The sequence below is a fragment of the Ixodes scapularis genome, unplaced genomic scaffold, assembly GCF_016920785.2.
Source record: "Ixodes scapularis isolate PalLabHiFi unplaced genomic scaffold, ASM1692078v2 PGA_scaffold10__122_contigs__length_95168666, whole genome shotgun sequence".
Taxonomy (NCBI): domain Eukaryota; kingdom Metazoa; phylum Arthropoda; class Arachnida; order Ixodida; family Ixodidae; genus Ixodes; species Ixodes scapularis.
In genome coordinates this window covers 85,090,445-85,151,392 of record NW_024609836.1, presented here as the reverse complement: position 1 = coordinate 85,151,392, position 60,948 = coordinate 85,090,445, and the positions used below count along the sequence as shown (strand labels likewise).

At 49.2% G+C, this 60,948-nt stretch overlaps 2 pseudogenes; one reads left to right on the top strand and one right to left on the bottom strand.

Moving 5' to 3' along the window:
• Window positions 1-21,233: 21,233 nt before the first annotated feature.
• Window positions 21,234-22,449, bottom strand: LOC121834808 (annotated as a pseudogene).
• Window positions 22,450-46,658: 24,209 nt separating this feature from the next.
• On the top strand, window positions 46,659-47,488 carry LOC121834807 (annotated as a pseudogene).
• Window positions 47,489-60,948: the final 13,460 nt, after the last annotated feature.

Genomic DNA, 60,948 nt, shown 5'->3' with positions numbered 1-60,948 from the left:
GACGGCGACCAGAACCGAACGGGGTAACGGAACGTCTTAGCGGATCGTTACCGTATTACGGTTACACTTAGGGTGATGCGGAAACCGCGAACCTGGAACGTATACCGCAAAGCGAACCGCGGTACCATTAGCGAGTTTTATTTGAGATCGTTTTTGCACTCCGACAAGGATACCCGGTATTGCGCGGAAAAGAAAATATCCGGTATCTCTATCGCAATGCTAGACCGATCCGCTGAAACTCCCTGCTCACTATCAGCGTCGCTATTTGTTCTTTTCCTTTTTTCTTTCATTATAGCGGCACCCGTGGCTGTACTACCTGGACGTCACGTTGAAGGGACCGTGAAACGGAAGCTCTGGATGGGAAACAGGATGACTCTCCCATTTCGAAAGCTATTAGATAGCTTTATTACATTTTTTTTTGTATTCTTTTTTTTTTTGTACCGACAGCAAAACGCCGGCGCCCTTGCGTCTACATCACATCGTTGTCGGGCGTCACTATCAAATGGCACGACGATCTATCAAGCTTCCCGATAGAAACCCAACCAAAACGTTAACATACATTGCGTACGAGTGCGACTTTAGGGATTTCGCGTTGCGGGTCTCGTGGGCATTGCGACCCTTGCAGTCTCTCGCGAGAAGCTCTCGGGCGATCTCTGGTTCAGCGAGAGCACTGACTTCAAGAGGGCAGGTGTATCACAGCGGGACAGCGTGGGTGAGCTGGTCTTCGCACCGGCTTCACAATCACCCGTGATTAGGCTTCCCTGCGTGAAGACCACCTCACGACGGTCTTTCCGGAAACTCCCGCGGAAGAAAACTGCTCGCTGCCCTCGCGGTGTGCGCCGTATGTAAACCAACACGCGGATCTAACAGCCCGCCGCTGTGCTAACGCTGCTGTCGGCACCACGCATGCGCAGATCTCGGGCGACTTTCTGCGCAGGCGCAGTGCCCACGCCTGACCTACGCGGGCTTGTATACGTGTAAACAGCAGACGACCGAACGTCCTTCTTAGGCATCGCATTGCATTGAACATCACAGCAGGTCGAGGACTTTATTACCGAAATAGCATCGGTGAAAGGTAGCAATAATCTCGCAGGATGCCTGACACGTGCTTGCCCGATCGAATTTCGCCACGCACTTAAATATAGACTCCTTTCAAACGACTGCCCTCTGTTGGCAGCCCTGCACAATGGCGGACTAAAACCTCAACGTCGCTGCACAGCATTTGGATCCATTAGAAGGCAAAAACACACCCAGAGAAAAAGGTGATGACAGCAGTGACGTTGCATTTTCGACACTGTTTGATTGGTTCGTCAGCTCCTAGAGCTGGCCGCGCTCGGATGTTCGCCATCTTATGGAATGACTTGCACGTTCCGCGATGTCAGTTGTTCCGCCATTGTGTAGTGGTTCCGACCTTCCGATAATCGACACGTAACTCTCGAATGGAGTCTATATTTGCGAGTATAATTGCAGATTACACGCACCAGAGGAAAGCGCAGTAAGTAGCTGCGGCTCGGCTTAATTAACTCGGACTTAATTGATTGGGAGCATTCCCATTTTATTTTGTACGCTTTATGAGCTACCTGGTTGACTCGACAGCGAAGGAAGTACGCGGAAATAAAGCCGAAAACGCACGCTAGATACGCTAGAGATTTGTTTTGGCAGCGTTTGCGGAAGGGACAATTCAGATCGGGCCGAACAGGTTGCTTTTAGTGTATACTCTATACTCTCGCGTATTGCGCAATCTTACTAATACACTCAGTTGGGAAACTCACTCTTGAAACCTGGACCGCTGGCGTCCACCGAGACCGAGCTAAATACGACAACAGCGCCACTTTTTGGCGACAAGTTGAAGCATGAAAGTTGCTTTATGTGGCTACTGCTATAGAGTCACTGAATGTTCCCAGGATACCGAAACTCCCAAGCTCGAGGTGTCAAGATGACTGCTCAATCTTTTTTTTTTTTTCGTTACTGTGGTCACCATGAGCTTTTATAAAGCATGTTTTTGCGTAAAAACAAACGGGAAAGGCTCTTTTTGTAGGAACGTTTATAGGAGATCAGTACAGAATGACAGGCGCGTGATGTATTTTTTTTTAATCTTTAGTTTGCAGTGTTTTGTAGCACAATTAATATTGTTTTTGTACAACCATGTCTCACCGCTGATTTCAGGTAGAGCGTCCCGACCTGGGCGCGTCATAAGTTCGGTAGTAATTCGCGGCGTGTCCGCTTGGGAGACGGGGATGGAATCCCTGAAATCCCTTCTACCGTATATATGTTTTCGGCGCCAAAATGGCCGATTAAGGCCAAAATAGGGGAGTAACAGTGGACGCTATCGAATTCAATAATCCCGAACCATTATAAGCAGCGGTGCAGTTCCCCTAGTGACCACTGCGGGAGAAATGGCGGCGTTGCGATCGCCATTAGCTCGGTTCTCGAGTACGAATCGGTGCCACTTTTTCAGAGCAGGCTCTATGGCAGTTTCCCAACCGAGTTGTTCACTAGCGATGGTATTGCGATACGAAAGAGTCAGCTAGCCTATATATACTAAAGCTGAGTCGCTGACAACGTAAGAAAGGCAGGGGGTGAGGATCCCCGAGGACCTTCTTATCAGCCAACGAGAATGCGGCGTTAGTTGCGGCGTTAGTTGCAACGTTAGCCGAACGCCGAAAGAAACCAATCGCGAAGCAAGAGGCCACACACTTTAAGCAGTGACTCTAAAACTGTCCATTATTATCTGGACGACGCTGAGTTTCCTACTCAGGGGCCAGCCACGGCTCGAGTGGCCACGCTGCAGTGACAAAAGGAAGTTTTCGTAGATCGTTTTCGCCGTCCCCCAAGGCCCTCCGCAACCCGCTACGATAGCGGAAGGCCGCGGTCTGGGCTCCGCGCACGCGCAGTGTGGAACACGCATTGCTAACGCAAACGCACAGGGCTTGCGTTCGCTCGTTGACGCAATACTAAAACTCACTAATGTGTTTTCGTCTACTGCGTTCACTCTTCACTCTAAAGGGCAGACCATGCACTCGCTCTGTCGGGGACGCCAACTTTCCAATGCTACCATGTTTGTCCGCGAAGCTAAACAGGCGAGTGACCAAGTTGCCACAGGGAATACTCGAGAGCGATGTTTACGGGCCACAGAAAAAGTAACCCGTGGTAAAATTTATGGCAGAAACCGACACCGACTTCGCGCACGTACGTTTCTCAGCGGGCTACATCGTAAAAACGATTTCGAAGCTACAGCAATACTGATGGTTTCCAAAGATACATACGTAACTATACTTGGAAGGCCCATACACATTCTCCTGCATACAAAGCAGCGCACACGCACGGTCGTCGGTTTGCAGCTCAGGATCGCGCAGCTTGAGTTCACACGCTATTAAATTCTCTCGCGATGCTCCGCAGGAGGTTCGCCAACAGCACTACCATCACCGAGGGTACGCAGGCAGCTTCGCGCCTAAGAAAGGGTACCAGAGGAAGCACTAACCATAATAATCCCTGGAGAAGGGGGACAAAGGACAAACACAATTTCAAACGCAGCTAGGTGACTGGTGCGCGACTGAAAAAATCCGCCTGGTCCTGGTATCGAACCAGGGACCTCTCCATGTGTTGGTCCTTTGTCCCCCTTGTTCCCCATATCTCCAAGGATTGTTATCGCTATTCTTGTCCAGCTCGCTTGCACCTTTGTATTCATTGCATTATCGCCAGAAGCAGCATTACATAAAGCACACACGAAGCGCGCACTGCTTGATGCATACATGAATCTAGGGTGTCGAACCGAAGTTTGTATCGGTTCGGTTTGGGTTCGAGTTCACAATTTTTGGTTCGGTTCCGGTTCAGCTCCGGGTTAGATCCGGTTTCTACCGCTAAATTGATCATAGATTTTCCGCATTGTTTTAGCAAAACGCACTATTTACGTCTTAAAATGAGTAACTATACTGTATACTTTTTTTTTATCGTTCGTACGATCCACTTTTATATTCAAGTACCAGGAATAAAAAAAAATTGTTATTTAATTCCGACAAAACAGTAAAAAAAGAAAGACTCTAGATTACATACAGAACGTCGTGTTTATACGACTCAACATCCATTTGTTTACCTTAGTCACATATATTCTACCTGAGTCCAAATGTTGCCACGAAGTGTGGTCTATCGCCTAAGATTCCCTGGATTGGTACAACTTTGCGTCTCAGTGTTACAAATTGAATCGTAACTGAGCTCTTAAACTAAGGAACTAATTAGCGCATGAAATCATGGAATGGGCACGTCGTAGTCATATGTATAGTGAAATATAGTTATCGAAATACTTTTCACAATATATATATGATGACGGCGCAACTGAGCTAGAACCAATCATATTTTCAAAATGTCACGAAAGTTGTAGTACAAGCCCTTTCAGTCTACCTTCTATAGAAACATGGAGCTGCAATCAAAACGCTTGTTTTTCTAACCAGCACAGTTTACACTCAGCACCGTGGGGCAGGCGAAGAATCACTGTTCAGTGAGGAGTGATCAAAATTGTTCACTCTAATCTATTGGCACCTTCGTACTCAGATTGAATCTGTCCTAAAATAGCGCGTACCCAAGTGAACATGTTCTTATACAGGATACACTGGCATGGCCTGGCTGTTAAGGTTTGTACTCGACAAAGATGGCGGTCAACTCGATTGGCAAATAAGCACCACCCTCGCTAATGGATATTTTTTTGTTAAATAGAACAAAGTATCGCATGCTTTACTCGACATGGTAGCTATACCACTTTCTGATGGTCTGCTTGCGTAATCATCATAGTTCCGCCACGTACCCCTGTGTATACTTTGTTTTTTGTTCAGCCCACAAACACATAAAATTGCTGGTGATATCGGCCCTTTATTTATGTTGTCAAATCTTCCGTCATTAATTAAATTAAACGTTATTACCATCAATAAATTTGACAACATGACGTTCACATAACCGCTTGAGACCGACACGGCAACGAAAATACTCGAAAATACGCCTGCTGTTGAGCCGAATTACGGAAACGCGCTTTTTTGTTCGCTCTTTGGCAGTATGAAACACCGGGTTGTGGGGTATATGCCAAACCTGACTTCCTGCTCACACGATAGATCTGTTCTTCAGATAAATCCGATACGCAATGCCTTGCTACAAAAAGAAACAGAGACATGTAATGCCTAATTTCCTCTAAATAGCGTGAAGGGCAAACAAAGTTTGTAATAATCTTTGTCTGTCTGTAAATCACATTTGGGCATCGGCTTGCATGAACCCGAAACTTCGCGAAATACTGCATGCCTCGGGTGGCTAATGTTATCGGTTTTATATGCACTTGTTTTTGGACCCTCACTTAACAACATTGTGCTTCATCAGCCATGCGCTCTAACATTTTATTCGGCTGCCGTATATTATCGCGAGTCTGCTAAATATACTGCACAACTTTACAATTCGCACATCTACTTTTGCTAGTGTTGCGAACACCGCATTTCACCAGAAAACTTAACTGTTTAACTTGGTTGGCGCGCGAAGTCATCCCAATATATGCTGGTGGTCCTTGCGATTTTTTCTTGCTGAGAAAATCAAATCTGATGGTGCAAAATGCCTTCTGTAGGAAGTTTGCGCTCAGTACAAGCCACATTTTTAGAGGCGCAAATTATTCTTGATTGGTGAAGCGTCGTGAGGACCGGCGCGAACGCCTGAAAACGCGCGTTTTTGACAGACAATGTCCTCACGGTGTCACGGGGTGTGACATTACTTGACAGCATGTCTTGACGTCACGTGACCACGTGACATACGATTAATCATAGTGCCAGTGCAAAAACGCCACAATAACCCACAATTTCTAATGCATTGCGATTCTGCATATGTAGACGATTTGATCAATATATAGAAATACATGATGAAAATAATCCCTGGAAAAGGGGAACAAGAGGGACAAAGGGCAAACACAAATCTCCAAACACAGCTAGGTGACTGGTGCGCGACCGAAAAACTCCGCCTGGTCCGGGTATCGAACCCGCCGGGACCTCTCCATTACAGGTGGAGCGCTCTACCAACTGAGCTAACCAGGGGTTGGACGTCAGTAGAGCAAACGGGTCTTATCAGCTGCCACCAGTCAAACACCTACAAGGGTGAAGCTTGCAATTTAAGGTTATGATTATAATGCAATGAAATGCAAAGGTGCAAGCGAGCTGGACAAGAATGACGAAAATAATCCCCATGGAGAAGGGGAACAAGAGGGACAAAGGACACACACAAATCATTAGTTAGACTGGTGGCAGCTGATAAAACCCGTTTGCTCTACTGACGTCCAACCCCTGGTAAGCTTAGTTGGTAGAGCGCTCCACCTGTAATGGAGAGGTCCCGGGTTCGATACCCGGACCAGGCGGATTTTTTCGGTCGCGCACCTGTCGCCTAGCTGTGTTTGGAGATGTGTGCTTGTCCTTTGTCCTTCTTGTTCCCCTTCTCTAGGGATTTTTTTTTATCATTATTGTCCAGCTGGCTTGCACCTTTGCATTTAATTGCATTATGATCATAGTAATACAGCTGCCAATTTTTTGTTCTCAAATAACCATTATTCAATATTAAAAAAATGGTCATGAATTGTTTTGAACCGGTTAACATTATACCTCTTTCCGATTCAGTCCCGGTTCAGTTCCATATGGCAGCGAAGATTTCGGTTCGGTTCAGTTCCGGTTCGTCTAAAAATAACGGTTCGGTGGCGGTTTTCGGTTCGGCTGGTTCCGGTTCGACAGTTTGCATGAAACAGATACATCCATATAAGAACGAACGACAACATCAAAAGAAAAGCGCCAAATAAAAAAAAGAAAAATGAAGGCGATGATGGAAAAGGTACAGGGTTGCTACAAGGTCGGACCGATCCCTGCCATGAATTCTAGCTCCTATATACATATATGCGCGTGTGTTGTACAACTACCTAGACCTAACGCGTGCGCGAACGGCACGCGCGCTTTCTGCTTCTCAGCCCCGCGAATCGCTCTGCGCAAGAAAAAAACAAATAATAAGAACCGCTCGTCTCGTCTATCTTTCATGTATCTCCGCTAATTGCAACCGCACGCTCACACACACACACACACAAAAAAAAAAAGACACTGCAACAAGGATGCCAAGAAAATAAACGGTCTAAATTTGTCGGAGTGCACAGCATACTGAAAACACACGTCTCGTCTTTCGAGATATCTTTCCCCACCCCCGTGGCGACGGACAAATTAAGCGAGTGGATGGATGCAATCATACATTCGGGATTCGTGGGGCTCAGTTGGCCGCAGAACGCTTTCTTCTCTCCAAAATGTGTTTACGTTTTCGGACCGCTGCAGTGACGTTTATGTCGATGCGCAGCGTTTATGTGGGAAGCGATCTCATGCAGGTATTCCTCGATGCTTATCGCAGTCGCGCGGAACGCGTAAAAAACCTAACGCAAACGTTTACACAGCAATAATGCACGAACCGCCAAGGTAATAAACGCACAGGGACACCCCATAGACACACGTGTAAATCCGTTTATTATCGAATTGACGAGGTAGCTGATCTTGATGGCGCGCTCCAGCTTTTTTCAGATCAACAGGCCGTGCGCAGAGCAAGTCGTCTTCTGCTCCTGGTGCAGGAGTTGCGGCGACGCCAGACTGATGCCTATCTCTGATTGGCTTTGATTGAAAGGATAGTGGGTAGTACACCACCATGCTAGACTCCCTGAGGTCTACTCACTATTATTTTTTCAATCAGCCAATAAGAGTTCGGCGTTTTGACATCATCGAAATCCCTGTGCAAGAGCAGACGAATTTGGGCCCCGTACTGGCGACGTGGGCGACTAATAGCACCGCTGTGATCGGCCTTCCACGATTGGCCAAACACTGATTATGATGTCTTGGGCAGGAATATTTCTGCACTCGAGGACGGAAATAAGAGCCGACTATCAACTCTGACGCGAGTTGATTTAGGGCTGTGAGGACTATAGCCTTCCACCACGCTCTTTGCGCACCATCGAACTTGTCGCTCGCTGCTAATAATCTTGGTATTGACATCAGGGATAGGAAGCAGAAAAGGCCACCACCGAAACTTCTCGTTTTTTTTTATTCGCGCAGCGAATAAAAAAAAAGTAACAGAAAATTAAAAAAAGGGCAAAACGATCGCGTTATTAGTAGTTTCGAACTCGGATTCAACGCTTTTTTTAACATTGAGTGTTTTTGTAAACAGAAACTGGAGAGAATTTCGAGAGTTTACTGTTGGCAGTTCATATCAGTCAATATAATATGTTTCCAGTCTAACCTCGTCCCTCTTGTTTATCATTATTTTCATACCAATACCACGGTTAACAAGCTGTTCAGTGTAATTATGTTATTGGTGCAGGTACAATTAATTACATTTTCAATACGCGCCTCGCAACTTAAAAAAAAAAGTCCTTTTTTTTAAATTACCTGAGTGTAGCTACACGCGCTGCACGTTCTGGCGTCTGCAGCGATAATTTCGCGAAATCTATAATCCAAAATAAATGGCAGTTGGCTAAGGCGTCCATCAACCCCTTATTTTGATTATTTGCTCGATTTTGTTAATACAAATATGGCGAGCGTTTGCAGCGGGTGTGCCTCAACACGTTACAAGCGTGGCTAATTTAGCGAGGAATCCTGGGTTCGACCCCGATCCCAGGCGCCGCTTCGATCTGGATGAGCGTCGTGAAGGCGTGCTGTCACTACTGAGTGATGCCCGATGGCGACCTCAAGCTAGCGGTGGTAATGCACTGGCTAGATGTCTCATCTACAGTGGAGAAACCGGGTGCCCAATACGGGGCTGACTAAATGTAACTGGATCCCGGGAAAGTAGCGCCAGACTCCCCGTAGGGCCGCCATATTGGTTCATGGAAGGAGCAGTTTTTCTCGACCTTTCCACTCTCGGTGAGCAGATCTAGATTCGCTGGTGACGGGTAGCTTAATAGAAACGTTTCTTGTATACGGGGTTCTTATATCCACGCACCGCCTTTGTATATACTGCCTCCACACGCGGCGTCGGTGCTTGGAGGTATCGAAAAATAATTTTTTCGGTCGTCAAATACGCAAGAATAACGATACCATTGTAAGAGATCTGTCGAGATAAACACGATTGATGTGTTGATTGCATACACGGTGCCAAATACGCTTATATTGGCGAGAAACGCTTCCAGTACGACGATGCTCCATAGCGATCTTGGCGCGACTGGTTCAGAGCGACTCTTTCGAAGGAAGATTTGAATGGACCGAAATGGAGATTGTCGTGGCAACTGCAGCCGATCGGCCAATAACCTTGCGAGGTTTCGTCGTCTGTATGTTAGTATCTGTTTGTGCTCGGCAAGCAGACAATGAAGGCAGTGGAGCTACTTTGACTTTAGGGTTGACTAACTTCCGGCCGTATAAACATGCAGAAAACGCAATTTTAAAGTCTATCTGTCCTTGTTCCAGAAAAGTCCGTGGATTTCTTTCGATCAAGTTAAACGTTGGATGTTTGGACCGCGTGACTCGTCAGTATAGCCCGCCCGAGTGTGGCAACATCGTTACACATTATACACGAACCAAACTCTGTTACGTCACGGCGCGGTGGTGGCGCGTCGAGCGCACTTCCGGTCTGGGGCTGTAGGCGGAAGTCACCGTACGAGACGCCCATTCCTGCGTTTTTTTTTAAAGAAACCAGACAAAAGCGTGCGTTCTCGTCAAAACGCCGCGACTGGGGCTGTACCAAGATAGTCGAGAAAGGTTTGAAGGTCAATTTTAATGTACTCGGTCCGTCAGAGAACGTGGATATGTGCCGCGAAAAGGGAAAACCAGACGCCGTCGGACCACGATTGCTTGGGCGGGAAGCGCTTTAGGTTGAATACACGGATTCTTAATTGTGGCCACCAGATTTTTTTTTTTTTTTGTTCTAACATGAACGCGGGAAACCCGTCAAGTTGTACCTGCGGACTACGTTCAGTGTGTCTTCAGGTTCAAACGGCCACCCGATCGTTCGAACTGTCGTCTGCTTTGTCAGACGACACCGGCCCGTAGTGCAAATGTTGGCCAGGTAATTGCGATAAGACGTACGTTTAGTCCTCAAAGGACTTTTAAGTTTGAAGGTTGGTTGGGGTAAGCAGGCTTGATATAAACAGCATAAAGAAGGAGATGTTGATCATTGTTATCAGTGGCCATCATCGACTTGTTATGCCTGATTCACTCAGTCCGATTCTCCTTGCGATTTTCAGAATCGACATCGACCATCTCAGCTACGGTTCACGCTTCTTCAGCCCGAGCGACGTCGCGGCTGAAAATTGTGAGTGGAATATCACCATGGCGAAGCAGGCTTCAGCGTCCATTCTTCGGCGTCGACGCGGAATGAATCGCCGCATGTCACATTTTTCACGCGAAGTTTTGCGGTGTAACGAACCTCGGTAATTTCGCTGAGGCCGCTCAAGTAGTCAGACATTGCACATGTAGACGTAGAATCAACAATTCGAACGCGAAAAAGGGCAAGAGGACTCGAGGACTCACACCGATGCCGACAACATCGGACTTTAATGGTTTGTTTATGGGCGATAGCGAGCGTCTTACCGACTCACCATCGCGCATGCGCGGCGCCGGTGGCGTCCGCTGGGGGCGCTCCGGTTTGTTTGTAATGGCTAACAACAGGATAGATTTGCAGAAATTAATGAGCATCTGTGGTAGGGAAGGAGAGAAATTAGGTTTAGAATTCAGTAGTGAAAAATCAGCAGTCATGATTTTTAACAATGATGAAGTTAAGAGGTTGAAGATACAGAATATTACAGTTGAGAGAGTTAGTAAATACAAGTATCTAGGAGTATGGATATGTGATGGTGCAGAATATCTCAGTGAGCATGAGAAGTATATATTAGGTAAGGGCAACAGAAATGCAGCTGTAATGAAAATAGAGCACTTTGGAATTACAACAGGTATGAGGTAGTGAGAGACATTTAAAAAGGGGTCATGGTGCCTGGCTTGACTTTTGGAAACGCAGTGCTATGCATGAAATCCGAAGTGCATGCAAGACTAGAAATACAACAGCGCGGAGTAGGTAGGCTGGCCTTGGGGGCACATTGCAAAACGCCAAACCAGGGAGTACAAGGAGACATGGGATGGGCGTCATTTGAGGGCAGGGAAGCGGTGAGCAAGATAGAATTTGAGGATCGGTTGAGGCAAATGGATGGGGAGCAATGGGCACGAAAGTTTTTCAGCTATTTATACATGAGGAGTATAGACACAAAGTGGAGACAGCGCACTAGGAAATTAAGAGGAAAGTTTTTGGGCTATAGTGGAGTTACGGAAGAGCAGGTCTCAGTTAAGAAGAATGTTAAGGCCACAGAAAGAGATGGGTGGCCACAAGGAATGCGGACAAAGACGGCTCTGGAAAGCTATAGATTAAACAAAACAGTTATTGCCAAAGAAACCATTTCTGACAATTCTAGGAGAAGCTCGTTGCTGTTTGAGTGAAGGACAGGTGTTTTGCGAACCAGTACATACAGAGCGAAGTACCAGGAAATTGATACAATGTGCACTGCTTGTGGAGAGGAGGACGAGACGGCTGAGCACTTCATACTCTACTGAGGGCTTCACCCTATGCCTACCGAAGACAACATAGATTTAATAAAGTCATTGGGTTTTAGAGACAGCGAAGGAAGAGTGAATTTCAAGACAGTAGAGATTGCCGAGCAAAGATTAACTGAATGGTGGCAGAAAGCGAGAGAAAACTAGGTATTTTCTTATTAACTCATGGGGATTTCATAGCCTCACTTTCTTTTCAGTGCGGAGTGATTACAGTTTTCTCTTTTAAGTATTCTAAGCTTAAATGGTAAAACAAAATGGCGAGGTGGGGTAATCTACCGCCCGATCCAAAGGGCTCAGCCGGATTCATCCATCCATCCAAACATGAGAAATTTAGCCAGTGCAATGGGACTATAATTAGGGTTCGGAGTTTTCGGTTTAAACCGATAAAAGCCGATAAAAGTACGCCGAATTCAATTTCGGAAATTCGGTTTTAACCGAAAAAGGTCAGTTTTTAGGTTGGGCATTTTCGATTTAAATCGATAAAAACCGATTAAAGTACGTCGAATCCATTTTCTGAAAATCAGTTTTAACCGGAAATGGTCACTTTAACCTTCCAGTCGTACCGCAGAGCCGTGGCGAAAAAGTGGAACGACAGTGTCTATCGAAACGTTTCCGAATGTATGGGATACAGGGATGCCATCACGACGTTTTGGTTTATTGTGGGCATCATCGATTGGAACGCAAAGTCCGAAATGCCCCATGACTTCGCCATGTACGGGCGTGTTTTCAAACTCGTTGTAAGGAAGACTGACTTGATGCAAGCTCTGCATGTTGTGTTGTGCTTCAAAACGTCGCACCGTGTCTCTTTTGGTGCTCACAATTGGTTGATTGGCCGATTTTGACTCAGGCAGCGCTTCATCTCCTCAGCCTGCCAGTGTCCAGTGTTAGCGTTGAGAGGGCATTTTCGAAGCTCAGTGTCATATTAACAGGAAAGAAATAGTGCGGATCAACGAAGAGAACCTGGGAAAGTACATCCGTGTGTACTGTAATAAGATCACGTAATCCTGATAAACAGAAGGTGAAGTTCCATGTTTTTTGGGCATAGGCTTCATATCTGATTTGTTTTTACTTCTTTTTTTTTTATTGATTCTTTACAGTTGCACACATTTGAGAAATAAAGGGTCCATTTCTTTTTCAATATATCTCTGCCGTTATTAATTGAGTGATAAAAAATATCAGAGCCAAGGATCATATGATCCGGTGTCCGTTGGTGTTTATTTTATATACACCGAAAAAAGCCGATAAATTTTGGTGACCATAAATATACGCCGAAAAAAAACCGAAAATTGAATTTTAAAATAAACACCGAAAAAAGTACGCCGAATTTTGAAAAAATAGAAACCGAAAACGCGGAACCCTAACTATAATCCATAGAGTGACGAAAAGACAACGACGCAGTATTTTGTTATTTCTCTCGGTATGTATTTTTTTAAAAGAAGCTTCTGAAAAAAAAGACAGTCGCATTAAAGATTAAAAAAAAAGAAAAAAAAAGCTTTTGAAACTTTTGCAGTAAAAATATCTTTTCAGGTTTTTTTTTTCAACGCTAATTAATAATGCAACAGAGGCGGCCGCGTCAGAAATTATAGCCAGGTCAACGGAGCCAACATCAGAAGAGACGATATTGTAACACCCGAAGCAACCAAGGAAGCCTCGAAGCGAACAAATTTGAGCGCAGGTAAAGAGAGGCGGTAAGGGGGGGGGGGATGCTGGGCAGGTTGCCGGCATACCAGTTCAGCGACGACACGAAAATGCTCCGAGAAAAAAACCCGTCTCGCGCCAAAGACGGGAGGGAGGCTTTGGAATTGTATATTGGGAGCGGAAGGAAACCCAAGATCCGCAAACTTGAATTCGCTCTCGATGGCTTCGAGAAAGAAGCCGAGCAAGGAGCTGGCATGGGGCCACACCGGTAGTGCACCTAGATTACAGAGTGTTTCCAACTGCTCGGTCAAGGGTCACCCGGTTTATGGGCAGCGTTTGCAATCCGAGCTGCAAGCAGGTGACCAATGCGTCGATCGTCTGAAAGCGTCTTCGCCTTCCTGTCCGCTTTTCTCAGCCCCACGTGACAACGCAACCGCCATTCAATTGCGAACGGTCTCTATGGTTTCAGTTGCCTCCCTCTCTTAAACCTAGGCTCCCTACACATCGGCCGTCTCGCGCACCGGCGAGACCGAGAGCACTTTGGCACTTTGGCATGTGTGCCAGTCCGGCGTTTGCCTGTTCACCGTTGCTGTCGTCGATTTCCACTTTAAATTCGCTACTTTCCGTTTTCATTTGTTTTTCTTCGTGTGGCGCTTTTAGTTTCGTTTTTTTTTTCGCTTCCCATTTGCTGTAACAATACAATGAAGAAGCGGTCGGCGTTGAATCGACCACCGGCCAGTTTGGCCACGACATCGCTGCCGCAGAGCACCGAGGGAGCTTCAGTCTTTCTGTACGTGCGACTAGGGTGCCTCAATGTCCTTCAAGGCGCACACGAAGGCACCCTACGTGCGACAACCTCGCTGGAGCTCGGTGGGTACGGAGCAGAAGGCGGCAGAAGCCGTTTCGTCCACTGTCGCCTGCTTCCCAACGTTATGAGATTGACTCAGTTACGGAATACGGAACTGCCCATAGACGCGCGCTACTTCCACGAGCAGTAATCCCCCTCTCACTTCGCGGTCCGCCTCCAGTCGTTCGATGAGCCATTGTGTTACGGACGGCTGCTATGCTAACTGCTGTGTATTCTATGCAATGCGTAGCTTTTGAAGCACAGCGACTAGATGGCGTTTCACCGTATTCTGTGGACATGGCCTGCGAGTGTTTTTCGCGCGCTGGCTGGGCTCCTCGAGCCATTGCATTCGCCGGTAGAGACTGTTACTCTGGGGCGCTAGGTGGCGCTCGCAACCAAATAAAACCGAAGGCTTTAAATTAAACGATACAAAGATATGTAGTCAATTAAAACTTGTTGTTGGTCTAGCTGGCTCATGATGTAGTCTAGAAGCTTTTGCGCAGCACAAGGGACAAACATAAGGGAGTTGACACGGACAAGCGCAACCTTTCAACTAGTTTATTCGTGCCCAATCAACCACGAACATCTGGAAAAAGCATGTGCAGCAGGCTACACAGAGGGAAAAAAAGTAAACAGAAAAAAAAAGATAGCAAAAAGACACATTCCCCGATATTCATTTTCAGACTAGCAACCCAGATAAAAACTAGACTTCACTCTCAAACAAAGTCCGTGTCTACTCCCTTGTGATTTTTCCTTGTGTCGCGGAAAAAACTGTTAGACTACAAAGAAATAACCGCGAATTATCAACATCAACATTATCATTGGTGTACTTAGGGTCAGCACGAAATATGCTTCCTGTCTTTCGCTGCAACCCGTACGAAAATGTCAGAAATGGCCCTGATATATTCTTATATATGGTCATATATGATAATATAAGGAGTCAAATATGGCCATATACTGCTATACATGGCAGTATTTGCCTACTCATATAAGTAGGCAAATACTGCCATATATGGCCACAGAAGTGCGTAAATACGGCCATATATTGCCATATAAGTAGACAAATACTGCCATATATGGCCAAAGAAGTGTGAAAATACGGTCATATATCACCATATAAGAAGGCTAATACTGCCATATATGGCCATAGAAGTGCGTAAATATGGCCATATATCGCCATATAAGAAGGCTAATACTGCCATATATGGCCATAGAAGTGCGTAAATATGGCCATATATCGCCATATAAGAAGGCTAATACTGCCATATATGGCCATAGAAGTGCGTAAATATGGCCATATATCGCCATATAAGAAGGCTAATACTGCCATATATGGCCATAGAAGTGCGTAAATATGGCCATATATCGCCATATAAGAAGGCTAATACTGCCATATATGGCCATAGAAGTGCGTAAATATGGCCATATATCGCCATATAAGAAGGCTAATACTGCCATATATGGCCATAGAAGTGCGTAAATATGGCCATATATCGCCATATAAGAAGGCTAATACTGCCATATATGGCCATAGAAGTGCGTAAATATGGCCATATATCGCCATATAAGAAGGCTAATACTGCCATATATGGCCAAAGAAGTGTGAAAATACGGTCATATATCGCCATATAAGAAGGCTAATACTGCCATATATGGCCATAGAAGTGCGTAAATATGGCCATATATCGCCATATAAGAAGGCTAATACTGCCATATATGGCCATAGAAGTGCGTAAATATGGCCATATATCGCCATATAAGAAGGCTAATACTGCCATATATGGCCATAGAAGTGCGTAAATATGGCCATATATCGCCATATAAGAAGGCTAATACTGCCATATATGGCCATAGAAGTGCCTAAATATGGCCATATATCGCCATATAAGAAGGCTAATACTGCCATATATGGCCATAGAAGTGCGTAAATATGGCCATATATCGCCATATAAGAAGGCTAATACTGCCATATATGGCCACAGAAGTGCGTAAATATGGCCATATATCGCCATATAAGAAGGCTAATACTGCCATATATGGCCATAGAAGTGCGTAAATATGGCCATATATCGCCATATAAGAAGGCTAATACTGCCATATATGGCCACAGAAGTGTGAAAATACGGTCCTATATTGCCATATAATAAGGCTAATACTGCCATATATGGCCATAGAAGTGCGTAAATATGGCCATATATCGCCATATAAGAAGGCTAATACTGCCATATATGGCCACTGTGGGAAATCGCGTACCGCCGCTGATTCGCCGTTTCCCACGTGGTCCGTCAACAACCCGAGTCCAGCCTGGTGCTTTCACGGGAGCGGGATTCCGCTCCCAGTTTATTGGTACAATAAAACACAACACTACAAAACACTCAATCTAAACTACAAATACAAGCTACATTACGCAATTATCTACAAATGCACGTTAAGGCTAAAGCTAAACACAAAGGAGGCCCTTAGGCCTCGCGTCCCGCGATATCCTAGATCCGGTCGCCACCCACTTGCCTGCCTGCGTCTCGGTCTCGTCCGGAGTTCTTAGAGGCCTCTCGCCCCCTGCCCCACCGAGTATATCTATCGATGGGCGAGGAGGTTTCTCCTCGCCTGCCACGGGGGCGCCTGCAGCGCCCTCCAGTGGCTTGGAGAGAAAGCGGCGCGTCGGGAGCCGAATTCGAGATCCCGATCGACCCCGCGGCAACACGACCATGTGATCGTGTCGCGGCCAAGATTGGCCGACTGGTTTGATGGGCGCCCTCGTGAATTCACGGTGCGCCATACTCCCCTCTCCTAAAAATCGAAGTACGCCGGAATTCAGACGTACGGCTAGGCTGCTGAAAACACCGTCGCTTGGTTTGGCCTGGAGACCCCCCACACGCACACACACACGGCTGGCCCCATGGGTCGTCCTCACTGAGGTCCATCAGTTCGCCCGAGACCTGGGGTGCGCGGCCACCGCACACCTCACAGTAGACTTTGTCGACTTCGGCTTGGCGGCAACCTCCGGGGCAACGGGGTCCTTGAGCAGTGTGCCTGGCCACCATGAGACTGGCTCCCCCAGGAAGTGGTGCACTGGAGAGGGACTGTGGTTGTGACCCAGCTGCGACAGCCCTCCCGGAGCGATGTGGGGCTGGAAGTCCAATGTCACTGAGAACTGCACCCCAGCGTCCTGTGTGGCGTCGCGGACGTCCAACGAGGCTCCCCGAGCTGTGGTTCCGGCCGGGGAGTACGCTGCCCGAAGACGAGGAGTTCAGCCCAGGCTGGTGTTTGTCCAAACGGCGACTCCTCCTTTCATCCTCTCCCAGAGAGGACCATTCGGTGCACACCAAGTTGCGTCTCGAAGCAGCAGCCGCAGGGGCGATGACGCACAAGATGGGAAAAGTCCAAGGCGTGCGCCCAGCGAGGGAGCAGTACCCCAACACCCACAGCAACGCCGCACACAAAAAACAAAACAAAAAAAAACAGAAAAAAAACAAACATTCAAAGCAAAAACAAGAAAAACAAACACTGAGGGTTCCGAGGCACCCTCCCCCCACCCACAAAGAAAAAACAATAAAAAAAAAAAAATTCCGGGAACGCCGATTTCGGATCGCTTCCCCCTCTTCTTCCCTTTCCCGGGCCACGCACTCTACAAGGTTCCGATCCCATCGGGTTGCCTCCGGCTACGCGTGTTGTAGCTGTGCCGCGGTGGTCCCAGGAACTCCTGAGATCGGTGGCGCCCGCGAATGCCCCTTTGCGGCCGCTTGACCGGCTCATCCCCTTCCCTGGGGAAAAAGGGTTTCAGTTCGCCGATGTGAACTGTCCCGCGGACGAGATCAGAATTCTGGTCCCTCAGCGTGTATGTCAGTCGAGACTTCTTGGAATCGATGACAAAGGGGCCAACCCACTTGGGGGCCAACGCCGCCGAGAAGAACTTACTTGCATCGCTCTGCACGTGACTTCGCCGCAGAACGGTGTCGCCCACCTCGAACTGCGCATCGCGGTGCGCTTTGTCATAAGTGTTCTTCTGCTCCGCCCGCGCGCGAGCCCTGTTTCCGCGGGCGGCGTCCAGCGCCCGCGACATTCGCTCTCTTGTGCGCGTCGCGAAGTCCTCGTGCGAGGGCACCGCTCTGGACGCGCTCTGTCGCGGGCGAAGAACCGCATCGGTCGGCGTAGAGAGTTCTCTGCCGAAGTTCAAAAGCGCAGGCGTGAACCCAGTGCTGCGGTTGAGGTTGGACCGCAATGCAAACGAAATCGAATCCAAATGCAGATCCCAGTCCCGCTGCTTTCGAGCATACGCCCCGAGCAGCGGCTTGATGTCGCGGTTCCGCCGCTCGGTCACATTTGCTTGGGGATGGTAACACGAAGTCTTACAATGCTTAATCCCGAGGGCCTGGCAGGTTGCCGCGAAAACTTTCGAGCAAAATATCGAGGCGTTGTCACTCACCAGTCTCTCGGGGAACCCGTAGCGACACCAGACCTCGGACAGCCTGCTCAGGACTCCCTTGGCTGCCACCTTCCGCATTGGAAACATCTCGACGAATCCGGTGAAGTGGCAAGTGACTACCAACACATGTTGATAGCCTCCGCTTGACCGCGGCAGGGGTCCCATCAAGTCGCAGGCCGCGATCTCCCATGGCCGCGTACTCACGATGGGCTCGAGCAGGCCGGGTGGTCTGCCACCCCTGGGCTTGCGCTCTTGGCACACTGCGCAGCTACGGACATAACGGCACAGCTGCCCCTTCATGCCCGGCCAGGTAGCGAAACGGCGCAGCTTATGCCACGACTTCGGTGCACTGCCGTGACCGTCCGCATCGTGGTAGTGACGCAGCGCTGCCACTCTGAGATCACGGGGAATCACGGTCTTGAACGACTCACTTGAATCGCTCTCTTCCGGGAAGTAGCGCAGTAGGACGCCGTCCCCATCGATCAGGTAAGATTCCAGCTCACCTGCTTCGATGTCTGACTCCTGGGCGATGGCACTTGGCCCTCTCGGTGTTCCGGAGTGCCGGAGCGTCTTTTCGGCTGTCTGGTCAGGATCCATCTCTTGCCTGAGCCGGTCGAAGATAGCGCGACAAAACGAATCGCTCTGCTGTGCTTCGTACAGTTCCGTTCGGTTGAACGCCGGTCCCAGTGAGGTAATCGCCTCAGCCAGCTGCGCGACGCCGCCACAGTGGGGAGCGGAGCGCGAGGCGGGATTTCCCGTCTCCCGGGGGATGGCCCCGCCTCCGTAGTCTGCTGCCTCGCGCGGTGGGGGATCCACGGGTGCGCGGGAGAGCGCGTCGGCCACCACATTTGTGGTGCCCTTCCGGTACCGAATTCGGTACTCGTACTTCTGCAGTGTCAAGGCCCAGCGCGCCAGTCTTCCGGCGGGTTCCTTGATTCGGGAGAGCCACGCGAGGGCCATATGGTCCGTCTCGATCGTGAATTCCGTCCCCTCGACATAATGATCGAACTTCTTAAGAGCAAAAATGATGGCGAGGCATTCGCGCTCACTCACCGTGTAGTTCTTCTCCGCCGGGTTCAGCGCCCGGCTGGCAAATGCCACCGGGCGGATCTCTCCCTCTGTCTCCTGCAAGAGCACCGCGCCGAGTCCCTGGTCGCTGGCGTCCGTCTGGATCGTGAAGGGCCTATTCAGGTCTGGCAGTTTGAGGGATGTTGTACGCGCCAAGGCCTCGGTCAGCTGGAGGAACGCCTCCTCCTGCGACGCTTCCCAGCTCCAGGGAGCAGCTTTCCTCAGCAACTGCGTGAGGGGTGCCTGCATGGCGGCGCAGTTCGGGATGTAGGCTCGGTAGTACCCTATCATGCCGAGAAAACGGCGCACTCCCCCGACATCGGTAGGGACTGGGAACTCCAAGATCGCCCGCAACTTGTCCGCGTCGGGGGAAACTTTTCCTCTCTCGATCCGGAATCCCAACAAGCTGATCTCAGAAGCTCCAATTTGGGCTTTAGTCGGGTTTAGCGTGAGGCCGGCGATTCGTAGTTTGCGCAACACGTCCTCGAGGTGACGAAGGTGGTCCTCGAAAGTTTCCGAGTACACAATGATGTCGTCCAGGTACGCGAGCGCGTGCTGCCACTTGGCATCTCCGAGCACCCCGTCGATCAACCGCTGAAATGTCATCGGTGCACCTGTTAATCCGAACGGCATCCGAGTGAACTCGAACAGGCCTCGGTGACACACGAATGCAGTTTTGCTTTCGTCGCCCGGGCTCATCTCCACTTGGAGGTAGCCTTTGCTTGCGTCGAGGGTAGTGAAATACTTCGCCTTCCCCAGATTCGAGATGATTTCTTCGATGCTCGGAAATGGATACGCATCTTTTACGGTCACCGCGTTCAAGCGCCGATAATCGACGCAGAGTCTCGATGTTCCGTTCTTCTTGGGCACCAAAACCACCGGGAATCCCCAGGGTCCTGATGACCGGCGAATGATTCCCGACTTCAGGAGCTCATCGACTGCGGCATCTATCGCTTTTCGCTTCGCCAGGCTCACAGGACGCGGATTGGACTTCCAAGGGCGTGCGTCCCCAGTTTCAATGCGATGTTGCACCTGCTTAGTGCAGCCCGGCTGTTCGGTGAACATTTCGTCAAAGTTGTGCAGCAAAGCCGCCAACCTCTCTCGCTCTGGTCGGGACAGTCCATCGGCATTGGCCAACGGGTGGCCCATTTCGTCGCAGTGCTCGGCGGAGCTCGGAGTTGGGTGACTCATGGGCGTGGCGTCGTCGCGGTCGGTTCTTTCCTGTTCTGTCGCTTTTCCCAGCGCTGCCGCCATGGGCCCCATGGAGCGCTCTCGGAAACTTGAAAGGGGTGCATGTGCCCCCTCTCGGTACCCGCCACTTGCCACGTCAATGATGATGCCCGTGTGGGCCAGGAAATCCCGTCCCAGAATGATGGGCACTGTCAGCCCGGCCAAATGGACGAACCGCTGTCTCTGCGCGCGTTGATTCCAACGTACCACGAGACGCACTGCTCCCCTCGAAGTCGTCGACCCACAAGCCAACTGGAAAGTGGTCTCCCCATGCCTCACCCGAACGGACTTCTGTTGGAGATGCCTGAGGACCTCGTCCCCAATTAGCGACGCACTAGCCCCGCTATCCAGAAGAGCTGCGAACTCCTTTCCCGCCACCGTCAGGGAAATAAATGGGGCCGCGGTGCTTGTCGCTGCTCCGACTCGATACGCCGTCGGCACGCACACGGTCGAAGGGGTGTCGGGGACCCGCTCGTTGGTCTGTTTCGCCGCCGATAACTTTATCGGCGGCCTCCTCCGTTTCCCGGAATCTCCCTTGTGCAGTCGCGCCTATAGTGCCCGATTTCGTGACACCGAAAGCAGCGGCCTCGCCAACCTGGGATAGGATTCTCCCCAGTGGGACGTCCGATGCGCTCACCCCTTTGTGGCAGCGGGTCGGCGGCAGCCTGCTCCTGGGCTGCGGCGATCCGTGGTGCGCCGGTCAGACGGAATTCCGTCGCGTGGACGGCCGCACTCCCTCCTCGACGCGATCCTGGCTCCAAGGCGTCATCCGTGAGCTCCCAGGGATTCCGGCTCGGCTCCCCGCTGGCCTCCGCCATTGCGGCCTCCCCCCGTCGATACCCACGTGGCACCGGCCCCTGCCACGCGCATCGGGGTTCGAGGGTGTCGATTGGTGCTGGGGGAAGGTGGTACCTGCGCTCCGCCAGTATGTCGGCCTGAACCCTGCGCGCCTCCTGTGCGAGCTCACTCAGACTTCCGAATGGGCGCCCACGGAGATACCGCGAGAAGGTGGGATGCGCCTGCCTCACCACCCGCTCGACCTGCTCCTGGTTCGTAGCATTCGGATCGGCGATCTGCAGGAGTTCCTGCATTGCCCGCAGGTACTCAGCAAAGGGCTCAGCAGGAGCCTGCGTTCTTTCCTCCAGTTCCCTGCGCATTCTTGGCAGGTAGTCTGCCGGCAAGAACTCTTGTCGGAAGAGGGCCGTGAACTCGTCGAGTGTTCCGGCTGACTCACCCACAAGGCGATGCCACCTGGCTGCTGGGCCTACAAGAGCCACCGGCAGAACTCTGCCTAGCGTCTCCTTCTCTGTCACGCCGGTAGCCTTCCGATATCGCTGGATTTCCAGCAAGAAGTCGGTCGCGCTCAGAGCTCGATCGCTGTGTCCGCTGTACTCCGGCACCGGAATGCGGATGAGGGTTTTTGGCGGCGGCGTTTCCCTCTGCATGCTCTGTAAGGCCTGAGCGAACGCCGCAACCAACGCCGCGGACTCACGGGACATCTCCGTGCTTTGCGGCATAGACACCGCTGGCGATACCGTCGGCGTTTCCGGCACTACGGTCATCTCCGCGGCGTTCCCCTCCGTCAACCCCGAGAGCCGTCGCTCTTTTTCCGCTTGTGTCGTCGCGACGTCCGCCAGAAACATTAAATCTGTTAGCGCGAAATTACCCGCGGCCATCCCGAACACTTGTTTGGGCGTGCCCTTTCCACCTTCACAGTGCCGCGGTATAGACCCGCCAACCAGTGGGACCGCTCCGCGTGAACTTTCACGTGGTGTCGTCGACGGACGTTGCGACCGTAATTACGGCTCGCCTGCCCCAACGTTGATGCGCCATTTGTGGGAAATCGCGTACCGCCGCTGATTCGCCGTTTCCCACGTGGTCCGTCAACAACCCGAGTCCAGCCTGGTGCTTTCACGGGAGCGGGATTCCGCTCCCAGTTTATTGGTACAATAAAACACAACACTACAAAACACTCAATCTAAACTACAAATACAAGCTACATTACGCAATTATCTACAAATGCACGTTAAGGCTAAAGCTAAACACAAAGGAGGCCCTTAGGCCTCGCGTCCCGCGATATCCTAGATCCGGTCGCCACCCACTTGCCTGCCTGCGTCTCGGTCTCGTCCGGAGTTCTTAGAGGCCTCTCGCCCCCTGCCCCACCGAGTATATCTATCGATGGGCGAGGAGGTTTCTCCTCGCCTGCCACGGGGGCGCCTGCAGCGCCCTCCAGTGGCTTGGAGAGAAAGCGGCGCGTCGGGAGCCGAATTCGAGATCCCGATCGACCCCGCGGCAACACGACCATGTGATCGTGTCGCGGCCAAGATTGGCCGACTGGTTTGATGGGCGCCCTCGTGAATTCACGGTGCGCCATACCACAGAAGTGCGTAAATATGGCCATATATCGCCATATAAGAAGGCTAATACTGCCATATATGGCCATAGAAGTGCGTAAATATGGCCATATATCGCCATATAAGAAGGCTAATACTGCCATATATGGCCACATAAGTGCGTAAATATGGCCATATATCGCCATATAAGAAGGCTAATACTGCCATATATGGCCATAGAAGTGCGTAAATACGGTCATATATCGCCATATAAGAAGGCAAATACTGCCATATATGGCCACAGAAGTGCGTAAATATGGCCATATATCGCCATATAAGAAGGCTAATACTGCCATATATGGCCATAGAAGTGCGTAAATATGGTCATATATCGCCATATAAGAAGGCTAATACTGCCATATATGGCCACAGAAGTGCGTAAATACGGCCATATGTTGCCATATAAGTAGACAAATACTGCCATATATGGCCAAAGAAGTGTGAAAATACAGTCATATATCGCCATATACGCATGCAAATACAGCCATATATCTCTGTATAAAAGTTCAAATACTGCCATATACGACATATATGGGTAACAATATATCCCCTGCTAATGATATATGGGCCCGTTTCGGTCGGGCAAGCAAGATGTCATATGTACTCGCCCAAGACACTAGTTGATTGATCTATATTGCATGAGTCTCACGTAGTTGGTTAACTATTGTTAACATCCTTAAAGTGAAGCTATTCCAGGTATTTGGACCAATTAATCAATTGTGCATCTTGAAGATTGAAAGACAAATAAAATTTGATTGTATGTTTAACGTGTGATAATATGATGAAGTGCATAAGATCGTAAAGCGAGTTAATCAAATAATGGATTTTAGATCGCAGCTCTTAGGCGCTCGTTTCCGCATTAAGCGGTGTCGGCGCCGCCGTCGGCATCGGTGTAACCGCCCCGTTAAATTTAGCGGGAAATTGAATTGGTGCTTATGTCACGTGACGTCAATTTTTCCGCTAAATCTAGCAGTGAAACTAATTTTGTGCATGTCTTTCCGCTAAACTCAGCGGGGAAACACGAAACGTTAGCTTACTCAAGATGCAAGACGCTACTTCGTCGTCCCGAATCCTTTTCCCTTCGAACGGCTGCGAAGCCGTTGCGCCAAGAGTACAATACGCAGCATCTTTCAAAAACCATTCGCGCAGCATCGGAACCTTCCCTTTGCGACCGTCGGCGATTCATCGTGTGTTGAAAGTCCGAAGATGTGCTGTCCGTGGTGTCTTTTATGTGTAACTCTTTCGTACAAAAATTTGAAGTTTAAAAACGCGAACCTAAGAGTGTACGCAATATTTTTTTTAATTTATTGGTAAAATATATAACTGTTTATTTATTTATTTATTTATCTGTGGACATCGTGCGCAAAAAATAGTCACGCTTATTTTTAGAGCGCAGCTCTTAGGTGCCCGTTTCCGGCTTGAGCGGCGTCGGCGTCGCCGTCCCCATCGGCGTCGGCATAACCACGACCACCCCTCGCCCTCCCCCCGAGGACCTTCGGGAGGACCTCGGGTACCTTCGGTGACCTCGGGGAGGGGGGGGTCACGCTACCCCCCCCCCCGAGGTCACGTGAGTGACTCCCCCCAGGTCACGTGACCCCACCCCCCCGAGGTCACATGACTTCCCCACCCAGTACCCTTCCCCACTCCCCCTCAAGAGCTGGGCTCTGATTTTTCATTTAAAATTATAATGTGGGTTATAGGGCGTAAAACATAGCATCTTCAAGCTTGCATCGTTTTGGGTCACTTTCGGGCTGGACAGCTTCTTTGATAGTTCAAAAGCTGGACTTCGTGGAGCTGTCCTGTTCACTCGGTATTGACAGCGGGGTAGACACTATGCATGCTTTAGGCCAATCGTCTCTCCGGTTAGGGTCACGTGACTACAGTGTAGAAGCTGGTGATAAGACAGAACGCGGCACCTTCCTCAAATCCAAGGCAAGACATAGCATTCACTGCACTATCAACCTTGGGTACAAGTGACAAATCCGCTCGTTGTGGTCATTGATGCCCCAGACGATAAGCCTTTTGTGTGTGTACTTCCGTTTTGGCCTTTCCTTCTCTCCTTTTCTCTCTCTCCCTAAGCTGAAAGCGTCTTAGAAGGTGATTACTTGCCGAACCAATCATCCGTAGACTTTTAGGGGCGAAGCTCCTTAGGGTCTAGCCTTGTCCGGCGTCCGTGCTCACATCGATTGCCATCCCATCTGTCTTCTTAAAAAAGAAAAAAAAATGTTTGCGCAGTCGACAGGATTCAAACCTGTGCGGGGAGACCCCAATGGATTTCTAGTCCATCGCCTTAACCACTCGGCCACGACTGCGGGACGAGTAGGGGGCTCTGAGATGTGGTAGTAACTCAAGAGCTGGGGATCATGGATAAAACGTTGCATGTAGCCGCTCAACGTCTATACAGGGGAGGGCGCTGCGGTCAAACGCGTATATAATCGCGTTAAGCTTTGCATGCATTGGCTCAACGCTTATCGACGAAACAAAAAATCAGCACCATGAGCACTACCTATGAACAATAAAATCAGTATCATCAGCACCACCAGAGCTTCGCCCCAATCAACATCGTTCACCACGTGGAGATGCGGTCATTTCTTTATGCCTGTCGTTCGCCGAATTCCTTCCCCAGTAATGAAGTTGAAAGCTGAGCTAGTTGGTAGGCGTTGTATGTATGATGAGCGAAAACAGTGTAATAGACCCCTTTCGAAATACTGCCCTCTAGTGGCAGCTGTGGAATCCCTCCACAATGGCGGACTTAAACCTCAATGTAACGGAACACTAAAAAAAACGCAGAAAAAAGGGATGAGCGCAGTGACGTTGCACTTTCGACGTTGTTTGAGTGGCTCGTCGGCTCGCAGTGTTGGGCCCGCTCCGACGTTCGCTATCTTATATGAAATTACTTCGCACGTTCCTCGATGCAGTTGTTCCGCCATTGTGCAGTGCTCCTGACCTCCTAATAATCGGCACGTGAATTTCAAAAGGGTCTATAAACATGGACACAAAAAGGAACAAACACGGCAGGACAAGCGCTTGTCCTGTCCTGTGTGATCCTCCTTTGTCCTTGCCTTTTGCGCTGTTTTTTTTTTTTTTTTTCTCGCCATGTGCTTTTTTCATAGATTGGCGCGATTGGCTATCCTGAGTGTTTTGCAGGAAAGTGGGTACATACTGTTTTTTTTTTACATTTTTTGTTCATTTATTTAAAGACGTTCCTTCCTAGTATTGAGCCCGTGGAGGACAACAAACGGATGTAGCAAATCGAAAAAAAAAACTGTCTTAGATATTGGTTTTAGTAATTTGCATAGAAAATAGGGCCTCGATGACGTGAGAATTCAATAAATACCCACACGACAACTCACTGTTGACGTGAGCATTCAGTAAATATCCAGATGATAACTCACTGTTGTTCTTTTCTTTCTTTTCTGTGCCAGGTTGTCAAGGCTATACGTGGCTTGTAGATGGCGGTATCCAAAGAGCGCTCCGATAGCCACCAGAGAAGAGGGGAAGAAGGAGCTCTCCTCTTTCCAGGATCCTCCTTTGTCTCCTAGATTTGCCCAGACCCGTTGCTACTCTCCTCCCAGAAGAATATAGAAGATTAAACAGTCACTCAAAATTTTTACAAGAACAGCTTCCCTCTCTCTCTCTTTCATGGTGGCCAAAAGTACGCGATGTGATGTCAGTGCAAGATATATGTATACGGATAGAAAGTGAGGGAGACGAGGACTCTGCTCTGGTTGGAAAGATTAGTGGGTATAGGTGCAAAGCTTTCTCTACTCACTCTTCCAAAACGCGTTCCACCGCCAAACGCCGGCTTCCGGCATTCGGCGTTCCCTTTCGAACGCGTGCCAAGGGTGACTATAGAGCAGGCTATGATTAGAAACTGAAGAGCCAAACAAAAGCTACGGTCTTGACTCTTGTGTGTCTTTCCAGACCTCATATCCATGTTCCGAGGGATTTTCCCTCCGAACATGGACCTGGCTCATTTTCAATACAGCGCCTTTACGCTTCAATACAGCGCCTTTACGTGTTTCAACTTAAGAGACTGAATCCAACCTCGAATTCGCAAAGGGAAATGGCTGATCAGTATACGCCCACTCATTCAAAGGCGCCATGTTGCTGACGTCACAGAAGGAAGGGGAGGAGCATCTGTCAGCGCCATATATCAGCATGATCGCCCACACAAAACACAGCTCCGCCTGATTCCCAATTTTTAAAAGGACGTGTACGAGACGCGGAGCATCGCCTCATGCCGACCTCCTGTTTAGATCTAAAACAACTTCTCGGCTTCATCACTCGCCGAGCCGTAGTTCGGGAGGATTTTCCTTCTGAACGCTCTGTGGCAAAAGTAGACGCGCGGACATTTTTCTCACATGCAGTGTAGTGTACCTTAGCCATGCACTCTAAAATGTGCCCTCGCATATTGTTCCCCGCATATCACAATGACTTGGCGTAAAATTGGTCGGACTCAAAATGTCAATTTGCGTATGCTATATGTTCGGCTAGGCTAGGCCATGCAAGGTCAAATTGGGTTATCAGTCAATCAATCGAGTTTATTGCATCATACAAATTATTGAGAACCATTTGGGTCCATAACCTTTGGCTAGTTTGGGCCCATTTTAATAATAACATATTAGGAAGGCAGCACTCTCAAGAAATATTTTACTGGAAATTAGGTTAGGTTAGGTTAAGGCGTGAGTGACTAAAGTGCGTGAAACGCAACCACATCAAGCCACATGCTCGAGTCGGTACTTTTTGGCAGCGTGTTGTAACTTTAAGTACGTAAGTGGTAGACACAGCGTAACTAAGAAGCCATCCAGTCCGGAATAGCGAGCGTCCGGTCCTTCGATGTCACCGCACTCGAGCTCGGTCGGCAATTTCAAATTGCCTGCTATTAAGACAGTCCATCGACGAGGAGGCTGCTTCGGCCTGTGCAGTCCGAGAGGAGCTGGATTTTGGCTTAGGCTCGTTCGGGGGAGTCTTGAAGGGCTTAACAGAGTCGGTCGAGTATAGCTATATACTATACTGAAATGCTTGTACCAGCAATACAAGCGCTCTTCGTCCTTGCTTCGTTATATCCGTAATTTCGCTATATGTGACGTTATAATAGGTTCTACCGTATTTCCACTTAGTGAAGTGTACACATCTGCTTGGTGCGTATGTAGGTGTGCTTGAGGTGTGGTCGGTCCGGAAAAACACAAACCTATAGTTTTTTGTTTGTTTTTTTGTTTTGCTCTTCGGTTTCTAAATATAACCAGATTATTTACTCGCTGAAGCCGTGGTCCCGATGCTATAGTCCATCATACAAAAGACAGTCTGAAGACAGTGCCTGAGGCCTGTTTCTTTATCGTTCGACGGTCACGTAGGTCATACAAAAACTGCCTGCAGACATGTTCGAAGCTTGCATATGTGTGAAGCAAACGTAATATAGCATGTTTGCTTCTAAACGGATTTTTTGCAGCCTGGTCAATCACTGCACTGCACACGTGCAGCCAGTACAATGGTAGCCTCCTCTTCCGTGCTTTCAGTGAGCAAGCATCTGTAAGAATAGTGGGCCAGATGATGTGCGAGGCGCAGTTATTACAACTTGATATAAAACCAATCAAACTGCCCCGCGTGCCTCCAGTAAGGCAGTAAGGCAGTCCAAGAAAGACACTTACTGGACCATGTTTATTAAGTTAATCAGTGGGCCATGCAGTAGCGTGCGCGAGGCCAATGCTTGTTCAGTCAAGGCTCGTAGGAAGAGAACACCATTGCACGACCTCACTTTCTACTGGGTATTATATGCATGAAGACAGCTTCATTGTATCGCCTGCTTCGTCAAGTGAGTTTTCTCCAGTCGCTTGTCGCTCAGCATTGCTCACAGGTTGCACGCCTTCCCTTCTTTTTAACCACAGGTGACTCGAGACCGAGGCACTGATTGTGGTGCGTTTTCAACACCCACTGATTGGGGGTGTGTCTTCAAAACCCATTGACGGGGGTGTACCAGTAACACCCATTAACAGGGGTGTATCTGTAACACCCATTAACAGAGGTGCATTTTGAACACCCTAGCTGTTTTGGCCCGTACACCCTTTCTTTAGGTCACCATCTCTGCAGCGAACACCTTGTATGATGTACGAGCAGTGGGAATGATGGTTTGGTTAGACACCGGCGACCGATTACGAACCTTGGATCGCATCCCGCCGCTTGGCAAGAGTCGCCACCGGTCTTCCGGACGATGCAGGCGCAAAGCTATACCGCCGCGGCTCGCCCGACTTCAGCCGTGATTATAGCTATCTTTATTACGTAACAGAGGCCACGCAAACGTCGCTCTATAAAAAAATGCGTAAAACAGAAGACGCCCAGAGACCGGTTCCTTCGTCTTGCTGCTGGCGGGCTCACGTCTTTCTATGTTCACAGAGAGAGCGCGAAAGATTATAGCTGCATCAGTTGGACGCTAAAACTTTTTGTCTTTGTTTGCTCGCACGCTCATAAAATTCGCTCGAACGATATTGGATATTGTATAGCTGTGTCAGGTGGAACAGCGTATAACGCAACGGCTACGTTTAAGAGAACAAAAACACATTCAGCGCGTTTTGTTACTTTGCCGCACGGCACCTATAGACGCTTTACACACGCGCCAAATTACAGCCGCCATTGCTGACCTTCTCTTGTCTTACCGAGAGGCCGAGCAACTGAAACAGTAGTTGACGATCCTCTACAAAGGCCGATGCTTTAGAAAAGGACACAGTTGAATGTAATATGGCAATAACCTGGCCTGCTATGGCAATGATGAAGTGAAATAAACGAATAAGAGAAAACAGAAACTGAAGGTCAGTTATGGCGGCGTCCATGCACAGCTGCTGCAAAGCGTCTATAAATGAGTCAATCACTGCGGGTTATGAAGGGGGAGCGTATACGCTCGTAGATCGACAGGCTGTTTACAAACAAGTCCGCGTTTGCACGCACCAACTGTGGTACTACTGCTCGTGTGCATGTTGGAACCAGAATCGCGGGGGCGTCTGCGCACGCGCTGTTGTAGTACCCAGATTTCAGAGTGTTTCCAACTGCTCGATTAGGATCACGTCATTTGTAGACCGCGTCCTTTTTTTTTTCTTTTTTTTTTCTGTAGAAGCTGCGAGGCTAAGTTTAACGCGTCGATTGTCTGCAAGCGTCTCTGCATTTCTCTCGCCCGTTTGCAAGTCTCGCAGTGCACCGCGACGACAGGAACGCCATTGCAGCGGTGTGACTTCAATACAGCGCTTTTACGTGTTCCAACTTAAGAAACTGAATCCAACCTCGAATTCGCAAAGGGAATTGGCTGATCACTACGCCCACTCATTCGAAGGCGCCATGTTGCTGACGTCACAGAAGGAAGGGGAGGAGTAGAGTGCCTTCATACACACGCGCGCTTTTGCTTGAGTGGTGACATCTCAGCCATTTTACCGCTCAATCGTTTTTTTATGCATTTTGAAGTGCGCGCAACCCGGTGTCACTCAGCTCGAGCGCGTAGCTTTGGCTAATGCATAGACGCCATTTTACCGCTCAAGTCACGCACCGAGTGCGCGAGAGCGTCACGCGCTGGGCATTCAGGGCAACAATGGATGTCTTCACCCTCAGACAAACAGACATGCAGGCACCCTAGGGAGGAGCAACTGTCAGCGCCACCTGTATCAGCATGATCGCCCACACAAAACACAGCTCCGCCTGATTCCCAATGAACCTCCACGCATTAGATTCCGCACCATTTTAATTGGGCCTAATAAGCCCTTCTGCTCCGCTAAACCTAATGTCCGCTCTTGTGTTTTTCTTACGATGCAATTTTCCGGCAGCAAGTTTCGAGAGCCAGTTAATGCAATCTAGAGGAAAGATAGCCTGGCAAATGCTTCGATCGGTAAGACAATGTTATAAAAAAGATGCGAAAAAGAAAAAAAGCGGCTGCGATGTAAGATTTGGGCAAGACGTTTCAGACGTCACCGTCACGTCCATCGCGCTTGTTATATATTCTGTTTATTTGGGCCCCGTCATATGCCGAGCTCTCTCCGTAGATGGCAGGCTCTCCGCGAATGCTACGAGAAAAAGTACACTCACGGCGTTGGTGTTTTGGAGTGCAGCACTACTACACTCCGTTTCACCCAACGTTACTGAAACACTCAGTTGGCAAACTCCAATAGAGACAGCTTTGAAAAAGTGGCCCCAATCTGTCTCCGAGCACCGAGCTAATGACGAACACAACGCCACCAGTTCTCCCGCAGCGGCCACTGGAGGAACTGCACGTGACACCTATTTTGGCTCTAAGAACAGATACAGCGGAAGAGGTTACAGGGGTGCCACCCCCGGCGGACGCGCCGCGAACATCTACCGAAGTTAAAATGCACCTAGGTCGGGACGTGCTACCTGAAAGGACCGCTGGGGCGTGGTTGTATAAAAACAATACTAATTGTTCCGCAAGACCTTGCAAACCAAAGATTTTAAAAACATAACGCGCCCCTCTTTTTGTACTAAACTCCAATAAATTTCATACAAAAAGGGTCTTTTCCGTTTGTTTTTACGCAAAAACGGGCTTTCAAAAAGCTCAAGGTGACCACAGTACAGACAAGTGACAAAGAGTGGCGCTGTTGTCGCATTTAGCTCTGTCTCGGTGGACGCCAGCGGCCCAGGTTTCGACGGCGAGTTTCCCAACTGAGTGTTTTAGTAACGTTGGTTTCACCTTATGTTGTACCGCAGCGAAGGTTAGGAGCGCGAGCTCATAGCGTTGGCAGCTGCCCTTGGTGCACGAGAGCTTGTGCCGCCGAGATGTGCCCTATAGAGCAAGGAACTCGCGCTTGTAGCCTTTTCTGCGGTACGACACTAGGTGAAACAGAGTATAAGGAGTATTCACTGGGCGCCATATTTGTGGGTGCTGTCTAGAGCGCATGCTCAGAACGAGCCTACATTAATAGGCTGCTAAGACCGGCAATCTTGAAGGTGCGGAATGCACGTTACAAAAGAACTGTGGAAGCTCGCCATCAGCACGCGCTCAGCAGTCGCGCACACAGCTATGGTCGCCAGTGAATACTCCCTATACAGTGTACTAGAACACTTGGGTAGTGGTGGGACCGGAGCGGCTCGCCTGAGGCGCGTGGTATTGATCGGGACAAGTGTCGAGACCGGCGTGTTACTCAGAAGGTGTGCGCGTGCGCGGCTGCAGGCGGGAAAATATGAATTTGATGGTGCCGCTTTGGGTACACTCTAAGAATTGCCTGCACGCCTACTTACCCGCAAAACACTCAAGGAGCCAATCATTGCGATATAGGAAATCAGTTCAGCGAATGATGAGGCGGAACATTCGTTTAGACCTAAAAATTAAGTCTGCCCTGTGGCATTAATACAAAGCGTCATGCTTGCATTGCGTAATGCCACAGCGCAAATTTAATTTTAAGATCTAAACAGATTTTCCGCCTCATCATTCGCCCGAGTTGGTTTTGTAGATTGCAATGATTGGCTCTTTGAGTGTTTTGCGGGTAAGTAGACGTGCAAGCATTTTTTAGAGTGTAGACTGCACATAAGGATTTCTGATACAGCTCTGACCTGCCAGCGGTCGTACCGCGGAATCAATGACGCTGCGGCACGACCGTTAGCAACATGATGCTTCAAGGTATTGGACGGTACAACCTACATTACTCTGCCTTCACATAAAAAAAAAAAATTGCGACTTTAAAGAAGCGGATTGCAAGTAGTTTCAGCGTAGAATTAGCTGCGACTTATGGTTCGTCGGATGGTGAGCATTTTAAATGAAATGCCCATTTTCTTGCTTCCAAAAGGCCAAACATTAGATATTTGGCAAGGATATCTAAAACTCAAAAGCAGTTTCTTTTTTTTATATTTTATTTTATGGTGGAACGAAACGGCACATACTAAAGCCCGAGATCGTTTTAGTATGTTTTTGAGTACTCCAGGTTAACTTCTCTGTCTTCTTTTCTGCCCGTCTTCTTCGTCTTTTGGACCGTAATCAGCTCGATTCGCTTGTCACTCATCCTTGTGTTCATTTTTGCGACAAACCACTCAAGCGACGGCCGCAAAGAGATGATTATCTTATATTTCTTTATTGCTGCCACGACCATCCGAGGACCACTCGACGTTCACGATTAAGAAATGGCTTATAACTTAAGCCGTGACAATTTTTCTCACGTGTTTTAACATTGAAATTAAGTCCAAAAACTAAGACACCATGGGCTGAAAAAGTGAAGCTTTATACGATTGGATAAAGAAAAGAAGTTACTTTTTCACATCATTTAGACCAGGAAACGATAGCACAAGTAAATAAGGCAAGGTAAAAGTTATAATAGTTTACAGCACGGCATTCAAATACATGGTTACAATGTGCAGCGCATGCATTGCCCTGAAAGTATACTTGGCATACTATATCAGGGCCCGTTTTCTCGAACGCGAACCTTGGTTTAAAGTTAACTATTGTCCCTAGAAGGGGGAATTCCAGGTCACGTGACTAGGAGAGCAGGGGCGCCGAGGGAGAAGCAGTACCTAGAAGCAAAATGGCCGCGGCGTCGCGTAATAAGGGCTAATAGTTCTGCTTGGTTCTGCTGAACATTCATTTCGATCCGGCTGTTATATTAATGACTCACCATCAACCTATTAGCACGTCAAGCAAAGCGATAGTTCAGAGGGACTACTAAACTAACCGACGCCAGCATTCCGCGAACGCATCACTCTTCAGCAGTTCGGGATCCAAGACATATGACGGTACATAAGCCTTGCAAGTGTTTTTATGGTGAGTAAAAAAATGTTTTGCGAACGAGTGTTGGTACATATTTATACTAAGATGTTTAATTTGTTACACTATGCACGCCAACTCGTGAGCAGCGATTACTTTGCGGAGAAAGGGGGTTATCCTCAATAAAGTCTTCGTTCCGGGTGAACAGCTGAGACATTGTACCGTTTTTTTGTTCACAGTGCGCCGACAGTATGCCGACAGCATTGAGGTTTCTACATATCCTCGGTGGCCAGCACTTCAACGGTGACGAGAAGCTTAGCTTCTCGTCACCGGTGAATTGGTTGGGCAAACGGAAGAGAGGGCAAACAGTTAATTTAGATCAGCAGGAATCGCAGAAACGTGCGTCGCAAGGAACGAAAACGAGACTACAGCACCGGCGTTGCCAGATTGGAAGAAACACGGGAAAGTTATGCGTTGTTTATGGTGAAACATATTGAAGGAAATGTTTCTTACATTTCCGAATATTTGTCGACAAACTCTAGCATAGTAGCTAAAATTTCTTCGTACCATCGGAAGCAAATAAATTGGTCTTCAAGTACAACAATACTATATTTTGACTTAAAATACCATACTAGATCGATGACAACCAGCGGAAAAAGAGTATAAACAAAATGACTGGCTTGTTTCACCGATAGATGGCGCATCTTATTGCCCAATCAAAAATAATTGTTGTTCTATATCCAGCCGTTTATTACAGTACCGCTAGGTACTTTTCCCTTCCTAGGCACCGTGGTTTACCAAAATGGGTTTACCATCGCTTCGAGAAAACCGGCCCAGGCAAGTTGTCGAAACCAATAAACACCGCCCTTTCGATGCTGATCTTGTTAAGGCCGGTTCAGACACTTGCGTTTGAGTGTGTTTGACTGCGTTGCGTCGAGAACCGAAAGCGAGTCCCCCACACATCTGTGCTTCGTATGAAGCGTAGAATTCGATTCAAGGAATCATCTTGGCACGCGATATAACCAGCAGGGATGTTTTGGTTCCTCGCAGCCGCAACGCAGTCAAACGCAACTGTCTGAACCAGGCTTTAGACTTCGGATCAAGAGCAGCCTCCAAATAAACAACTCCGTCGAAGTTGCAGAGCTTGTGAACAGCCCAGTAAGGAGTTGGCCTATAGGGAGTATTCACTGGACGCCATATATGTGGGGGCTGTTTAGAGCGCATGCTCAGAACAAGCTCACATCAATAGGCTGCTAAGACCGACACTCTTGATTGTGCGGAATGCACGTTCCAAAAGAACTGTCGAAGCTCGCCGTCAGCACGCGCTCAGCATTCGCGCACACAGGTATGGCCGCCAGTGAATACTCCCTATTCAGGGCGCCTAGATGCGTCGCGATCGATGCCTTGTGGGATCACGACAGGAGCTTCGCTGTTCACTACTGGTGACAACGGGTCAGTTTCCCGAGCGAGCCCCGACAACTTTTCGGCGATGGGCTCTGGTGGACCTGCCTTTCGATTCCTTTCCTCTCGTCCTGCGGGAAGAGGTCGGCATTTTAGGTCGCCCTCACTCACCCTCACCCTCACAGCCACACTCACCTAAGCCCCTCACTCACCCTCACCCTCACAGCTACACTCACCTTCAGCCCCTCACTCACCCTCACCCTCACAGTCACACTCACCTTCAGCCCTTCACTCACACTCACTGAACCTCACGACCCTCACGCACTCACCGCCCTCACGGCCCTCACGCCCCTCACGGCCCTCACTGCCCTCACCGCCCTCACGGCCCTCACGCCCCTCACTCACTCATGGCCCTCACGCCACTCACCTCCCTCACGCCACTCACCGCCCTCACGCCACTCACCACCCTCACCCCCCTCACGGCCCTCACGGCCCTCACCGCCCTCACCGCCCTCACGGCCCTCACACACTCATAGCCCTCACGCCACTCGCCGCCCTCATGGCCCTCACGGCCCTCACGCCACTCACCGCCTTCACGCCACTCACCGCCCTCACGCCACTCACCGCCTTCACGCCACTCACCGCCCTCACGCCACTCACCGCCCTCACGCCACTCACCGCCCTCACGGCCCTCACCACCCTCACCCCCCTCACGGCCCTCACGGCCCTCACCGCCCTCACGGCCCTCACACACTCATAGCCCTCACGCCACTCACCGCCCTCACGGCCCTCACGCCACTCACCGCCTTCACGCCACTCACCGCCCTCACACCACTCACCGCCCTCACGTTACTCACCGCCCTCACGCCACTCACCGCCCTCACGCGCCTCACTGCCCTCACGCGCCTCACCGCCCTTGCGGCCCTCACACCCCTCACTCCCCTCACGCACTGATGGCCCTCACGCCACTCAGGCCAGCTTCGGATGGGGCAAATTCGCCCAGAAACTTTACGTCGCAACACCAGCAACACGGGCCGCCTGCGATCACACGCAGCAACCAATTGCTGCAATTTGCCATCGTCATCATAACATTTTATTTTTCTTGCGCTATTTAGACACAATTACGCGTTATAAACGTGTTTTTATGCATTTAAATCTCATTAAGAATACTAATGCACCTTTCTGAAACAGTTTATTTCCACAAAAAAACGATCAATTTCAAACGAGAACCTAGTCTTTCGGTGTCATCATCACCGGCACGAGGTATCACGTGAACATTTTGCGTCCCTGATTGGATGCAGCCGCTTCAAACGCATTCGAATTGCTCCGAGTTGCTTGCTTATTTCGAGCCGGACCCGATCTCAGCAATGCGTGTCGATCTAGGGAAAACTAGAGAACAACCCGCCATTAACACCAAAATTGCTGAGAAAGATGCTCGATCTGAAGGGGGCCTCACGCACTCACCGCACTCACGCACTCATGGCCCTCCCACACCCCATGCGCTCACCGCCCTCACGGCCCTCACGCCTCTCATGCCACTCACTGCCCTCACGCACTCATGGCCCTCACACCCCTCACGCACTCACCGCCCTCACACCTCTCACGCACTCATGGCTCTCACGCCACTCACCGCCCTCACGCCCCTCACGCACTCATGGCCCTCATACCCCTTACCGCCCTCACCGCCCTCATGGCCCTCACAGCCCTCACCGCCCTCACGGCCCTCACCGCCCTCACCGCCCTCACGGCCCTCACGCCTCTCATGCCACTCACTGCCCTCACGCACTCATGGCCCTCACACCCCTCACGCACTCACCGCCCTCACACCTCTCACGCACTCATGGCTCTCACGCCACTCACCGCCCTCACGCCCCTCACGCACTCATGGCCCTCATACCCCTTACCGCCCTCACCGCCCTCATGGCCCTCACAGCCCTCACGGCCCTCACAGCCCTCACAGCCCTCACCGCCCTCACGGCCCTCACCGCCCTCACCGCCCTCACGGCCCTCACCGCCCTCACGGCCCTCACGGCCCTCACCGCCCTCACGGCCCTCACCGCCCTCACGGCCCTCACGGCCCTCACAGCCCTCACGGCCCTCACAGCCCTCACGGCCCTCACCGCCCTCACAGCCCTCACGGCCCTCACTCACCCTCACACTCATGAATTTTCCTGGTTCAAAAACTCACTCACCCTCACCTCACCTGTGAAGATGAGGGTGAGTGAGGGTGAGTGAGGGCCCTCATGAGTGAGGTTTGCCGAGGTATGCCTGCGGGAGGGTCACTACTCAGGTCCTGGGGTACACTTGGCAGCAGAGTCGGCACCGCGTCTGGCGTAAGCGCGGGGTGTCCACAAAGAACCCTCACTCTCTTTTTTCCAATTATGTGGTCGTCGTCTCGAAGCATTAAGCGAAGCTCGAAATGCAGCTCGCAGACAGCGCATGTTTCTTCGAAACGCTTGTCCGATCGTTGCAGATTGATTTCCCAAAGATCTCTCGTGGCACTGTACCTTGGAACGCCGAAAAGGGACGCCGTTTTCACTCCTTTCACTCGGATGTAGTCCGTTTGGCAACCAGGTGCACAGCAAGAGTTCCGTCGCCGTTTTGCCGACGGCATTTCGGCGCTACCCCTACGCGCTCACCATCCGCAAAATCAGAACACTCGAGATTCAAAACATATTTCGATCGAACAGACGGAACTATGAAGTCGTGGTTAACTTACCGACGCGCTCACAGCTCAAAGTAAAAAAAAAAAAAAAAAGCATAACGTTGTCGGTTTTAAACGCGTTTTCCGCCAAACGTGGCGGGCCGCGCGATTTTTTTTCCGGGTGACTCGACTACAGCGCCGCCACAAACTGTCAATACACGCGCCCTCAGAGCTCCCTTTGCCTAAAGTGACTTTACCTTCGCCGAGCCGCTCCGGTCCCAATACTACCCAAGTATTCTAGTGCACTGTACTCCTACCGAATAACTAAACACAGGAAGGCCTTTTAGCGAACCGTTACCGTGTTCCGCGTAACGCACTACTGGAGACCGTGGGGCGCGCTTAAAGCATGCTTTACAGGGTCCAGTAGTGCGGGACACGGAACGCGGTAACGGTTTGATGAAGGTCCCTATTGTCGTGATGGCAGGTTGATCGTACGGTCTTGTGTAGTGGGTGCTTGTGTTGAGCGTTTTTGTAGCGTGAGATACACTGACCGAGGTTGAGCAGTGTCGCGTGGCTCGCATGATGAGCCGTGCTCCGTGCTGCGCATACGCGAGGAGCAGTAACGTCACACGGCGCACAGCTGGCGCGCGGGAGCCGCCGCCGCGCCCACCTCGCCGGTCTGCGCATTCCAGAGGAGTGACGTCATAGCCGCGGCAGAAGCACTGGCGCCGCCGCGTGCCCAGCTGTGCACCTCCGTTGCGCAGTAGCCAAGTCTGACGCTGCACCGGAGCCGCTCATAGTGTTTCTCATTTTCTGCGCACATGGCATAGCCGAGCTAAGCCACCGCAATTTTTTTGTCATGTGTTCTTTTGTGCACCCCTCTCGTGGACTTTCTTTGACATGTGCTGTGTTGCCGCGTACACACATGTCACGTGCTCATTGGTCGTATATTGAATTCCGGCGTATTCCTTTGTCTTCTTTGTTCTGCACCGTTTGTCAGCAGTAGTTTTGTCGTCCGCTTATTTCTTGTGTTTACTGAACTGTATTTTTGTCGCGTGCCTCTCTCCACCCCCCCCCCCCCCTTATTTTGTCACGCCCCGTTTTTCACGTGCGGTATTGTTGCGTATATGTCTCCAACGCGTGCTCTAGCTGCTTTCGCGTTTCCCTCAGAATCCTATTTTTCCGAAAAGTAAGGTGAGGCTTTCGCGTGCCTCTCTGCACCCCCGCCGACGCGTTTAAAGGGTATAACTGCGGTCAAAAGTTTAATCAAAGTATATGAATAATATCGATTTACGGAGACTAAATACGAGCACTGCCAAAATATTGCAATAATGGGCAACCGCGATCCGCTCTAAAACCGATATTAAAAATGCTGCCACCAGCTTCTCAGCGGGCATTCAGCGGATTGGCTGTTTGCCAAGCAACCTTGTGTCCTGATGTCATCTTCGTTTTCAGAAAGCTGTCCATGTTTGTCACTTCTCTCGCCGCGTTTTTCTCCTGCGTTTTCAGACGTCCGGCCGATTTCAGCTTGTTACGTTGTGTTTTAGCGGCCGTAGTTTTTAAGTGCTCTCGGCGATCGCGCACCAAGGTGATTAACTGCCTGCTCGCCCAAGTGCGTCACGGTGCCGAAGGTGGCAATCACTGGCCGCCATATTTAGTTCCTTCCCGCAACGCTTCTGCAACGCTTCTGCAACGTGTATTGCACACCACCAACATCATAGTTCTGGGCTCGTTCTAAGCCTGCGTTCCTCGTGGCAAACTTGCTTTTCGGCCGGCAATTTTATAAATGTGTAACAACAATTGCCACAGATGTTTATTACCTGCAAAACAAAGCAATAAACATCCGTACCACCTTACCCGATGAATCGGAACTGCTCTTGCGACTAGGCCAGTCGTACGTTTTGCGGTACCCCAATACGAGCTTTGCGTCACACAATGGCCATGCATCTGACCACGAGGGAATTGCCATCATGCTCGAGCAGGTAGTTTCGGTTTCGAAGCAGACCCTCGAAGCAAAACTTTGAGATAGGTCCATAGGATATCTACAAAACCACACAAGGCATCCAAAATCAAAGACAAAAAGCGGACATTTCGTTATTTAGGAATACTTCCTTCGCTAAAAACCGTCGCAACGCTAAAATCGAGAAAATGTACCGGAGTGACCCTTTATGCGCAAAGCGTAAACCCCAGGCCTTACACCCCAAACACACTAATAGATACGGAGATATACATAAAAACAAAGAGAGGGGTGCGGAGGGCCTTATACCGCGATCTTGGAACATGCGGAGTGTACTTGGAACTGCGCGCGGCGTGACGTTGAGTTGTACCTCCGCACTGCGCCTGCGCCGTCTTTCCGACCTCAGAAGCATCTGCATATCAGATTCGCAGCGACGTGCGCCGAGACGCCGGTGTGTCATTAGCATAAACAGGGACGTAGGATGGAAGCCCTCGAAGGAATCGAGTAAGAAAAGATGAATACATTAAAGGGCTAAGCAAGAAAACGACACTCGCGGTTTCAGATTTTTTCTTGGAATTACTCGACTCTGCCTAAATATGCTACCGCTCGAAGAATAACCTCGGGGAAAAAAAAAAAAAAAAACGCGATTCAGAAACAAACGTAAATGTAAACAGAGACCATTCGTCTCTTCTAACCTCGGATCTCTAGACTTGCGTACACTTAATACATAATAAAAACAAATAAATAAAAAAAGGTAGGCGCGCCAATAAGGGAAAAATAGAACAAACGGAAAAGTAAAAAGCAGTTTCCGAGAAATCTTTTCGTGTGCTGTTTTTGTTCGCGACACAGACGCGCACGCGCACAGCAGATAAAAACAAAAATACACCCACAACAGTAACACCAACATGTATGCAACACCAGAGCTAAAAAGATAAACATCAAATAAGCGAACGCAAATGCACATACACAGCGATCGCTTTCTAAAGTGGTTTCTCTGCCGTCCGTTGTTTTGGCTTGCAGTACACGCTTAGACCGGAAAGATTTTCCCCGTGAATTATTTTCTCGCGGTAAGGGGAGAGGGGGAAGTCTACTGTTTACCCAGTCCGTAATGGCATTCGGCATTCAGGAGCATTATATAATATACGGCCTAAGTACCCTCATCTCGAAGGAGATTGGAGATCTATATGGGCGCCACGGCTCGCGATCGCACGCACGGCGGAGGGCACTTCGGGTAACGAGCGGCTCTACACGGGTACGCACACACATACATACACATCCGCAGACACACGCACAAACACAGACACAGTGGGAAACACACACCGCAACGCATACACATACCCACAACACAGACGCAGTGGGGTGCACACACCGCAACACAAGCACACAAACATGTATACGCACGCGACATAGACACACAGGACAGAGACAGAGCGACACACGCTCACACCGCAAACATGTACAGAAACACGCGATGGGACACATGCACCCAAATACGCACGAACACACACACGCACACACGCGCGCACACAGAACGTAAACACACACATGCAAATAGCGCACACACGCTCGCACACACATACACATACGCGCACGATAACACACAACACAGATATCACACAGACCCACTGGCACACATGCACCTAGCTGCATACATAAACGCACACGCACATAACCGCAGGCACACACGTATACAAATGCTACGGTCCTGCCAAATCCCGATAAATGAATGGCAGTTTCCTTAAACCGAGTCTCCGAGCGCACGTATACCGTCCTATTCATTAGCGTAAAGTACTTCCATTACTCGTACGAATGCTTAATCTCCTTCTCTGACTGTTCGAGGTTTCATCGCTTCCGCCTCCTCGCGCTCGACGCCGTGACTTAACACGACCGTCTTAAAACGAATAGCCTTATCTACAGGTATCCCTTCTTCGAATGAAATTCAAAAATAAAATATAAAATAAATGCGGCGACAAGCCAAAAGCGCGCAGAAGACATACGAGGAAACTGGGCGGAGAACGTAAATGAATGGGTCAATAGGGAGTTTTCGTAGACCGCGCTGCCCCCTCCGCTAAGCGTTCCGCAACGAAGAAGTTGCTACTGCGCCTGCGCGCCGATAGCCTTCACTGTGGAGTTCCCGCTATCGTAGCGGGTTGCGGAGGGCTTTGCGGGACGGCGAAACCGATCTACGAAAACTCCCTAATTGCGCGACACTCTTATGGCGATGCTCTATGAGCGGCCCATACTTTCCGATCGGCTGGCCGTTTCCGCGGAGAGACTTAATGTCACGTGTTTCTCGACGAGTGCCGCGCGATTCGCGGAGTGTTATAACGGACGCGAATTGACTCTAATGGGCGGAGCTTACCTAGATCATAGTATCAATAACGTCTTTTTTATTTGTATTATCGCGTAACGCGTTGGCTATATCTTATATGTACAGGGTGTCCCAAAAATCATTAATTAAAAAGGGGGGGGGGGGGGGGGGATAAAAAAGATTTCAAAGAAGAGATCTAGTGCACCATGTGTTTTTGGAAACTCACAGTTTTGCCAGTGACATCTTTAGATTTGATTTGTTTATATGACTACCTTGGGCCATGACCTGATGTGATAACAAGAATTGAAATGACACCGCCCCGTTAGAGTGCTGGCATTTTTCTTAGAACAAGAGGGCAAGTACACTAACGAAGCTCGACATGTCTAAAAAAAGAGTAGGTTTAAAAGACAGTTCTTGCTTTCTTGATGATTTTTATTTTATTTTAGATGGAGTCTAAAACTTTTAATGGTGATTTTTCTTTTTTTATTAAAGGCGACAATCCCGTTTTTTAATGGTAATCTTTTTATTGAAGTCGAGAATCTCGAGCTCGTATCTTTATGTCTGGCAGTTGCTCTTACTGATCGAGAGTGTCCGCAACCGTAGTGCATGCTACGGTTGCGCACACTCACACGCAGAAAGTTGGAAACCAAAAAATAAAACGAAAGAAAGCGAAAATGCACACAGATAATTATAAACTATGTGAATATGTTAAAAAAAAAAAAGCGGAGCTATTTTTTGAGCGAAAGTGAATAAGATTATTATCACGCGTGCCATTTCTATAGCTCTCGAGTGGTCGGAACAGGGACTCGTAGCCTGTTGCCTGCGAGTGGCAGGCCGCGTGTTGAGGACTCACGCTGTGTATAAAAATGCAAGAAAAACGTGTTATTTTCGATACAACGCGTGAGAAAAACGGAAAGAAACCGTCAAGGTTGGCCCCGCTATCACATATATATAGTACGGATGCCGCGCGCCCAAGTTTCTCCCTGAACTCGCAGAAGATTTTCACAGCCTGGCAACCACAGCAGCGTAGTGTAACAACCTTGGGGTGACTACTTCCGTCCGCCATTTTGTGGCTCTGACTCACAGTAACTCTATTCGATTTCTCAGGAATAAACGAGACAAAAAAAGTAAGGCTATTTTGTGTTATCACAAGATCCGCTGGTTCTAGCGGGCAACAAGCTCCGCCCATTGGCCAAACTCTCTCAGTATAATCGGCTCCGAGTTCTTGTTCCCCGTGATGCCACCTGCGAGTATAGCAGCGCCATCCACGTTACCGTTTTCTCGCCTGTGCGTCTGAAGTCACAAGATGTTTTCTTCTCGCGTTTTTATTCGCAGATATCGACACTCACGAGATTTGGGTACGATGAATGCACCACTTAGAGACACCTTTGTTGCACCGCGTTCGTAAGTTTGTTTCCACGGCTTTCTTTATTCGACAGGAACCGAGAACACCCCGACGTTGATTTTCACGGCACCACAGTCGGAACAGCAGAAGTCATGGCAGCAATCGTTCGCAAACGAGAGACACGCACGCAAGAGCCAAACGTTTTACGCCTGCGTACGTAGTCACGTGGTCCTTGCGTCGCACGAGCACCACGAAACAAAACAAAAGTGTCGCCAGACGACGTCGCACTTTTAGCGTGCACACGCGATGGCGTGCGCGCCTTGCGAAACGCGCGACCAAACGGCGCCACTTCGGAAAAAAAAACGAGTCTTCGTCTGTCCCGAGACCATTTTAATCGATTAAGCTGTTTTCGCTCTCCAAACGAACGCGGGGTAATTAAGTATAGAAGCGCGTGCCTCTCTGTATTTTTATTTTCATTCGCGGCCCTTTATTTTGTTTCTTGGACGTCGTAGAATTTTCCGACACCGGGAGCTTAAAATGAGACGGTCGCCGAGAACGGCGCCGGCATTGAAAATAAGAACTCCGGAGAATAATAAAACATCTTCGGAATACAGAGACGATTCTTTTCTTCTTTTCCCTCTCAAAGTGGTGACGGTAATTTTGCCCACAAAAAACGCAAAATTTTAAAACGGAAAAAAAAAAACAAAAAAAACGACGTTAGCGCGATGGCCAAAAAACCAGTCTGTTCATCCGTGATATCGGCTCAATCGGCGGCTATCGGCTCGGCTTTCCGGAAATATGCCCGCTGTCGTAGCCAAAACGAAGACGCTGACGTAATGGAGCCAAGTGAAATCAAACTAGGCAGTTTGTATATTGAGGCGACTCGAGCAGTGTTGGCGGTAACGCGTTTCAAAGAACGGCGTTCCCGGAAACGCGTTAGATGTTTCTCTAACGTAGACTCGTTACATTTTCAAAACAGTAACGGGAAACGTACTTAAGTTACTTATTTCGAGTAGCGGGTAACCTATAGTTACGTTATTCATTACATCTTCTTCCCAAGACCTGAAAAAAGTACACTTAAATTTTTGTTTGTTTTCTACTTCGTCATAGCTTAATCCAGACGCAGACGACGTTACGAGCTGATGGGAAATATCGGACAGCGTCACAAGGACACCATCATGGAGTCCGTCATGTTCCTGTACGCGTTCGGTCATCGCTCGACCAATCATAAGCAAAATAGGTTCAGTGAGTTGCGCTTTTGGTTCTGCTTGATTAATCTTATCAGCTCGTAGCGTCTGCTTCGTCTTTATTTAATCTGAAACGAAGTATAGGCGCCGAGTATTTAATTATTGCACTCATTCCACGTACCTTCAAAAGTTTGCCTTTTTTTTTGTTTGACTACGAAAAAAAGTTTGTTTTAGAAAAAAAAAAAAAAACCAACGCCCATGCTTTTTGACTTACTGTCCAAAAATGCTGTCGCAAAACAAAAAATAAACAACGCTGTTACCGTTAATGTACAAATAACAAGTTACGGGAAAGTAACCTGCATTTATTTTTTATCCGTAACGGACACGCATTGGTTTTATCTTGGGGTATCGTAGGTCGGTTACGCGTTCCTTTATTTGGTAAATAACGAGTAACTTATTTCGTTATCTTTTTTTTTTTTTCGGTAATGCCGACAATCCCGTATTCGGGTAAGATGTATTATGGATATGAACTTCCCAAACAAACAGACTTTTTTGGAAAAGGGAGGAAAAAGTCGCAGGATTTCTCATTGAAGGCTTAGGCCTCATGGCGGCCACGAAAAATATTACGAGATAAGCGGAGGTTTGAATCGCAATTCTCACGCTTGGTGTCGTCCTAAAAGTAATTATTATACGCGAATATAGAGATTACGAAATGGTCTTCATCTTGATCTAAATAATATATGAGTATATTAGAAATTTGGCTCGCTGGGAACATCTGTAAAGTGAGGTTTTTGGCCGTAGATGGTGCGGTAGTACAAATGTGCAGAGTTTAATGTTGGACCGATATGGTTAAACGTTTTAAGACGTGTAGCTAAAGAGTGCTTGCTCTGCACATCGTGGCCCTTTTTTTTCGCTTTCATCTTATTTTGAGAGCTATATTTTTTTGCAACGGCTTCGTGGGAGAAAATTCACGATCAATTTCTACAACAACTGCTCGGATTTTACGTCTCAAACCTGTAACTATTATTAATGGGTATAGCCTCAAAATATGTGCCAAATGTCATTACGATTGATGTTCACTGTTTGTTGTGATGCTCGCGAGAAAATGCCTAAAAATGTCAAAAATAGGCAAACACTGTTTCGTAGAATGCACCGCCGTTAGTTTTAAACACTTGGTCGCTAAACTCGTCAAACAGAAAGTCGGGGTCGAAGTTCACTAAGCGTGCTGATTGGACTCTCACGACAATGACGTCACGCAGGCAAGATGTCAATCATCCAAACTCTCTCGGTGCTCAAATCCCAGCGAGATTGTGAAGCCATAGCCTCCTCTATACTGACAAAGCCTGGCAGATCGCCACGAGACGCGGCCGCCGAAAGTGAAAAAGCAGAGCGGCAGACAAGAGGCATGTAACAGGCGCCCCGCTGCGGCGAGACGCCCAAACAGACTTGTCCCGAGCGATGGAATGTCCGCTCGTGCTTCACGCGTTCCTCGGGCCACCGCTTCTTTTCTCGTCGGGTTTGAAAACCATGTATCAGGTCCTTGCCGCTGCAAAAGCTGTGTGCTGACTACAGGCTCCCCGAGAAATGCTCTGTGCTTGCAGATCCCCGCGCTCCAAATCTTTGACCGGGCAATCTATGGCTCCGTTGTTGAACTGTCAGGCTTTGCGAGTATAGAGGAGGCTATATGGTCTTCTTCTGGGATTGGCTGGGGGCATGTCGGAGGGGGGAGAGGAGGCAATCACTCTATAAGCAACCGCCTTCCTCTCTCTGCCAGTTGGTTGACTCGGAGGAGCACACCTCCTGTGTTGCTCTCGGATCTAAGGTTTCAAAGGGGCTCGAGACCTCAAGACAACGCGCGGACGCTACTTGATGCCCCCAAGAAAAGCCGAGAGATCCCTCCGATCTCAGTCAGCCCGCCCCCCCCCCCCCCCCCCCCCCACATCCAGAAGTGGGGCACCCGAGGATGGAAGCCCTATGCCATGCAGCTACGCCGCCTGGCCCTACGAGTAGGGTCCCCTTCAGCTCCGTTCCCGCTCCGCCATCCAACCCGGTGGCCTCCAGACCCTCCGGCACCCCGGCGCCGGCAACCCAGGAGCTCGTCTCCGCACTCACGCTCGCACTTAGGGCTGCCTTCCCGGAGGCGCCTCCTACCCGACGTGCTCGTATCTCCGAGATGGCTCAGCCCATCCCCGGCACGACGACCGATGACGACGAGGAGGACCTCATCTTCAGAGGATATCCTTCCAGCCAGGACCCCCGCCGGCCGGTACCGAGCCCGCATCCCAGACGACTCAGACCACAGCTCCAGCAGCAGCGGCGACACCCCGCCTCGTCGAGATCGTCACTACCCAAGACACATCCATCCATCCCGTGCCCCCACCGGCAGCCGTGGGCAAAGACTCTTCACCACGCATGACCCCCGACACGTCGGGACTTCCGCAACGCCTTCTTGTACGTGGACCGGGCCAGCCGCCAGTCACGTTTCTTCGGAACTCGAGACGTGGTCGAGCTCCAGACCTTGGAGCTTTTCCTCCAGGTCTGGGACTCCGACCCCCCCCCCCCCCCCCCCCCCCCCCTCCGTGCCTCCGCAAAGCTCCGAGTCTTCGACAGAGTGCGCCTCCTTTACCACGTTGCGCTCACAGGATGGCAGGACACTGCCACTTCCACCATCGGACACACGTCCCAACGCATTCAGTCCTTGGCAGATACTCTCCCTTTACTTCGGACCCCCTGTTCTCGCGCCCAATACCGCCGTCTTGCAGGCCTTTGGGCATTTTACTTTGCATTGTATAGATCGGGTTACAGCGCACTCCGGCCGCTTTTCGACTCGACTCTTACCAACCACCCCCCCCCCCCCCCCCCCCCCTCCAGTGGCTTCTTGTTTTCAAGGAACTTTGGCGCACCCTCCCGCACACCCTCCCGCTCGTCCCCGCTCCGCCAGTGCATTTTCTTTTTGCGGACGCCTCAAACGACGGACTTGGTGTGGTGACCCCAACCTCCGCGCTCGCCATCCTGACAACACCGGATCCACGCATCTACTTGAGGGAAGCTGTTGCCTGGACCCTTGCGGCTCCCCTAGCACCGCCCTCGTCACTGATCTTCACGGACAACCGTGCCCTGCGGTGTGCCATCACCAGCGGACACCTCCGTGCCCTTCCGTGGACATTGACTGTAGCCATGACGGCGCTGACAATAAAGAAAGACCTAAGAGCAAAGTGGCTCCCAACGACGCAGAACCCCGCCGACATGCCCTCACGCCTTCCGCACTTCTTTTCCGCCCATTCCCTTCTGGGATTGGCTGGGGGCATGTCGGAGGGGGGAGAGGAGGCAATCACTATATACGTCAAACGTATGGACCACGGTCGTCTCCGCTCGCTCTCTCGTGCTGCTCTTATTAGGGAGTTTTCGTAGACCGCGCTGCCCCCTCCGCTAAGCGTTCCGCAACGAAGAAGTTGCTACTGCGCCTGCGCGCCGATAGCCTTGACTGTGGAGTTTCCGCTATCGTAGCGGTTGCGGAGGGCCTTGCGGGACGGCGAAAACGATCTACGGAAACTCCCTATTCTTCGCCTTGGGAGTGGTAGGGATTTTTCTCCCTTCAATAAAAAAACGCCACGAAGATACATAGATCTGCCGGTTTCTGAGGAAAGAAAACTTCGCGGCGTTCTTTCGGCCACTACCCACGCTACGTCATAACGCAAAGAATCTTTGTGTTTAGCGAGTTTAGCGACCCTTAAGGTATCCGAACTTTTGGCAGACGAACTTCAATGTATGCTCGTTAGCCGTCGCCCCTTTTTCAAATTTTGCTTTTAGTGTTTCTGAAAATTTTATGAACTGCAGAGAAATATCCACTTTCTTTAGACACAAAATATAATTTTAAACTATATATATAGTACCTGCTCGAAGGAAAATGTTTCTGCAAACAAGATAGATTATTATTCCGTATACAAATGAGCAGCTTCTGATGTTAGTAAACGTTGCTCAGTTTTGTCTAGAGTCAGCAAAAAGCATAATAGCAGGTTGGAGTTTTTATGACCGATTGTGCCATCTGTTGAGTTGTGTCAAAAATTGAAAAACTACTTGTTCAGAACAACTCCTAGGATGGCACTGATTTTGTCCTTGACATGCAGACGCTTTTAAGCAGATGTGCATGGGCGCAGCCATTACTGCATGCCTTCACTTTCTCTTCCTCTCATTTGGTAGGCTTCCCGACTATCCTGTGGTCGCGAGACAGCTTATTGATTCTTATGCACAACACCGCTATGTCCAAAACGTTGTCCTCCGGTTAGTTTGTTATTAACTTATTATCCGTTTTTGCGGCTGGGCATCTCAGTGATGTAAGAGAAAGCCAGTTGTTCCAACTGAAACCTGACGCTCGGGAAGAAGGTCCAGTAAAACCCTTACCAAAAGCGCTGTACAATGGGCTAAATCAAGCTAAACCTGCCATGGGTCGTCTATCGTTTGATTAATTATTCTTTAATTTATTGAAATAAGAGTAATGACGGACGATCAACTTCGACGGTGTTAGTTTAATAATACGACCTGCCACAGCGCTTTTTACACCCACCAGGATTATTGTCCTTTGCAACTAATGATAAGCGGCCAGGATCACAACTCGTGAGGTTTCCTTGCGCTTCTCTTTCGTTCTTGCAGGCTCCCGAAATCAGTGTTGAGAAATAAAATTAAGCGAGATGATCAGTGCTACCCTGCCATGTCCTTTTAAAGCCGGGCTAGAGAGCAACTTTCCTTACGGCCTTCGCTGTCGCATATAGGAGCAATCGGTTTGTTTTTTAGCCGCGTGGAGGCGCGACTGCACTACCTTGCCCAACACTTCCTGAGCCATCCCGAACAAACTGTTCGCCGATCACTGCGATTTAAAATACGTGCCAATATGCTTATTTAAAATAACCGTAGTGAGAAGATTGAATTATGTTTCGGTTTACGAAACATAATTGTCTATAAAATCTTGTCTATGCGGAGGGCAAGTTCGTCTGCTCCTTGCGCAGGGGCTGGCGGTGACGTCAGAACGCCGAGCCCTGATTGGCTGATCGCGCCCCCCTATCTAAACGTCGTCTGCTCCTTTGCAGCGTCGTCTGCTCGCAACGTCGTCTGCGTCTGTCTTACCTTTCCTGCGACTTTCGGAAGTGCAGAGGCCAGATTCACGAAACGATCTTACGCCAAAAATGTGCGGAAGACAAAACGTAAGAAGAAATTCGTATTCACGAAACGAAATTATCGTAAATTTTCCGCAGGTTACGACGAAATTCTACGACAGCTCCGAAGCTGTCTTACGCACTTCTTACGATCCAATCAGCATGGCCGACAGCGTCGCTCAGTTACTTGGTCGCGACGACCAACGGACGTTTATTTTTGTACGTGCTCTTCTCACGCGTCCCGACCACATGCAGCAAGAAAAAAAAGTAAAAAGTACTTGAAATAAACCACGACGAACAAGAACGCTGGATCCACAAATACCCCGGAAATGCTCCAACGGCCACGATTCCACTCACCCCGACCAAGCGAGCTCGGCAGATAGGCCTATACAGGCACTCCGACTCGGCGCAGCGGTGCTCCGACAGTCTTTGGCCAAGACCGTCTGCCCACGACCGGCTGGCATGCTGAATGGAATATGCCCGCGCAACCCTCGTGAACCCTTCCCGTATTATACTTTGAACGCTGACCTCAATTTTAGATTAAGAGGTCAATCTCTTCCTCTTGTCATCTCCTTGTTTTCCGAGGCAGCGGTGACTCTCGCCGGTGAAAAAGCGGTGAATCTCCGACGGACGCAGGAAAGGTAAAGCAGCCATCGCTTTGACTAGCAGACGTAAAGCAGACGACGTCAACTGCGCCAACCCGCCGACGCCGTTCAAGAGTGAGGAGTCTCGCCGCACACGAAAGGAGGAAAAAAGTATTTGGGAGGGAGCTTGCGGACGCTAACCACCCTCACTCTCGGTTCTTAGCAAACAAACCTCGGCGCCTCGGGACACCTCGCCAGTGAGTCCTTTGATTTCCATTCTTGATGCGCGTCTGCTTTTAATTGTTAGACAAAAACAACGTACCGCTCGGGCAGAGCCGCGCTCGGGTTATTTCGTCTGCCCTCTCTGGAAGGCGAAGTCGAGCTCGCTCGACTTCCGAAAGTCGATGGGAAAGGTAAGACAGACACAGACGACGTTGCGAGCAGACGACGTTGCCAGGGAGCAGACGACGCTCAGATAGGGGGTCGCGATCAGCCAATCAGGGCTCGGCGTTCTGACGTCACCGCTACTTCCTTTCTCATGCGCAGAAGACGAAAATGAGCCCACTTGCGAGGCGTATAGAAACCCGTTTCTCGAGAAGAGAAAGAGGTGTTCCGACAAAGTCCCCAGTGCATTTATTTATTTATTTATTACATGTACCCCACAGCGCCCGTGAAGGCATTATAGTGGGGGAGGGGCAAAAAGAAGAAAAACAAAGGGCGTCACAGAACATTAAGTAAAAGCACTCGCAGCCTGCAGCAAGGCATAGAACAACATGAAACCAGCCCTGCGAAAATGTAACGCAGAGAAACGCGCTCATTGTTGCACCAATATACACGTAACAAGGAATAACACATAACGAAGACAGCATACATTGAGTGCTAAAGGCCAAGCAGAGCTTGAAAAATGTTTGAGTTGTTTTTCTCTAACACTAATTCCTCCGGTAATTCATTCCAGCTCTGAATAGTGCTCGGGAAGAAAGAATGTTTAAAAATGTCAGTTTTGGATGAGAAAGGTCTAATTTTCCTCAAGTGATCACGTCTTTGGGAAATGAAATGTGGTTCAAGGAAGTATGTTCCTTTATCAATTCCAGAGAGTTCGTAATGGGTCGCGTGTAGTAGTTTTAATCGAAGGCATTTACGGCGAGTTTGGACTCGCCGTAAATGCCTTCGAGCTGTAAATAGAGAGTTTTAGTAGATCGTTCCGATACCTCCGATAGCCCCGATAACGATACTATGCATGCGCAAAGGAGGCGGTGGCGGAGTATCGGGATATCGTTATCGGAGTCATGGGAACGATCTACTAAAACTCTCTATTGCCTCCTGTTTGAGGAGGTGTGTCCTCCGAACCGCATGACAGGCGGCCTCATGACCTGTGGGTCTAATTACTCTTAAACCTTCTCCAACTCATCCCCGGAGTAAAGAGGTGGAAGCAGTGAGATGGAGATGCCCCCCAGAAAGAATTAAGGCGCTGTAGGAAGGATTAGGGTGCCTACATGTCTGTCTGTCTCAGGGTGAAGACATCCATTGTTGCCCTGAATGTCCCAACGCGTGACGCTCTCGCGCACTCGGTGCGCGACTTGGGCGGTAAAATGGCGTCTATGCATTAGCCAAAGCTACGCGCTCGAGCTGAGTGACACCGGATCGCGCACACTTCAAAATGCATAAAAAAACGATCGGGCGGAAAAATGGCTGAGATGTCACCACTCAAGCAAAAGCGCGCGTGTGTATGAAGGAAGGATATGGTTACAGCGACCCCTTCCAGCTGCGGCCGCAGGGTGCAACCACTCGTCGCGCAAGTGATGTAAGAGATCACACCTGTTCTATTACCCTATGCCCGTTCGCTCTAAATCCCCTCTATCTTGGGAAAATTGGCGCCATTCATTGTTGTAGGATTGCTCGAGACACGTGCCGCGCGCCGCTTCATGGGAAGATCATGGCGTCTGAAATCTAGCTGAGTGGCTGAGAGGCTGAGTGCTGCGCTGTGCCGCCATGATCTTCCCAAGGGCTGCACGTCGCACGTGCCTCGTGCATCGACGCACCTTGCGCTACATTTGAAACATGAAGGAGCTTTATACTTCGTTTCAGCTTCGGTCCAGACGCAGCCAAAGCTACAAGCGCGAGCTCCGGGCTTTCAGCATCCCTGCCAAGCACGCGCGCTCGTGCAGTGCAAGCACCGTTCTGGGCCACATGCTCGCGCTTGTAGCATCGGCTGCGTCTGGACCGAAGCTGAAACGAAGTATAGTTCGCTCTAGCCCAGCCATAATTCTTCCAACTGTTGTACGAGGCGAGCACTTTGTTCCTTTGTTCATTAGAGCTCTTGGCTTCAAACCTAAACACATGAGGAGAATAACGCGGGAAAGGGAAAAGGGGGGAGCGAGAAAACATATAAAATCTTTTCTAATTTCAATAGGGTTGGCGTTTCTTCTTCTGTTACGTGGAGCTTTGATTGGATGTGTATTCTAACACCGAACACACCATCTCTGACATTTGCCGCCTGACCTAAGCGCGAAGCTCGTACTACCCTTTATCGCGTTCTCACTTTCGACACATGTCTACCGCTGCCAGAAATTTCCTTGTTGTACCTTGAGTAATCCCCCTACCTCTCAACAAGGATTGGCGAACACCCGTAGCTAGATACCTAATGTAAACAATCGTGAAATGGCCCAAAAAAAAAGTTCAGCAGACACATATAGTGCACTACATGTGCATAGAACCAACTACAGATGTGTGCCAAGTGGTTTGTTTTCGTGTTTTCATAAAACTAAAAAAAGAAGTTGGGAAAATTTTTTTTTTTCTTTGCGGCTTTTTGGCGCGTGCATAGGCCGATATCAGCTTGCGTGCTCCGTATTGTCGAGCCCTACAAAAAATGGCTTTACGATAGCTGCGCGGTTGTTGGCTGAACAGGCGTGAAATATGACTCAGACGGGACATGCTAGAGCTCACGTTCGTTCTAAAAACAAAGAGACAGAGAAACTACTTCGTGTCTTGGCTCGCCGCAGACCGAATTGAATTACGCGCAGATAAGCGTGGGAAGCGTATACCGCTTGCGCTGTGCCGATAAAGAAATTGCCAGAAGACAAAGTCACGTAAGTGCCATACGTGCGTAGGGGATGTCGTTAACGATGATAGCTCCTATTGAGGGTCATGTCGAATCGACCGATAAAAATAGGCCAGGTTTAATCTTTACACAACCGAGCTTAAACAGAGTGGACATCTTAAGAAACGGAAGGGTGAGAGCATTATGTTACGGCTGTGAAACCAATCAGGTGAATGCATGAACCGATAAGGATAACGGAGCAAGGATTATATAAGGCAACGCCCCCCGTTTCCTTAGCCCTCGGTGACTAGGCACCTTTTCCACGAGGGCGCAGTCATCTTGAATGTCGTCACTTTTCCTTAGCCCTCGATGACTAGGCACCTTTTCCACGAGGGCGCAGTCATCTTGAATGTCGTCACTTCTGGTATGCGTTAAAACACTGTTTTGACCTCTCTACGCCGCTCGAAAGTGTTCACGAAAAATGCATGTGATTGTCACACAGTATTGTATTGCCTCACCTATATATTTTCGCAAATTTCAGGCTAAAAATATTTTATTATTTTTTCGTCCCACATACCAGATACGGAAACCACGGGATTAAGAACGAAAGGAAACCGAAAACGTACTATATCAGGGGTGGCCAAACAGCGGCTTGCAAAAAAAAAAAAAAAATCTAGAAACACAAAAGAAAAAACAAAAGCTCACAGTGTTGGAAGTTTAGCACTACACAACGAGCAGGCAGCTGGACTGCTTTCTGACACGCGTATATGTGTCCATTGACCCTGTTTCCTTTATTGAACAGAAAGTATTCCGAGCCGCATTCGCATAACGGCCGTCAGGGGCAATGGGTGGCTAGCGAACCATGCATTGATTTTTGCTTTGCGTTTAAAGGAACTTTCGGCTGCCTGGTGTTATTTGTTTTTGTCGACAATTATAGTTCTCCCCTTTGCAAATGACTGTTCCCTCCATATTGTTTCTCGTTAAAAGCAGCCCCGCCCCCTTTCATTTCTTCTTTCTGTGGCTCTCTGAACGCAGACAAAACTTTTCTACTTTTGTCTGCGGCTCTAACCCCATGTCACTCTGGCCACTCTTGGTCTATACTGTCGCGCGCCAAGTAGGCAGCGCGGCCGTGGCCTAACGGTTATCGCGCTTGCCTCCCACGCGGAGGACCAGGGCTCGATTCCCGGGAGTTACGCGTCCTTTTGTTTATTCTTGCAGTGTAATGTTCCGGTGAATTCGAGAACTCTGTCGCCTGTTCTACGTACGAATGTTCTAGTCGCCGAACCTTCCAGGTCGATTGTTCCAGAAGCCAACGCGTGTACATAAGGGGCTCCGCGTGGCGAGCGGAGTCAATCTCGCCCCAGCGCTCGAACCTGCTGTTACGCCGACTTCGACGCCCGCGACGCTTTGTTCTCATCTTTCGTTTTTTTCCTTTTCGTTTTGGGCACAAGTTAGCCTCATTAAACGTTTAGTTTCTTCAGTTATTGTTCGCCTCAGCATTTGTCATTCGTGACAATATCTAGTCACACAGCCCCGCTGTAACCTGGCAATGAAAGCATTGCAGCGTAGCAGGGGACAGCGCTCCGCATCCGCCGAGATTTCGAACGAGCGCGCTGCTGCAGTCACGTACCTCGTTCCCACCTGCAGTGGTTCCTGTCTCCCTCAGCTTTACGGCGCATAATTGGTCGATAAATGGTTGGTAAACTGCGGTCCTTATCATCGCGGTGCTGTGGGCTCCCCGATAATAACGAGGAAATCGTATTTCATTCCGCGGGGGTGGCGATTTTCTCGGCACGATGACTTTCCCTTATCGGACTCTCTGCTCACGTTTAGGACACGGAGTTATCACGTGAACGAGGCTATGCACGCGACCACACGATCCTTTATCGATGGTAACAAAATCATGTCCCTGCGTTTGCTTCTCCACAAGGCACTCGGAGACCCAATCGAAGCGACGGAAGCAACTCGACAAATAACGATTCTAAAAAAAAAAGAGGCTTTATTTTAAATAAGTACAGTCTAACACTGGGGCACGGCGTGAGGCCATGCGAAGCGTCATGCTCCCGTGTTTCATTCCGTGCTTTTTTTTAATGTTCGGACCGGATACCGAGAGTTTTTGAAATACCCAGCACGGTTAGAACAAAGCGAAAGCCGTTCCATTCTACGTGCACGATCTGAAGTGCGTTCTCCGAAGGACCCGCGCGTACACTGCTGCGCACTGCACCAAAAACGCGCATCATCGGACGACCTTCTTCGAATCTGTTGGGACAACATCAGCGTCGTGCTCAAATAACGGGCTTGCGATCTCAATAACAAAAAGAGTGACCCTACCGAAAAAAAAAAAAAAAAGCAGAAATTAAATTCTGTGGAATAAAAATACGAAAACATATAAGACCGTATAAAAACACATATATACGCGTAATATGGTTTATAAAAGTTCTGATATATTTATTAGAACAGTCACACAACTTTTTTAAACAAAAAAAAAAGTGTTTGTGTGCGTGTGTTTTTTGTTGTTTTTTTGCCTGTTCATGGATGCAAAATAATCTGGATGCAGTACCACTTGCCGCTTCTAATTTTCCTCCACAGAAAGGAGAGTTTGAGTAGACCGTATACGCTGCGGAGAGCGGGCCCAGCGGGCGCTTACTCAGTTCATGTTTTGAGGTGACGGCACGAGCTCCCGCTAGCGAAACGTGGTTCTAGAATGCGGTCTACGAAACTTCGGTAATGATTGACCTTAGTTTATAATTGTATTATTTATTCATTCCGGATACTGTCAACCTTGCGGTCTACACTGGAGGGAAAAGCCACATCCAAAATTTTCGTTATGCACTTAAGATATAAAAGAACCACGAAATGATTCTTCAGCTTCTTCCTCCTTATAGTTTTAATCCTCAACTCAAAAGCGAAATGGGAAATCACGGGGTTATGTAACGTGCTTCGGCACCGGAGGCGATGGCTTCCACCGTGCTTCCTAAGCGCACCGTGGAAGTTCTCGCGGCACTTATTGGCCACGAACGCGAATCCAAATATTCGTCGACGGATTGTTCGTTGACGAGAGCAAATCTACGTCCGTGTGACGCAGTGGTCGTGTCCAACGCGGCTTTCTCGCTCGGCCAACGCGGCCAAAGCACGACGGAAGGCAGCGGGCGCGTGCTGGAAACTGGGCGTTCCAAAGACACCCGCAGTTCTCCGTGCCAGTAAGCAATTTTCGTAGACCGTTTTCCCACTTCCGCTACGCTCTCCGGAACGAAGACGCCACTACTGCGCATGCGCGGCGCTAGCCTTGTCTGCAGAGCCCCGGATCTCGCAGCAGGTTGCGTAGAACGTTGCGGGCATAAGCCACGCACGAAAACTCCCTAATGACTCCGTTCACGCTTAAACGGGTAGGGAAATGAGATGTTTGCACTTATTTCTTGGTTTAGATGTGGTCTATGTTGTGCCAGCAACCCAGAGACACTAGCCTATAGACTAGTGTTTCTGGGCTGCCGGAAGAGAAGTCAAGAAACCTTATTTTAAAAATAATGAACATATATTTCAAAATAGCGTCTGGTGGCGGTCTGTGAAGCTCCCTTGGAATGCCGCCACGTCACGAGTTCCTAAGAAGCAGCGACAGTTCGCGACAGTGTGGCTCGCTCGTGGAGTAGTCCTGAATGTGACTTGGCGGAGAATGGCTAACGCGTTTGCTGCACTGTACATCATTAAAGCTTCCACAGTGCTTCCGCGAAGTGCATTCCACACCATCAAGATCGCCGTTCTTTGCGGAGGGTAGGAGCTTGATCTGAAGATGTGGGGACCTCTGCCAGGCCAACCACACTCCCCCGCCCCACACATGTGCTCTGAATAACGCGCTCAAATATGGCACTGACGGTTATTTCTACACTCTAAAAACAAAAGGTGTAGCTTTTACACCCCTTGTCACAAATTTGACACCCCAAAACTTCAGTTCGACGTACAGCGCAATAACATCGAAATGACGGCAGCAACTTTTACGAGAGGCTTGATGACGGTTGGATATAACATATTCAACAGCTAAAGTACTTATCAAAGACTTCAAAAGAAAATCACTGAGGTTTTCGCAGTAGGGCCAAGAAAACCCCGATAACTTTTTTTGCATTGAGTCATACGTGCATTAGATATTTTAATAAGTTGTACAACTCGGCTATCAAGCCGCTCGTGAAAGTTGGTACCTTCGGTTCAACCTCAGTGCGCTGTATGTCGAGCTGAAGTTTTGGGGTGTCAAATATGTGACATGGGGTGTAAAATCTACACCTTTTTTTTAGAGTGTACTTCCCGGTACACTCGATGTACTACTTGTGCGGTGTGCGGTGCCGGCGCCGAAAACTTTGACTTTTGGCCATACTTTCAATAAAAACTAGAGCACGGAAGCAGAAGTGGTTTTCTGTTCTTGGATCTAGAAATGACCGAGACCAACCAACACCACCAACTGCCACAATCATTTGGCCGAAGTTCGGAAATTGTTGCAAGAACAACACCGATGCCAAGAGTGTTGTCAAAAGCACGAATCTTGTTTTTATGCGAAGTCCCTCTCCTCACAAGAGTCTGCGTTTGAGGTTATTATATCCTTTTTTTCTTGTCGCTGGGGGCTAGGATTTTGGGCACTGGTCTATAGCAGCTAGCCTATTCCGAGCAATTCGTCTGCCCGTGCGTCTGCCCGTGGCACGTACGTGACGCTACGGTACCACGTGACGTCAGGTCACGCGATACCGTGACATCACGTGGCCATGTCGCCTGACATCGAGTATCGTGACCTTTAAGGAGATTTTGACAGTCTGGCAACCACAGCAGCGTAGTCTGACAACCGGGGAAGGACCACTTCCGTCCGCCATTTTGGGGCTCTGACTTATAGGAATTCTACGCGATGTCTCGGGAAGAAAGAAGAGAAAGAAGTAACGCCATTTTGTGTTATCGCGAAATTTCCTCATTCTAGCGGGCAACAAGCTCCGCCCATTGGCCAAACTCTCTCAGTATAAACGGGAGGAAAACAGAATTAAGCGCCCCTAGCGAGCTTCTTCGCGATTACGTAAAGGATGCCCTGAGATTGAACAAACGAGCTCATCGCATCGAATGAAGATGAATGAAATTTCTTCGCACACAGGATCTTATCAAGTGTCTACATTACTATTGGCAATAAAAGAGCTGGAATGCACTAACTGACCACATGTTTTCTATAAATAACGCTACTATACTTGAAGCAGCTACTACCCTCTTCCTCACTAATACCTCAAATTAGGTGACAGTGTTTGACTATTGTGTTAATGTTGCGTTCATTGTTTTGTTTTTAATATTTATATATTTACAGATATTCTCACTCCCTCATGTAAGACCCCCTGCGGGTCCTCGAGCAAATATATTATGATGATGATGATAGGGATAGATTAATCGACGACCCACAGAAAGACACAGTCTGAAACACCAGTGCTTGGGATTGAGCTAGTCGACGGTTGAATTAGAACAAATACCATTCCGTAGATAGCATCTGCTCTAAGTGAAATTCCACGTAATTGTATAGTGAATCGTCTCACAACCTTCATTGGAGACGATGATCTATGACACAAAAAAGAAAAATCTATCGTGAGCTCATAGCACAGGCACGTGACGTCAAAGCAAATGGCCAAGAAACTCGTCATTGCTACACTACAGAGAGAAGCAGAGAGAAACATTTCTTGTATTACCATAACACGATGCATCTTCTTCGTTCAACCTTCGAGCACAATTTCGTAACCTAATGTCCTGCTCACTTCTAATCTTGTGACTGTTTTTTTATTTTTATGTTTGCTGTTATATATCTTTGTTCATCATACTTTTTATTTTTAGGATTACGCGTCCTAAGATTTTTTACTCTTTTTTTTTTCTGCGTAAGATTGAATATTGAAGTGTAAGACGATATACTACAGAGGCTTGGTTCCGACTGAGTTTCGACGTGACCTGGAAGACAAATCGGAGCAGAAAATAGACGACCGGGCTAGTGGCTCTTTCTGCCGGCCGCGACGCGAGCTTATCTGCTCCGAGCATCCTCGAGAAAAAGTCGCCCACCGCGAAGTTTAAAGGCCACCCGGCGTCGTTCTATTGGTTACGTTTTAAGAAACAAGTGGGCTCTAATCCCCTCCTTTCGAAATCGTTTCCCGATTAATCGGTTGATTAACCGCTATTTATATATGTAGATATCGAAGGCTAAAACGTTTTGCATCCTAAGACCGTGGATTAGCGTGTCGATTTGATTCCCCATAATAAAATGAGGCGGATATTGTTTATCGATTCGCTACAGAAAGGTCGTTTGAGGCGCCCGTTTGTCCCGGAGGTGGCTCGATTGATATCATGCGAAGCGAAGAGGGATGTGACGAACTCCTTCCACATTCTCAGATTCCACATCGAACCTCGAGGTTCGACAGGTTCGCCAACCCTCCGAACGTTTGGCAAACCTCGAGGTTTGACTGGTTCGCCGACCCTTTAAACTTTTGGCGAACTTCGAGGTTCGACTGGTTCGCCGAACCTTCGACCCTTTGGCGAATCTCGAGATTCGACTGCTTCGCTCAACATTCGAACTTCTGGCGAACCTCGAGGTTCGTCTGGTTCGCCGAAACTTCCAACTTTTGGCAAAAATCGTCCAAGTTCGACTTCATACGATAAGGTGAGCCACGCGGCTATCCTTTCCATTCTTCAGTGGCGCCACCTACCTGACCTGATTTGCTCCCTCGTCCGCTGTCTTCAGCATCTCTCTTTTCGGTACGCCTAGGCGGGGTCAACGTTGGACACTTTACATTGGAGCGGGGGCTGCCACGAGGTTCTGTCCTTGCCCCGCTGCTTTTCACTGAAGAACTCCTACCATTGGCTTGGGACCTCTGGATGTATCAGATGTCCAGTTTCGGATGTACGCGGATCATGTGACAGTGTGGACAACTCGATCCTCTCTGGAAAGTTAAACACGGGACTTGCAGGTGGCGCTGGACGCTACTACAACTTTGTGCAATTCGGTGGGGCTCACCCTCGCATCCGAAAAGGCTGCCTTCATGTCCACTGCTAAAAGTTGGTACCGCTGCAAGCTCTGCGAGAATCCTCTGAGACTCCTCGCCCGTCGAGTCTTAGCAAAGGATCTGGAGGCGGAGCGACTCTGAACGGAGTCGCTCCGCCTCCAGCTCTCCTGTGGAACATGAGCACTCCTCCGGTATCGGCGAATGCCTTCCAGTCATTCACCTTCCCGAGAATCCCCTTCCCGCGGTCCCGGATCTCGAAGCACATGTTTTCGCCGTTTTCGCAATCGCGGTGGTAACAACGCGTGTTCAATAGTGTTCATCGCACGAGCGAAGTTATCATGATGTGAAAGTTGCGTGTCGATAAGCGATGTGCATCAGCGTAGCCCACTTGCCTCTTCATCGCAATGCTCGCGAACAGTGTCAAAGCACGTCTCGATTTTCGGCCTTTTCTGCGAAGGTCCGAGAAGGCAGTCGAATTCATGCTGGA